This window comes from Mercurialis annua, linkage group LG3, assembly GCF_937616625.2.
Source record: "Mercurialis annua linkage group LG3, ddMerAnnu1.2, whole genome shotgun sequence".
Lineage (NCBI taxonomy): Eukaryota > Viridiplantae > Streptophyta > Magnoliopsida > Malpighiales > Euphorbiaceae > Mercurialis > Mercurialis annua.
Genome location: NC_065572.1, coordinates 11,823,283 through 11,884,230, shown reverse-complemented (window position 1 = coordinate 11,884,230; position 60,948 = coordinate 11,823,283). Strand labels below are relative to the sequence as shown.

Sequence of the window (60,948 nt, the reverse complement as noted above, 5' to 3'; positions counted from 1 at the left end):
CACATTGAACTTTATAACTGCTAACAGATTCAGACTTATCAACTTTGTGCAAAACACAATCTAAAACGTTCATATATTCATTTTGGAACATCTTATATACCGATGGAGGGAATACCTTTGAAGTGTGTGTTAACATCTAGCAACTCATCATACCGTTTATTTGAAAACAACCTGTCATAATTATCAAAGAAATTGATAAAATTATTCTTTGCATCCAAATATTTCTTTAGAACATTATTCATTGACTCACTGTGCTGCGTACTCATCATATCATCTGTAAACATATGCCGCCCATATACCATAGCCCATTTTTTTCTTACTTCAAAAATTACATTGCACCATTTATTATCACTAAGCATATACATATTAAACATACTATTCCAAGTTTGAAGCCATCCATCTTCGTTTTCATATTCATAAACACATGAGCTAAAATCATTTGCAAACTGTTTTGATGAATGAAAAATATGGCTCGAATTTTTAGCTGCATTCTGATAAATATGCACACATATAATCGATGATGAGTTTCAAGAAATACCTCTTCAATTGCTTTGGCCATATAGAATTATCATCATCATCATCATCATCAAGTTGCACAAAATAGAAATAAGAAGGATCTAGCAACTGCATTTTATGAAAATACTTCATTATAGCATGGCCATCTCTTTTTATAATTTCTGTTCTAAGCTTGGCAGATACTCCCTCCGTCCCACAAAAATAGGCTTAACCAACTTTGCACAAGAATTAAAAAAGGAAGTTAACTAGTTATTTATTGGCAACTTCCTATACCCTTGATTTAATAATCTAGATATTTTTAATTTATTAATTATCTATTTTGTGAACAATTGTTATTAAAATTGTAATATAATCTTGGAAAACTAAGTTTATTATTAATTTTTGTATTGGATAAAGTAATAATTAATAATGATTAAGAGAATATAGCAACAGTGGTTGAAATTAATGAGAGACAATAGTGATAATTCAAATGACAATTCAAATTAAAATAGCAACTTTGTCTATATTATGGATACCCGAAATAAAAACTTTGCCTATTTTTGTGGGACGGATGGAGTATATAATTTCTAAAATCATTATCCAAAAATCCATTAAATTCACGACCCCCACTTTGTGAAGTTAGTAAATTAATAGTGGACTTAACAGATAATCCAGCTTTTGCAGCATCATCAGCTATAGCTTTGTGAACAGGTGTAATTTGTCGTTGTGACCTTAACATGTGTTTCATTGGTGTAAGAGTAAGTTCATGGCCATGCTCCTCCTTAAAAGAAACAACCTCAAACATACCACAAGCTTTGAGTTGACATGCCATTTGTGCCAAACAATTTACTCGTGAAATTGGATGTTCAAATTTTACCTGTTCGCACCTTTTATCAACACTTTGTTGACCCTGCTTTGAACAACAAAAAGTTCTTCTTTTTATTTGTCCATCCACTTGCTTCAAATATTGTTTTCTAACACCGAATCCAATTTTATGAGCATACGTTTTATAAAAAGCATACGCACTTTCTTGACTGTCAAATTTCATACTAAGACATGGAATCTCGATATCCATAAATTTGATGTTTAATCAAAAATATTATATCAATAGTATTATAAAAAATTTGAAAAATTACTTAGTATTTAAACATATAAAATTTAATTAACATATTAGTAAAACATAAAATAAAATAAATTTAAATAAAATACCTTTTTGTTTCTTGATATTATTGATGATCTCAGGTAATGTAGTAATAATTCAAAAGAAAATATGTTTGTACTGTGTAATTTAGGTTGCGGCGCCAAAATTGTTAACAGAAAAAGGTTTCTTATTGTTTTATTTAGAAAGTGGTTAATGAATCACTTTAGTCCCTAACTAATTAGCCATGCTTGGAAGCCACTTTTCCACAAAAAGTGATGTAAGTCACGTACAAAAGTGGCCCTCTTTAACATGTCAAGTCACATGTCTAAAATTTAAAGGTTAATTAGTCAGTTGAGTGCTTGAAGTATTATTTTTGTACTTTACCGAAAGTGGTCCCATTCTCATTCATTTATGCAATATGGGTTAATTATTAGGTTAAATATTTGAACTAAACTAGATAATTGACCATCACTCTTTTGAAAACATTTATGCAAGATGTCAGCCTGTGAGGCTGCCACGTCATGGGCAGCAAGAATTTCCTGCTGCCTGGGTAGTAGGAAATATTTTTTCATATAATTCTAACTTTAATTTCCTTCTGTATTATAATAGCTTAATAGGAATAGAATTTAACCTAATAATAAAATGTGTATATAAATATTTGATAGTTAATATCAGCATGTCATACCAATATCTAAAGTTAATTTTTTTATTATGTCTTCTTGTCAAGTTAGCAAAGAAATTTTAAGGCCAAAAAGTAAAATTAAAGATTGTGATGATAAACCATTATGGAATCATGTTACTATTCATGAGGTTCCTTCAAGCGGTGGAGGAAATCGGTGGTGGTCGTGCAATTATTGCAGCAAAAAGGTTACCGGTTCTTTTACAAAAGTGAAGTCTCACTTAGTTAAATTTCCAAATCAAGGTGTGGAAGCATGCAAAGCGATTTCTGATGATGTATGGAAAACGCTAAAAAAAGAGAACGAGCAAGCGGAGCATAACAAAAAAAAAAACAATTGTCTGACAGTCGAAAAAATTACAATATACTTGACTTCCACCGGGTTCAGATTTGTCTCAACAAAAAAGGAGAAAAGGTCCGCTAGAAAAGGCGTTTAATGTTGGAGAAAGAGATGAAGCTTATAAAAAAGCAGACATAATGTTTTATACGGGAGGAATACCATCCATTTTTTTTAGAAACCCTCACTTTAAAAGATATAGTCAGAGTTTAAGCAATGGAAATTTGAGTGGTTATGTACCTCCTAGATTTGATCGATTACGGATTACGCAGCTCGCTTAAGAAAAAGTCCTTGTGAATAGACTATTTCGACCAATTAAAAATAGTTGGAAAAAGCAGGGAGTTTCACTTTGTTCTGATGGATGAGGTGATCGACAAAGACATCCTTTGATAAATATTATGGCGGCATCAGTTTAAGGATCAATGTTTATCAAATCAATTGATGCTAGTTGTAATATCAAAGATAGTGAATATGTCGCAAAAATATTCATGGAGGCGGTGGAGCAAATCGGTGCGGAAAACGTGGTTCAAATTGTGACGAATAATGCAGCAAATTATAAAGCTGTCGGTCAAATTATTGAATCAAAATATTCTCATATTTTTTGGACTTCTTGATTGGAAAACTTTTAAAATAAATGGAAAAACACCTATTGAGATCAAGTCAATGGAAGTGAAAGATTTAATTCTTAGTGATCGATGGTGAGATAAAGTTGAGTATTTTTTGACATTTACTAAACCTATTGTTGATATGTTGAGGGCCGCTGATATTGATGCTCCTAGTTTGCCTATGATCTATGATATGTGGGATAGTATGATCGAAAATGTGAAGGTTATTATTTTTGAACATGAAGGCGAAGACATGATAATTGGAAAATCGAGTTTTTTTTAACGCTATTCATCAAATATTAGAAAACCGTTGGAACAAAAGTAACACTCCTATTCAATGTATGGCACACTCTCTAGTGCCAAAATATTACCGTGAGAGTTGGATTCAAGGTGGTACGAATGACGTTCTTCGCCACGCACCGAACGAAGATGAGGAAATTTCTCTAAATAGAAACAAGTGTTTGAAAAGATATTTTCCAAACGAAGATGATTTTCGAAAAGCATCAAAAGAATATGGCAATTTTGTATATCATCTGATTATTTTGGTCAACCTCATGTAACGGCGGCAAGAATAGATGAAGACGCGATTTCTTGGTGGGCTAATTATGGTGCATCTGCTCCTCTACTTCAATCTTTGGCATTCAAATTACTTTCACAACCTGCATTGTCTTCATGTTGTGAAAGCAATTGGAGGACATATTCATTCATTCAAAGTGCCAAAAGGAACAAATTGACGTCAGAAAGATCAGAAGATTTGGTGTTTATTCATTCGAATCTTCGTTTGCTTCTAAGAAAGGAGAAAACTTATATTGAAGGAGATTCAAAATATTGGGATATATGTAATATATTTATTTTATTTTTTTATTACATTTTATTTCAATTATTTTTATTTAACTAAATTAACTTCATCTTGTATATAGGTGGTGATAATTTTGCAACGGAAGATGATGACGTACTTGATGTTGTCAACTTATCTATTGATGACCCAATACTAGAGAGTATTATATTTGAAGATGATGATCTAGAGATATTGGAATAGTTTCGAGCATTTCAAGAACTTTATAATTTATGTTATTATTTTTAATTAAGATTTAAGAGTTAAGAATATGAACTATTTTATTATTTTTCTGTATTGGATTTTAATATTACAATTTTTTGTTAGACTTATATATTTTAAAATTTTTGAAATTCTTTTTAATTAAACGAGTCCCCGCACCCGTGTTCGATTTTGGATCAGTACCGTCGTATCTTCAAATTTGAAGAGTAACGAGTCAGACCTTCAGATATGTGTCTGAATCCGACACCCGTACCCGAGTTCGGGTAACATAGGTGGCATCGACAACGGATAGTGGTTCTCGATAGGCTCCCAATGTGAGAAATATGCATATGTATATATAACATGCACCACTTCATGCATTTGTGCAATACCATGCACCGTCGTGATGCAAGTTTCCAAAGTATGACGTGTTATCTGTTAAAATCCCAACGTGACACAAGATGCATCTGTCATTCGAAGATGTATACAATTGATAAAAGGTATGAAATTATTGAGGTATTAAGAATGACTATGAGTATATGCGTAAAAATGTATACAATTGATAAAAGGTATGAAATTTTTGAGGTATTAAGAATGACTATGAGTATATGCGTAAAAATGCATTAAGTTATTACTCGAGATTGAGTTTGAATGTCTCTCGAGTTGAATAATGTGAAATGCATATGGCGAGAATTAATGAATGAAATATGTGGGTTATGTGTGATTGGTATATGTAATAGAGAAATGAGAATATGGATGAGGATGTATACCGAAATTGAAAAGCTATATAATAATTGAGATATCAAAGTGAATTATGATTATAATTTATTAAACGATTTGGTCGTTGATCAAAATTGAATTTCGTATATTTTTTGAAGGTAAACAGATAAGTATACAAATTTTCGATCATTGTTGGGAGTTACGTGGATTGATTTAGGATGCCTCCCGAATACCGTCATAGTTTATAAAACAACAATCTCTCCCAATCTTATATACTATTGGATTTAAATACAAATTGTAAGAGGACTTTTTAAGAGGGTTAGCTAACTATTGACTGGAGCGGTTGGTTTTATGGCAGTGTTTCCAAAACAAGGCAGTACACTAAGTGCACGAACGTGAACCGTGCTGCACAAACATGTAGCCTTGTTAAAAGGGTGCACAAACGTGCACTAGGTTTGTTTAGGACCTATATACATGATCGTTGCGAAAAAAACGATACCATTTTTGCCTCTAACTCGATCTTGGGAGCTCAAGAAACCCTAGGAACATTATCTAAACCTATACTAACCCTAAATAACATCTAAACATCACAAAGATTGCATACAAAACCGGAAATTATAGGCGAGGAAGAATAATCTCTGAAATGTTCGTGAACCCGACAAATTTCTTTGCTCGAATGTTAAAGTTCTTAACATTTTCTTTGAATTAATACATTCTGATCATGTTAGAACGTGTCCTGATCATCCTAAAGGGAATCATTAAAAGGTTTTATCGTTGTTCATGGATTTAGGATAAGTTCAACGCTGAAACTCTAATTTTGGACGAAACAATAATTTAGGATTTTAACCACGAGATTGATTCAATTTTTAGATATATTTGTTTCAATGTTGTTTATGATATGAAAATGATAATATAAATAATTAATGTCCATGTCGTAAAGTATTGTAAATCGACGATTTGGACAAAAATGTCGACCATTCCATGATTTTTGACTCAACACAAGTTAATGTATAAAACACATTAAAAAATGATTTAAAGTTGATAAAGCACTGATATTAGGATATATGGTAATGTAATATGTGTTAAACTGATTAGTATTGGCGATTTTGTAAAATTGTGAAATTCGTTGATTCGGCGATTGGCTCTGCCCCTGCTCTTCACATTTATCCGTCCATTCAAATTTTGCATTCTTCTAAGTTATTTTGATGGTGCAAAGATTTTAAAAAAATCTTACACGAAAAGTCGATAATACCCGGCTACTCTCAAGAAACTCTGAAAATATGTTCGTACTAGGTCGTTTCAATTCCGACACTGTCTTTATTTTATATGTATATTCAATTTTCAGTTCGAATAAGATATATAAAAATTTCAGTTTGATTCAGACATATAAATATCAAAATTCAAATAGAATCAAACCGAACTAAATTTACAACCGAACCCTACTTATTATTTCGATTCGTTTTGGAAAATCGGTTTTAGACGGTCCATTCACCCCACGGTTAATGATCGGCTCTGTCTACAAAAATTTTGGATTTGCTATTCTTGCACACCCCTACACCTACCCGCTGCCATCCCCAACTTTGTTACTTTGAACCCATCAAGTAAACGACGTCGTTATACGGTATAACTCTATTCTTCCAAAGTACATTGTCCTTTAATTATTTGGCGGCAATTTCTTCGTAACTGAAGCTGTTCCACAAAGAAGAAAAATAATCCTCACATTTAAAATAAAGAAATGGGAGTCCACGGTCTGTGGGACCTACTCGCTCCCGTCGGCCGCCGCGTCTCCGTTGAAACCCTCGCCGGAAAGAAGCTCGCAATCGGTTAGTTTCACAAGCTTACACAATCAATCAAATCGTGAAGTTTAAAATTAGTGTTAGTTTTGATTATAATAAATTGTTTTAATTATTTAATCGATTGTAGATGCGAGTATATGGATGGTACAGTTTATGAAAGCAATGAGGGACGAGAAAGGAGAAATGGTGCGGAACGCACATTTGTTAGGTTTTTTCCGAAGAATTTGTAAGCTTTTGTATTTAAGATGTAAGCCTGTGTTTGTCTTCGACGGCGCTACTCCTGCTTTGAAACGCCGCACTGTAATTGCTCGACGGAGACAGCGCGAGAATGCTCAGGCGAAGATTCGAAAAACCGCTGAGCAATTATTACTTAATCATGTTCGTTAAATCTGTTTTTATTTAAATGTTGAAATATTTTAGTGTTAGAATTTTTAGACTAAGTAGAATTCTATTTGATTGATTTTTTGCTATTTTGTTTTACTTTGCGTGCTTATTATAGCTCAAGTCGATGAGGCTTAAAGAATTGGCGAAGGATCTTGCGAATCAGAGGCAAACGCAGCAGGCTGATGATGATGCTAAGGGAAAGAAGGTTTTATCAGAGCAGAGCAAAATAGAGAATAGGGGTGATAAAGTAGAGAGTTTTGATCGGGAAGCTTTGGATGAAATGTAAGAGATTTTATGTGATTATAGTTGTATACATGATTAATGATTTTGAGTTTGGCTATGGTGAATTTGTTGAGTGTTATTATATAAGTTTGTTTGATCTAGGTTGGCGGCATCTATAGCAGCCGAGGAAGAGGGGCATTTTAATTATAGTGCATCAACCTCTGCTGGTAGGAAGGAAGAAGACAGTGATGAAAGTGAAGAGATCATATTGGTAAGTCAAATAATCATAAAACTTTTATAACTTTATGGCACAAATGTATTCTCTCAGTTACTATTGTAGTTAAATTGCTATTCTGTAATGCTGTTGACATAATTTACAATTTCATGAATTTGTGAATTTTGGCAATTTCCATGATTGTTGTTTTATTTAGAACTAGTTGTGCAGGCTAATCACCCGAGAGTTGCTAGTGGGTGGAAAAACAATACATAGTTTTGAAGCTTAATTTATTTGCAGTCTGTATTTTCCATACAAATTTGAAAATGCATCTTAACATAGATGATCTAAATCATATGAAGATAAGATGCTGGTCTTTCGGTGTCAAAATTACTTTTATGGCTGTATGTTGGATTTTTCAAAATGCTAAACTTTTTTGGCCTACAACTTCTGATTCAGCCAGCAATGGATGGTAATGTTGATCCCTCTGTCTTGGCGTCTTTGCCTCCGTCCATGCAACATGATATTCTGGTGAGTAACAGTTGGTAAGTCTATATAAGCTAATAAGCTTTTTTTTCTCTACTTTTGGAGATGCCGCTTAAATTTGTTCCGATGAAAGTTGATGATTGGTATATTTTATAGATGAGCGAGAGGTTAATAGGGGAAAAGAAAAGGCATAATCAAGAAGTTATTAAGGTTGGTTCTTTAATGCTTGTGTATGTTTATGATTGAATATCAAGATAACCTCTGGTTACAAAAGTTATGGACAGCTTAATTATCGCAGTTTTACATGAACGACATTCTGGCTTTATTTTTCTCTAGTATCATAAATGTGTATGCTTTTTCCCCCTTTTTTTGCGTGCCACAAATTGCTACCAATCCCAGATTTTAACTCAATATCTATGGAAATTTGATGAGGTTAATGGAGGTACACAAGTTTTGGGGTAGTATATATAAACCTTTTTGACCAAAATCAATTTACTTCTGGCAAACCTATTCCAAGTTTGATATGGTGCTTATACTCTCTCTCATTTTGCAACCTGCAAGGTTAGAGTTTTTGGGAGAATTTTTTCTTGATGTGCATGCATTGATTTTCTTATTGGGTTTTATTTTCATTCACAAGTGGAACTAGGCTATTTTCCAAATCACACAAAGTTACGTATTTTCTGTTTTTCTATTTGTAATTCAGTATTATTTTCACACAACTATATTTGGTTTTGATTTAAAGCATGTTATTGTCAGAGTTTGTTCTGATTGTTGTATGATGTTTTATTAGTTTATGTTATGCACCTTCTGTAAGTTTTTTATTTGTTGTGGTACTGGTTGCTATATATGAACTCTTCATATCCTCTTTTCTATTTTTAATTAGTTTATGTGAAACAATTGTACAAAATCTCATCTTGTCAAAGGCTATAAATGGTGACCTAGTGCTAATAATTTATTGCTTTTGTCAAAATAGCAGAATAAGGATCACATGAGTAATGCAGAGGTCACGGAGGTTTTAATAGATCTGACAGACACAGAAAGGAGTGATTTAAAGCAGGACGATTTGGTGGCAAAGAATAACCAGGAAAAGCTAGATGAAATGTAAGCTGTTTCTTGTGGCTGTAATTACATTGTTTTTAAATCCATTGAATATGCAGTTCATTGTTTTGATGAGTTGATTTAGGTTGGCAGCATCTATTGTGGCTGAACAAGAAGAGAGACTAACTAAGACAGCATCAACTTCTGCTGCTGCAATCCTTTCTGAGGAGGAAGGAAATGATGAAGATGAAGAAATGATACTCGTAAGTCTGCCAATTGGACATGCAAATTAGAGCCTTCATAGGCTGTGGCTTTTATATTTTCAGGAGATGCTAATTTGGCAAGCTTAATTGATTTGTTTCCTGAGCCTGGTAATTTCAGTAAGTTTGAGGGAAGGTTTATACTTAATAAAAAGTAAGTATATATTTACACATGAGATTGACATTCTCTAGAGGCTGTAGAGGAATTAGACAAGCTTAGTGTGGTAGGTAAGTTTAGTAATTTCAGTATATTTTTGTGCCTGCTTTTATTTGTTTCACTGTTGAGTCCAGCATCCGTGAAACCACTGAATATTCTCTTGCATGTCATGTTGAATTTTTTTACTTCACATCCTTGGTTGAGAAGTAGATTCCTGTTTTGAAGTTGTGATGTTCTTATGAACCTTGTGCCTATGTTTTTCCTCTATGTATATACGTTTGACTTTAAGTCCATGCATCTGTGTTTCATGGTTGTTGCACTCCATACTATTTTGCAGCCAGCAATGTTTGGGAAAGTTGACCCTGCTGTCTTAGCAGCTCTGCCACCCTCAATGCAACTTGATCTTCTTGTCCAGGTAAACTTTGGCTTGAAGATTGTATGTTGCTTTGGGATAATTTATTTTCAGATCTCTCCCGCATTTTACTTTTATCTTGTCATATTAGTTGTTGATCTTCCATTCTGTAGATGAGAGAGAGGTTGATGGCTGAAAATAGACAAAAGTATCAAAAAGTCAAGAAGGTCAGTTATTGATTATTTTAATTATTATGTTTCATATGACTGTATTTGTGTTTTTTATATTGTTGTAATGTCTCAAGCCTGTACTAGTTTGCTGTTAGCTCAGGCTATTTAGGTGCGTACAGAGTTAAAGAAAAATATAATTATTATTGAAGATATTATGGTAATTTTAATAATGAATTTTATTTATAGTATTAGTTAATTATTAGATTTAAAAAAATAATATTATATTTTTTTTTGTTTTTGTTCACTCTTAGACTAATTTATAATGCAAATAAATTGAGGAGTTAATTGAACTTTATTTCTTTCAATTAAGCCCGTCATGGACATTATATTGGTCTAATTGATTAAAATTTACACGTTCAAAGTTAATCTTGGTGTTAATTTCCCATTGCCTACAAGTGTAAGGGGCAAACTGATACTTAAGTCTATTTTTTTCCCTTAACCTGGTGGCGTCTTTGTTTGCATGGTGGGTATCACATTAGTCTGTAGTTCATATATGGTGTATCTTATTGGTTTTTTTTTATGCCCTCTAGGCACCTGAGAAATTTTCTGAGTTACAAATAGAGGCTTATCTTAAAACTGTTGCTTTCCGCCGGGAAATAGATCAAGTGCAGAAAGCTGCTGCTGGCAATGGCGTAGGTGGTGTTCAGTCTTCACGAATAGCTTCAGAAGCCAATAGAGAGTTTATCTTCTCTTCATCTTTTACTGGAGACAAACAGTAAGTAATTATGTTATCTTCTTCTGCTTCTCATTCATACACATACACATAGATGAAAACCAAGAAAAAAAGATAGCTATTTACTGGTGCTTAATGCTTCTTGATGACAGTTGCTCTAATTTAATTTCCAAGTGATGGGGCTTTTATTTGTATGTACTTTTTCTCTTATAGACTTTCAAGTTAAATGTTACTTTGTTATACATGATAGATTGCTGGCATCTAATGGAGTGCATAGAAATGGAAATAAGCATCAGCAGACACCACTAAGGAATCCTTTTTCAGATTCTGCGAATAGTGTTCCATCTTCTAGTAAGTCCAATGCTGTTATAGGATTTGTCCAAGATGAATCTAGAGGGGCATTTGATGAAGATGTTGAGACATATTTGGATGAAAGAGGCTGTATTCGAGTAAGTAGAGTGAGAGCCATGGGGATGCGCATGACACGTGATTTGCAAAGGAACTTGGACTTGATGAAAGAAGTTGAACAAGAAAGAACACATGCAAATAAGACAGCAAGTGTTCAACCTGAGCCGAACAGAGATAAAACTGGATCTCCAAAAGGCACTGCTAGTGAAAATCTGCAGGCGAAAAGTTCCCATGACAAAAATGGTGAATCTGTTAAGTCAGATGAGAGAACCCAGCAGTTGGTTTTAGAAAATAAGGGTTCTATTCAGATATCTTTTGAAGTTGATGACTGTTTTGACAATGATGATGATGTATTTACTTCTTTAGTAGCTGCACAATCTGTTAATATGCCTTCTGCTGACAATGTTGCATTAAGAGGGCAGATTTCAGATTCTTCTGATGGTGATTGGGAGGAAGGAGTTATCGATACAAGAGGTGACAGTGCTATTAATGATTTGACGTTAGAAACTAATCCCCAGCGTACAGAAAGCATCATTTCTGATGATAGTGAAGTGGAATGGGAGGATGGAGGCGGTGATCATGAAAATTCCTTATTTCCATCTGAATCTAGAAAGCCAGCTTCCAGAAGTTATTTGGAGGAAGAGGCTGATTTGCAAGAAGCAATAAGGAGAAGTCTTGAGGAATCTGGGGGTGAGAAATTCAACACCACACCATTGGAGCATGAAGATGATACTGCTGGGTTTATTCTTCCTGAGAAGGATGTGACCCAACAAGATAAATTCTCTTCTGAAGTTTTTGCAACTAGAAAGATGGACAGGGTGGGTCAAAGTGATATCGCACAGGTCTCATCTTCTCTTTCACAGAGCCAGATGAAGTTGTCTGAGATGCATGATCCTGATAATAAAAGAATCCTGACAAATAAATCATATGTAAAAGATATGAAATCTAATGATGAACAGCCAAGTCAAGATACAAGAGAATTTCCATCTGCAGAATCAGCTGCTCCTTTGGAAGCAAATGAGACCCATGTGGCTGTGAAGCAATCTTCAGACACTAAGAATCGTGTTGGGGTTTCTCATGTCCCCGAAGCAGCATGTGGTTCCTTGCCTTGCGAAATATCGTCTGAAGACAAAGGAGACAAAGTAGAAGCAAAACCATATACGTCGGTCAACGAGGGGAAAAATACAGAATCATCTTGTCATTTAATTGAGATAACCAGCCCCTCCACATCTATTATGGAGCCATCCATAGATTCAACAATTGGAACTGATTGGGAACCCAACTTGGGTAGAGAAAGAAATTCTGATCATCAATATAATGAGGAGCAGGACATGGATAAATTTGCAAGCAATGAGAATCTACAGGCTGATTTCTCAGAGACCACTTTGCAGGAGGAAATTCTGATTCTTGATCAAGAAAGTAGGAACCTAGGATCTGAACAAAAGAAGCTTGAACGCAATGCTGAATCAGTTAGCAGTGAGATGTTTGCAGAATGTCAGGTATGTACTCCAAGTTGGTTGACTTTTATGTCAACTCGCATGGTTTAACTGATGAATTATTATGATTAATTTTTCTTAATATCAATGAATGTTTATTGATTCATTACATGTCTTCTCATACTCGAGTACTGACCATGGAGCCATTTAATCACTTCTCATTCAGTCCTTCATATGCAAATTTTGCAAAAAAGTAAAAAAGCAGTTCTCATTTTCATATTGGTGATATTTTTTCCAAAAGAACCGCATATCTATATTTGTAGGGTACACTAGATGGGAATTTCATAATAGGTGTATAATGTATACATCTGTGAAATACTTTTATTTAAAAACTTTAAATGGTTTATGTGTATCTATTTTCTTTTTATTTGACCAACTACAGGTAATCTATTTTTTTTCCCATGAGAATGAGAAGCTCATTTCCCAGAAGGAGAGAGGGAATGAGTGATTCCCATTGATGGAGGAATCTTATTCCCATTTTGAGTTAATTGTTCCTCTACCAAAATTATGGAATGTAGTTCATTCTATTCTCATTCACATTCCCTGCAAACTTCAGTGAAACATATGGACCCTAAGTGATTAAATGAAAATATCAAAAAATGATAACTGTTGTTCAAATATGTGACAAAATAATAACAATTCACTTTTACATAGGGGTATTTGTCATTCACTCTGTTATTTTGTGACTTACAAGGGCAATGATACCTTGCTAGTAGAATATTGCGTTCGAGATTTTATTTGAAATGCAAATTATGCGACTAAGAATGACTCTTTTTCTCATAAACAAGGGTCATTTACTGTCGATTATGTGTCATATTAGGCGATACCGTGATCATAGCTTCTCCTTTTTTTCTTCCCTTCAGACGATTTAAATTGTTATTATGTTTATTCTATTACTGCAGGAACTCTTGCAGATGTTTGGCTTACCATATATCATAGCGCCAATGGAAGCAGAGGCTCAATGTGCCTACATGGAACTTGTAAATCTTGTTGATGGTGTTGTGACTGATGACTCTGATGTGCTTTTATTTGGGGCTAGCAATGTATATAAGAATATTTTTGATGACCGCAAATACGTGGAGACATACTTCATGAAGGTGTGTATGGCACATGATTATAATCCTAGATTTCATCTCCTCTCCGAAAATGATATTTGAGCATGATGTGCCAATATTTTGTTCCAAAATGTTTATTTTGTGCTTTTATTTTTGCCTATAATATGACAACTCATAGAGATTCATATTCGTTGATTTGTTTCTTTTGCTTAAAGATGTTAAAAATACATTTGCAATTTATAGGATCCTTCTTTTGGATATATTTGACGCTCCTTTAAGCTCAAGCTCTATAGGTTCTACACTTGTTTTCTTTAATGCTCTTTCATTTTGCTTGTCAGGATATTGAAAAAGAGCTAGGCTTAACCAGAGAAAAATTAATTCGCATGGCGCTACTTCTGGGAAGTGATTATACTGAGGGCATAAGGTAATTAACAGCCATGCTTTTTTTTTTTTAAATGCTTTTCTTTTTTTGACAAAGCATTGTAGTGACATGCTCATATGCTGTTATTGCTGGTTATCTGTGGTGGGATATAAAATCCATTATGATGCATATTAAATTTGATGATTTCATTTTTTTTGTATATGGACTTGAATGAGTTTTATTTGACGTAGTGGGATTGGCATAGTTAATGCGATTGAGGTCGTGAATGCATTCCCAGAAGGCAATGGACTTGAGAAATTCCGGGAATGGATTGAATCACCAGATCCAACCATTTTAAGGAAGTTTGACTTGAAAACAGATGCCAGTATGATGAAGAAAGGCGACCCTAGTTCTGGAACTAGCAATAGCAGAGTTGATTCATTTAACCAGAACATATCAGAAGCTCACAAGGAGGAAGATTCTGCAGATCGCATTCATGATACGAGGCAGATTTTCATGGATAAACATGTGAGAACTGTGTTTCTGCTGTAAGCTTTTCCATTATCGGCACATATTTGTGATGACCTCAAGCTGGGTATCTCGTCATTTTTTTCGCAGAGAAATGTGAGCAAGAACTGGCATGTTCCTTCTTCTTTCCCAAGTGAAGCTGTTATTTCTGCATATTTGTGTCCACAAGTGGACAAATCAACTGAGCCTTTCACATGGGGAAAGCCAGATCTTAATGTTCTTCGTCGGTAAGTTATGGTCTCATATTTTAGATGCAAGGCTGCGTGCTTGGGTTTGTTCCGGAAGATGATGATCCTGTTGAATTGTGTTATCCATGCTGCAGTCTGGATTCCAATGATTGAACATTTTTTTCTTATGTACCTACAGTAGTATCCTGTGAGGCTATGACATTCATGTTCTCTTTCTGGGATATTTGTTATACAGAAATTTTGCAATTACTTTGTTGATTATCTCATTTTCTGGGAAACAGATTATGCTGGGAAAAGTTTGCATGGGGCTTGCAAAAATCAGATGAGTTGCTGTTACCTGTTCTGAAAGAGTACAATAAACATGAGGTGTTTTATCTTTCCGTCTCTCTCTCTTGTTTATTTATAAATGCTTGGTTGTGCCCATGCATGCATTATCCTTACACTACCACGTACATGTATGTTCAGGAGACATGCATAGCATCACAGAAGAAACTAGTTATCAGTTATCACTATAGAGATTAATATGTGCTAATGTTTTAAGCAAAACCTCTTTTTCCCTTGTTCGAAATGGTTAGTTTTGTTTTGTTAAATAACCAACTCGCTTAAAAGGTCAAGCTGTTAATAAGACTTCAACATTAGTTTCATTATCTCTAACGTGTTTGGACTTAGCAACACCAGTGCTAATAAAATTTGTTTTTGGTGCATTTGAAGACTCAACTTCGGCTGGAAGCATTTTACACCTTTAATGAGAGATTTGCGAAAATTCGAAGTAAGAGGATAGAAAAAGCACTCAAAGGGATCAAAGGAAATCAATGTTCAGAGTTGATGGACGATGATGTGAAAAAAAATACTCCTGAAAAGGAGAAAACAACAATTACGGCTTCAAAGAGGGCAAAGGGGGGTGTTTCAAGCAAGAAGACCAAATCTGCAGGAGTAGCTACTGCTAAGGGATCTAGGAAAAGAGTTGGTAGAGAACCTGTTTTGACTGAAGTGGATAATTCAGGACAGAAATCACAATGCAAAGATGGAAGAGGGAAAAGAAGAGGGAGAAGCGTTGGAAAGAGGGAAGGAAGGGGAAAGAAAAGGGGAATTGAGCACTCTGATTCCAGTGAGGATCATGTCACTGATGGTTACGATGAGCTAGAAGTTTGTGTTGAAAAGTCAAAAGGGCCACAAGAAGTTCGAAGGGTAAGTTAAAAATCTTTTGCTCCTGCTTGCATCTTTCATAGTGTAAAGGATATGTTTTTATTTTGATAAATTTAAGTGTGCTCATACTTGGGAAACCTTACTGGCTTTAGTTCAACAGTTAAACTGGAAACTCAGTTTAAACGACTGCCTTTTCTTTTGGTTCGATGTTAAGCATTCTGGGATACATGCATTTATTTTGTTTAACATTGGGCTGCTATGTAACCAAGGAATGGGTTAAGTTCTTTATCATTGTGCTGTTTCCTGCATATTAGATGCTTTTTATTCCATCTAGTTAAGCATGAAAGTCTTATCAAACATATCAACTGGATTTATATGATGCGCTTTCTTCATAGTTCTATTGCCTGTCTAGGGCTTTGAGTTATATGATACATTCATTTGGGAATTTTTTTCTGCATGACATCTGTACGAGGGGCTGTCATAAAATTAGGTCTCTGTGTGAACGGAGTGTCATTGTATTGCGCTCTTTGGAGTATTTTTGTATATTAAAATTTTAGAAGAAACATACAAATAGATGCTTTTTCTTAAAATCCAAGTTATATTTAGATGTGAAATGTCATTGGAAGATTGAAATTTTGGTGTATCATGTAATAAAAATGGGAAGGCCATTACAAAAATCTAATCATTTCCTGATTCTAAATTGTACCAAATAATAGATTGACAGTTCTTTCTAACAAAATTAAATTTGTTTCATCTTTTGGTATGAAAGGCTCACCATTTCTCTCGTTTTATTCCAGTCAGCACGCTCTAGGAAGCCCGCAAGTTACACCGAGGATGACTTTAACAAAATTAAATTTGTTTCATCTTTTGGTATGAAAGGCTCACCATTTCTCTCGTTTTATTCCAGTCAGCACGCTCTAGGAAGCCCGCAAGTTACACCGAGGATGACTTGGAAACTGATGTGGACAGAACAGTAGATGTACGGTGTAACAAAGAGGCAGTAGAACCGGGCCTATTTGGAGTCGTAGCAAGTAGAGATGCCAGTACTAGCCACAGTGTTGAGGAACAGCTCAAAGTGGAAGATAATTTACCGGGATACCTCTTTAAAGACTATCTTGAAAGAGGGAAGGAGGGTTTATCTAACAATGATGTTATTGGTGAAGCTGGTGTGAACCCAAATAACAATCCAACTGAAGTTGGTGTCTCTCAAGATTACTTTAAAATGGGAGGGGGGTTTTGCATAGAGGAAAGTGAGACAGATCCCGACCAAAATGCTGCTTATAGCCCATCTATGCATCATGTCTGGGAAACACCCGATTCTTCCAAACTCTTGGGAGATACGGAAGAAGCTGACAGATGTAAGGGCTCAGATCCATCAGTTTCTAGTGCCAAAAGAACATTCAGTGATACCCAACATGATAGCGAGCCGGCTATGGATTTCATAAATGCTGGGGACAGTGGTGATCATCTCAAAGTCAGTTCGTCTCTGCCAGAAAGCACGGACAGTAAAACTGGCGGATTTAGGCTCAGTGCAATGCCTTTCTTAAAAAGAAAACGGAGGAAGAACTGAAAACCTGTTGTATTTCTCTAATTATATTAAATGATTGATAATTTGTAGACGGCATCGTTATATATGTATGGATGATAGCTAAGATAAAAGCAAATATTACTTATAAACTATAATCAACGTGTAAAGTTTATATTATATAGTGACTTGGAGCCGGAGGTCATGGAGGGTGTCATTGGTATTGGATCATCCAGAGAAAATGGATTTAACAATTACTTTTATATTTTGGTGAGGCCAATGTGGGGTAAGTGGTGAGTCAAGGTGCTATCTTAATATATATACACACACTAGTAGAGTGGGTCGTACAATAGGATAATCATTAATTTACTAAAACCATTTCTTATCTCCAAAGCGGACGCTTTTTGTTGTCAATTGTGCTCATTTTTAAATTTTAATTGCTTGCATATTATTCTAATTTTTTTAATATTAGTTGGTTGGTCATAATGTAATCATATAATAGTTGTATTATTGAACATTAAACTTTAAGTCTTTTTGGCTTTTGTTGTTGGCGAGCCAGCCAGGCCAGAATATTTCTGGAGATGAAATCTTCAATATTATGTTATTCTGCAGCTCTTTTTTCTTACCCTTTTTAAATTAACTCTATGTACATATAGCTCCTTTAATCTCATACATCCCTTTTTTTTTCAGGGAAAGACAAAATATCCTATCTGTCATTTTTCTTGCACAAGGAAGAAGGAAACTAAGTGAAGCATTGTGCAAGTAACCAGGAGTGGAGGACATGGAGGTAGCATCTTGGGTAAGGGATTTACTACCCTTTGCAGCAATGATAGCAGTTGAATTCACTGATGTTGGTGTTTCAACAATCAGTAAAGCAGCTTTAGCTAAAGGAATGAGCAAATATGTTTCTGTTGTCTACTATAATGCCCTTGCTACCCTTCTACTTCTTCCTTATTTCCTCTTCCACAGGTAAATCATCACCGTTTCTTGATTCGCAAGTTTTAAGTTTCGTGCGGATTTTATTTTTTCTAAAAAGTGTCATCTGTTGCAGGAAGAAGAGAGCTCCTATAACACACTCACTTCTTTTCAGATTCTTCCTTCTTGGATTAATTGGGTAATTTTCTTTATCATGTATAGATTGTTCCTAAACAATAATAGTTTCGCTTCAAAACGATTAATTATGTGTCTGTTGTAGGAGTACAGGACAGATATTGTTTCTATCTGGTGTCAAGCTGAGCTCTCCTACTCTTTCATCTGCTTTGGCCAATCTTATTCCCATTTTCACTTTCCTGCTTGCTGTCATTGTAAGGTAGAAGCCCCTTTTTTTTTCCTTCTATGTTTTGCTATTGGAATTGTTTCCTCTTGAAAATGATTGATTTGTTTTTACTGTGATGGTAAATTATAGGATGGAGACTTTTGATGTAAGAAGATCAAGTAGCCAAGCGAAAGCTTTAGGTGCCGTTGTATCAGTAGGAGGGGCTTTTATAGTGACCCTTTACCAAGGCCCTGCTGTTTTGATGAGAACTTTTGACCATCATCAGCTAATTTTCTCACAAAATCCTGAATGGATCTTTGGAGGTGTTCTCCTTTTAGTCGTTTGTCTTCTGTCTGCAACATGGAACATTGCTCAGGTATAATTCTGTCGTCTTATATAGGATTTATCTTTTCTGTTGTTTCTTTTTTCTTGCTAAATTTAGCTCCTTGGTACTATAAAACAATTCGTATGCATATCGTTGAACAGCCGAATGAACGGAATTTAGATATTCCATTTTATACAACTTATTCTTTTCGTTGTGCAGGGAGCTACAGTTAAGGAGCATGGAGAACCAATGACCATAGTCTTCTTTTTCACATTCTTTATCACAATCCAAAGTGCAGTCTTCTCATTGGTATTAGAAAGAAACCCAAATGCTTGGATATTAAAGTCCTCCATTGAAATTGTTGCCATTGTATACACTGTGAGTTGAACTACAACCGACAAAACCCATCATTTTACCATTATTCTGTTAACGTTACACTCTCTTTCCTCAGTATTAATGTTTATAACTTGTGATGGAACGTTAGATCAAACTATTTGTTTGCTATAGGGGTGTAAGTGTAACCAAGTTGAGTCAAATTTTACGGTGTTTTCGCTCGATTACATCTGTAGTACGCTAACACTTTATTTTTTTAAAGAATTATTTTCTTGTTTTTCAATTTTTTATCTAGAAAAATGAGAGAGTATAAGTGGGTTAGTGAAATGTTAATTGGTTGATATTGAATGATTTATAGGCTGTATTTGGGAGTATATTTCGTATAGCTATTCACACATGGTGCTTAAGGAAGAAGGGACCAGTTTATGTAGCCATGTTCAAACCCTTGGGGATTGCCATTGCAGTTTTTATGACAGTCTTGTTTCTTGGGGACACCCTTTATCTTGGCAGGTAAATATCATCTTACTTTAAGTACTACTTATTATCAGCATACTAATAGAATGTTTTCACTTATTTAGTTTAGTGGTGGTAGTACCTTATTGTTCAAATTTAAGAATTTCATATTTGAATTTTTTTACTATTTGTATTTTATTATAAAAAATAAAGACAATAAGGGAATAAATATTGAGGAAATTACGCCCATACGCTTTTTTTTGAAATTTTTGAAAAAACGCTCAACTTTTTGCTGTTGCAAAAATACCTTTTCTATTTTTTTTTTGCACAAATATGCTTTTATATTTTCAATCTACCAATAATCTACGGTTTACTAATGATCTACCAAAATAGCGTATTTTTGCAACTGAAAAGATTAAAGCGTATTTTTATAAATATTTAGCTGAAAATAGGTATTTTTGTAAAAAATTCCATAAATATTTAAGAACTAGATAAATAATTACGATAGATAAAGTTGTGATCGATTCAAGTCTGAGCTTTTACGAATCTAAACTCGGGTTAAAGTTTATATAAATCAGCATTTTTTGTTCCTCAATAATAAAGGGTACAAACTGATTCATCTCTGGAGACATAATGGGGTGCCATATGATGTTTGATTGCAGTGTGATTGGATCAATCATTATTGCAGTTGGATTTTATAGTGTGATGTGGGGACAAATGAAAGAAATGAAAATGGATCTCAAGAATGAAGCTTCCCAATCATCTGGTCCAAAAACTCCTCTTATTCAAACTAGTGCCACTGAAGAAGCTTAATCAACCTTGTACAAACATTGATACCAAGAGATAAGATTGTAATTGAGCCTGTAAAGTTCGAGCTCGACTCCAAAATATAAATCTTAAAATTAGGCTTGAACTAAATCAAAATATTTCTCCATTGTTTTGGCGGGAATTCGGCTCTATATTGAGATTCAAATTAGAGTCTATTCGTGTAATATCTCGCATTGATAATAGGGGTTTTTTTAGACACCCGTAAAATATATTCAAAAATATAATTTGACCAAAGTAATTATACAAATACGGTTTGACCAAAATTATTGTAAAAATACGGTTTTCAATTCTAAAAATACGGTTTTCAAAAAATTCGTAATTTAAATTTACTAACGGTTTACTATCGGTTTACTTAATAAACCAATTTACTATTGTTTGTTTTTTTAATTATAAAATATTAAAGTAACTCATTGCTTAGTTTATTATTAGTGATGGATACCGAATCCTATAGTAAATATAATGGAGCCGAGTCACAGGAGATCCATTCTCAGGTGATACCGGACTCCCCCTGAAGATCCGAAGATATGAAGGAGACGCCGAATCCCTTAAGACTCGGTGATATGCCAATAAAGACCGAATCCTTAGAGATTCGGAGATATGCCAATAAAGACCGAATACCACATGATCCGCCCAAAGCACGTTAGGTCAGGGATTCGGATAATCGACTAAGAATGGAAGTATTGTCCTATTCGGACACAAACACTATATATATATATGGAAGGATAAGCTCTACTTTAGAAAGATAAAACTATTTAGGAAGACGTTGCTAAATAGGACTCTTATCAGATTAAGGTAGATCACGACTAATCAGGAGAATCCCTACGATATTGCCGAATCCCTACAAAGTAGGATTCACCTGCCTAATACGACTCTACTAGGTATATTCGACTACTATAAAAGGAGCACGAGGTATGCCTAGAATGATTATTACATTCATATACACAAAACGCTGCTCAAAACTCTAAACTGACTTTAGCATCGGAGAGTTAATCGGACAACCACCATCCGGTTAGCTTCTACCTTGTTTTGCAGGTCTACTCACCGGTTCAGAAGGCAGACTCCATCAATTGGCGCCGTCTGTGGGAAAAGCTTAACTAAACTTCAAAAAGAAGGAGCTTTTCTGAACTCAAAAACAAATTTCATTGAAGAAGATGACTTCTGAAAGAGTGAACCTGAAAGACAAACAACCAATGGATCCAAAAAACACTCCGGAGATAATCAACGTGACGGAAGACGAGCTTCACAACTCCGGGGAGAAAAGCAATACCGGAGGGCCCTCTTTTTCAACACCTCAATACCAAACTAATCCGATGAGGGGAAGCAACCCAATTGCTTTCAATCTGGGCACTGAAGAACAACAAGCACCAAGCGTAGCAGCACAAGATTCGTACAACGAAATGCTGAAAAAGGTACTAGAATCGGTACAAGCAAATCTAGACAGATTGGCTAGCGAAGTCAAAAGAACGAACGATAGGCACGAAGAAACCATGAGAATCCTAAGGGAAAATTTCAGCCCTACAGCTCCCAGAAGAAGAGGAAGAACAGAAAACGCAAATTCAAGCCGTCGAGAGACAAGAGCAGAAAACAATAAGAGCAAGGAACCCCGAACCAGAGGGAATGGAGAAAGAAACGAAGCAAGAAACCAACGAGAAAATAGAACAAGCGACGAGGAAAGTCCGAATAGAGACAAATCTAACGAGGAATCACCAGAGACACCCAGAAACGAGCACAACCAGGAGGACGCCCGAAGTGGTTTGAATTCAAAAAGAGACAAAAGGAGAGAGAAGGAAAAAGAAGACGCCCCGCCAAAGAGCAAGCGACAGGAGAGAGATGCAAGGAAAGAACAAACTAAGAAAAAACACCAAGAAGGAGAGGGCGAATCGTCAGAAACACCCCAAAAAAGCAAGGCCACGTATGTAGTAGAAGAAGATTTGGAAGAAAAGATCGCCAAAGCACTCAAAAAACTAAAATCTGAAGAGTTGGACATAAACGATCTCAGGTTGAAAGGATCCCCCCTCTCGCCCGAGATCATGGAGGAAACCATCCCACACAGCATGAAGCTACCAATCCTGCCAACTTTCAATGGGGAAGGAGACCCCCGAGACCATACGGCTAGATTCACAGCGACCATGGGGCTACTCAGCGTGTCAGACGCCATTCTCTGCAGGGTTTTCCCTACCACACTCACGGGCACGTCCCAGAGATGGTATAACAAATTAAAACCAGGCTCAATCAAAAGCTTCGCTTCGCTCTCAACAGAGTTCCTCAATAGATATCTCACAAACATCCCAGCAAAAACCACTACTAGCATCCTAAGATCCTGCATCCAAGAAGAAGGAGAAACCCTACGAAGCTACATCGAACGATTCAACAAGCAAGCTATGAAGATTGACAACCTGAACGTCGACATGGCGACAAAAGCATTGCGAGAAGGGACGCGATTCGGAAAATTGGTGGACAAGCTACTAGTCAATAAGCCCACGACTTTCTCGAACTTAATGGGCATAGCCCAGAAATACTTCGAGCTAGACGAAGGGCGAAGGGCGATCCGTGGAAAGGAAGCAAAAGGAAAAGAGTCAAAAGAGAAATCCAGAGAAAAGACCAAGTCCAAACCTGATGACAGGAGAGGAAGGCCAGAGGAGAACAGACGATTCGCCCCCCAGACAAGATATGAATCGAGATATGATCCCAGAGATGACGAGAATAACTTCACCCCGCTAAACACCAGCCGAACTAATGTCCTCATGTGGATCAAAGAAAATGTCAAAAACGTGGTATGGCCACCAAAGATGAAAGCAGAGATAAGAGACACCTGAAAATACTGCAAATTTCACGACGATTACGGACACGAAACAGATAGCTGCAGAGACTTAAAGGTCGAGATCGAAAGGATGATCGACACAGGCGAGCTGAGGAAATTTGTGGCCCGAAAAGAGAAGAGCAATGACAAAGGAGAAAAAAGAAGCAGAGAAGACAAGCCAAAAGAGAAAGAAGACGAACGCCCATCCAAAATATTGGGAACCATACACATGATTAATGGACGAGGACATAGCAGCTCCACGATCAGGAGAAAGCAGAGAAAAGAAGTGATGAACATAAGAGAAACTCACATGCCACCGGTGATCTTTGATGTAGAAGACTATGAATACGTCAAAGCACCCCACAATGATGCTTTGGTAGTAACTACTATCATTGAAAATTGGAACATGAAGCGAATCCTAATCGACGAAGGAAGCGCGGTAAACCTCATGACAAACACAGCATACAAAATGCTTGGAGGAACGGCGTCAAGGCTACGCCGAGTCCCAATTCCGCTATCAGGACTCGGTGGCCCCTCCATCACTCCACTGGGAGCAGTCACCTTGGAAGTAATAATCGGCCCAGAAAGAGGAATAAACAAGAAAGTCATGTCACTATTTAACATAGTGGACATGGAATTAACATACAATGCCATCCTAGGAAGACCTTTCCTCCATGATTCGGCGGCAGTAACTAGCATAAGAGCGTTGGCAATGAAAATACCAACCGAAAAAGGAGTAGTGACGCTGAGAGGAGACCAAGGAATAGCCAAGAAGTGCTATGACGAGTCAGTAGTGGATCTCCAAAAGAACAAGACCGAAAAGAAGGAAGAATAGGAACGGAAAACGACCCATCATCGGTAACGACTTTATGTCTTACCAGATGGCGTCAAATCTATCTTTAATATTTTGTATGCCATCTTTTTATCAATAAAAGTTCAATTTTCCTACTATATGATTAGCCAGACGAACCAATAAAGAAATAAAAATCAAGAACAACCACGAATGATTAAATCAAAGATGAAAGAAGAAAAAATAAGTTAAAGATCAAACTCAAGAAAGGCAAAATCACCAAACAAGGCGAATCAACACGAAAAGGCTGATAGCCAAGAAAATGAGTTTAAATTAACTCAAGGCAAAATCGCCAAACTAGGCAAATCGCCACAAAAGGCGGATAGCCAAGAAAAACGAGTTTAAATTAACTCAGAAAAGGCAAATCGCCAAAAAAGAGTTTAGATTAACTCAAAACACAAAGAGTTTAGATTAACTCGAAATAAAAACAAAAATAAAAGAGTTTAGATTAACTCTATAAAAAAGCAACGCCAAGAACAGGGTTTAGAATAACCCTCGAGGCAAGACAAGTACATAAACAAAAAACTGATATAAGGCGAAAGCACACTTTAGAAGAAGCACGAAGAAAATATATTCATAGATTGCGAATTACAAAAAACAAAATTCGTACATTATCAAATACAATCAAAAGAAAAAACTACTGGACACGGTCCTTAGATATCTTGACAAGAAGGTCACGAGCGATGGCCTGGGGATCCAACCCATTAACTCCAGAAAGATCAATATTAGGATTCTGCTCTAGAAGTTTCCTCCCAATAGCAAGGCGATACTCGCTTATCAAAGCAGAATAAAAATTAAACGGATGTGAAGACCTTCAACCTCCGACCTTAGCTTATCCCTCTCCCCACCAACGAGGGTATTGATTCGAATAAGCTCCTCAATCTCTTGAGTCAAGTCATTGGTTTTCTTCTCGATCACTTTAACTTGGCGATCGTCAATCGCATCCTGCGCCTTAAGTTGCGCCAAAAGGGAATCATGCTCTTCCAAATATGCCTTCAACTTTGCCCTCTCAGACTCGGAAGTCGCCAAAAGAGAAGATAGGCGCTCGACCTCCTCCTCAGTACACTACCGGCGGTCATTCAGTACCAAAACAGATTGAAGAGCCTATAACACCAAAATTAGATCAGTAAGGAAACAACAGAATCAAACAATATTATATTCAAGAAAGAAAACACTTACAGAGAAACCATGAAAACAAGCCAGATCGGAAAGCTCCTGACCCGGCCTAGAACAAAACCATGTAACATCATCAGGAATCGCCAAAGTTCGGATATATTCCGCCAACACTCTAGGATTCAGCAAACTAGCGGGATCCTGACCTTCGACCCACTGCACCAAATCCGGGGCAGAAGAAGAGCTTCCAGGAAGACTCTCCCTCGATGGAGAACCATCGCCAACTCGACGTCTCTTCCTAGACGGAGAATCCAGGTCTCGACCCAAGGAAATCTCTCCCGAATCAGCAACAACCAGCCCATCTGAATTCACATCCCCAACTCCCCCGAGACGGTAAATGATGCTAGAGGGGGAGGTAGCGATGGAACCGCCTCGTCACCTACTGGATCAGCCAAGTCATCATCATCATCTACAACAATAACCTCATCACCCGCAGGCAACGCTATCTCGACGGGAGCGATGGGAATATCAGCAGGAGCTACATCCACATCAACGTCGTCAGAAATAATGTTGGCGATGTGAGCGTCAGGACCGCCCATCGGAACGTCCAAATCTACTTGAAACCCGGAAAGGAAATCGTCAGAAGAAGAAGACATCCTACAAAAGAAACATCAAAAAGAACTTAAGCAAATTAATATACCTTGAATAAAGGAGTAGCAAAGATCCGCCAAGCCTCGAGGAGGATCCTCCAAAGGAAACCATCGATGGCGAAGATGACTATTAACCAAGACATCTAGAACGGGACGCTGAATAGCACCATAGAAAGATATGTCGAAAGCAAGTTTTGACTCGAATAAACTTAAAGGAGACGGACAACTCTGAACTTGGTGAGAAGAAAAACCATCCGAAAAATGAAGAAAAGCAAATTTATGGTAAACAATAAAGAAACGCCTTCGCCAGCGACTGGTTAGGCAAGGAAGATTAATACAAGATCGCCCTTCTCTGCCAAGGGAGAAAACGAAGCAACCATCGCACTTCCTAAAGTCTACGAAATAATACAACACGTTGAGAGAAGGGGCACAACCCCGAAGCCTACACGTCTCCGAAAAGGCGAGCACTACTTTAATCGTACCGGGATAAAGTTGTCCCAGAGCGACCTTTAAATCCCTGCACACTTCTACTAAAAACGAGTTTAAAGGAAACCTAAGACCAGCAACAAACTGCTCCTCGAAAAGAACCGCCCTACAAGAAGAACCCGGAGAATCGGAGGCAGCCATATCGGCACCAGGTAATATTACCCTATAATCGAAAGGAAAGCTATACTTAAAATAGATATCTAAGACTTCACTCATACGAAACTTTGATCTGGTAAAAGCCATAGTAGCGCATGCATCTTCCACTCGACTAAGAGGCATCCTAGAACAGGAAATCACAAATATAAATACAAAATAAAGATCAAACAAGAAATATATTGAAGAACACATTGAAGAACACATCGAAGAACACCAAGAACAGAAAAGGAATTTCCAAAACAATGATCATGAAGAACATATACAAGAAAGAAAACCATATTAACATCCAAGTAACAAAAGGGAACATACCTGAAGATCTGGATAAAACAAGTCACGAAAAACCAAATAATCAGACAAAGAACGAAGAGGAAATAGTTGCAGAAATAAGAACAAATTCGAAAAGCAAGTGAGAGGGAAAAGAAGAAATGCAAATAGATTAAATATGAAAAGTTTTGAATAAGTCATTAATCGTTAAATCACTAAATGTCGACACGTGGCAACGCAGAATCTTACTAAAGAAGAAACGTCGCCTACAAACATATGAAACGACTCGCCCGGAATACAAAGCGACTCGCCTGTATAAGAGGACTCAGCTCCAAAAGAACTAAAATCCACTAAGGCATGAATACCAATTACTTCCGCTCACTTGCGGGGGGCTAATGATGGATATCGAATCCTATAGTAAATATAATGGAGCCGAGTCACAGGAGATCCATTCTCAGGTGATACCGGACTCCCCCTGAAGATCCGAAGATATGAAAGAGACGCCGAATCCCTTAAGACTCGGTGATATGCCAATAAAGACCGAATTCTTAGAGATTCGGATATATGCCAATAAAGACCGAATCCCACATGATCCGCCCAAAGCGCGTTAGGTCCGGGATTCGGATAATCGACTAAGAATGGAAGTATTGTCCTATTCGGACACAAACACTATATATGGAAGGATAAGCTCTACTTTAGGAAGATAAGACTATTTAGGAAGACGTTCCTAAATAGAACTCTTATCAGATTAAGGTAGATCACGACTAATCAGGAGAATCCCTACGATATTGCCGAATCCCTACAAAGTAGGATTCACCTGCCTAATACGACTCTACTAGGTATATTCGACTACTATAAAATGAGCACGAGGTATGCCTAGAATGATTATTACATTCATATACACAAAACGCTGCTCAAAGCTCTAAACTGACTTTAGCATCGGAGAGTTAATCGGACAACCACCGTCCGGTTAGCTTTTACCTTGTTTTGCAGGTCTACTCACCGGTTCAGAAGGCAGACTCCATCAATTAGTATTATAAAAAGGCCAAATAATCAAAAAAGGCCAAATATTTGACGAAAGTTTCACAAAAATTTAAAACTTTCAATTTTATCTAATATGTCCTAAAAGCATAATTTCATTTCAATTTTATTCAAGCCTCAATTGGCATATGCTTGTGCTTATTTGAGCGGAGAGAAGTCATAGGAAACCCTGGTGTAGCCGCTGATGTGGCGTGCCACCATATCTATTAGTAAGTTAAAAGTCCATTTAAGTTCTTACTTTAAAAAAAATCTACACCCTTAAACTCTAAATTATTTCAATTTAATTTTTTTCAAATTTAAAAAATATTCTAAATAATCAATGTTATAATTAAAATTAAATTTTAAATATAAATTAATATTTTTTTTAAAACAATTAAAATCCGTTTGTTTTTGCCGACCGTTTCTCTTCTAACACCATTTTTCTATTAAATTAAACGAACTAATTTAAAAATTAAAATTTTATGCGCTATTTCTTTAAAAAAAAATTTAATTTTTTTCTGAAAAGCGAAAGTGCTGCTGCTCCTCCTCCGGCGAGTAGGAGCAGCTGCGTTTATGGAGCAACAACTCCTCAGATGAGGAGCAGATTTGCTCCTCAAGCGAGGAGCTGCTGCTCCTCAGGTGAGGAGTAGATCTGCTCCTCCACCAGGAGGAGCCTCCTCCAAAAAAAAAATCAACTTTTTTTAAAAATAAGTTTTTTAAAAAAATTGTTGGAAAAAATTTTGTATGCGACGGGAATGGGATAATTATTTAATTAGTTTTAATTACTATATTTTATTTATTTATAGATAAAATAAATGAAGAAGATGGTGAAAATGTTTAAAAAAATTCATAAACATAAAATTGGTAAATACTTTAAATTTTAAGTTGGAACGATTAAAAATTTGAGGGTGTAAATATTATTTTTAAAAGATCGAAAAAATTCAATGATGCTAAGAATCAATTATCCCAATTTTCTGAATTGTATTTACTTGATTAAACTTCCAAATAAGAAGATTTTTTAAATGCCCACTTGTGGGGTAATTGATTCTGACTATCATTGAACTTTTGAGTTTTTTCATTTCAGTCACTAAACTATTTTTTTTTATTTTGATCACCAAACTTTCATTTTTTTAATTTTGCTATTTCAGGCCAGAAATACTTAGCTGGCAACTGGAAGTTGACATGTAACAACCGGATTTTACAAGTTTTATTTTTAAAATTTATCATACATACATAATTTCACTTTAAAAATGAATTTTTAGATCAAATAATGCATCGATGGCAAATTTTCAGGTTAAAAAGAATTAATTCCGGCTGCCATCTAAGCATTTTTTGCCAGAAAATATCAAAATGAAAAAAATGAAAGTTCAGTTATCAAAATGATAAAAAAATAGTTTAGTGACTGAAATAAAAAAACTCAAAAGTTTAATGATTTTCAGGATCAATTACCCCCCACTTGTGATATTAAATTCCAAATTTCATTCGCAAGAATCTTAAATACGCCAACAACGTGAGCTTATATGCATTGACTTTTTTTTTTGATAATTTATATGCATTGACTTGATTATTTAATTTATGTTTTGTCATTGAGATGTATTAATGCTTGCAACTTGGAATCATTCACCAATTCGACTCTTACATTCTTATAAGTTATAATCTCTAATCACATAAAACAATCAAATAAACATTTTAGCATATAGTTTTTGTTGTTCAATCACTAATTTCAAATTGAATTTTGCTAACAACAGAATGGTGGGGAACAAGTGGTTTGACAAGGAAGTGATGGCATTTGCAGCAACAATTTCAGTAGAATGTGCAAATGTAGGAGTTAACATTTTATACTATGCAGCTGCTTTGAAAGGGATGAGCTATTATGTCTTCATTCTTTACACTTATGCAATTGCTACTCTTTTTCTTCTTCCCGTTCCCTTCATCTATTTCAGGTTTTTCCTCTCCTTTTAATATCTCATCTTAAGGCGGTCCGAAGCGTTTCGTATGAGTTTTTGGTTTACGAAACACTTCGGAAACCAAAAATACAACTTGTTCAAAGTTTCCGTGCTTTATAGCTTTGCATTTGTAGGACATCAGGACTGCCTTCATCATTGAAGCTGCCGGTTCTCTTTAGGATTTGCATACTTGCATTTATCGGGTAAATTATTATTACCTCTCTTGAGCCTACTATTGTTTCTTTTTGTTTCGGATAAATTACATATATGGTGTTTGAACTTTTCAAAATCTTTTATTTTGATGTCTGAACTTTTATTTTTTTAGTATCAGTATTATAACCTTTTTAGAGTGTATCCAATCGATGCTTTTATCCATTTTTCTATTACCGGACCACTAAATAGTCTAAGAATAACTTCTAAATTTACTCATATGATTAGTCATTTTATTTTAATTTTATATATATGAAGTGCATCATTGCACATTCAATCAATCTTATTTTTACTAATATGACGCATACGTTCTTGAGTTCCATTGTTGGAAGCACCAAATTGGTATTATGTTTTGAAGTCGAGCAACTGATTTGACCAAAAAATCATTTCGAGACCGAGTTAGTAATTTCAAAAGAGTTCAGACACCAATGTGGGTTATTTTTGTATAGTAGGCATCGATGGGACTTAAATACAAATTTAACCCTAAACTTATAGACGATGGTCATATGGTCAGAATTAATTTTTCCGCCCAGTTGCTTCATAAACTTAAACATTTTAGTCAATTAGCCCTAATTTTGCATGTCAACAACACACACTAATTGAATAACCAAAATGTATAAGTTAATAAATTTTACAAATCAGAAAGTTACTTGTTAGAGCAAATTACTTAATAACCCCAAATATTTTTCATAATTCACACTTTGCTCTCTCTTATTTGAAAATCAAACAATTTGGTCCCTCACTTTTGATTCTGTCAACAATTTAGTCCATCCGTCTATTATTTGTATTAGTCAGTCAAGTTAAAGGACTTACAAATTAAGTTCAAACTTGAGGGACGATATAGTAGAAAAAAAGGGAACTATATCGTCTTTTATTTTAATTTAGTCATTGACGCGGTTGACTAACACCAAAAATGGACGGAAGGATTAAATCATTGACGGAAATAAAACAAGAGATCTAATTGTTTGATTTTCAAATAAGAGGAAATAAAGTGTGAATTATAACATACGTGACTACATAGTAGTAATTAGCTCTAATTTTTAAAATGCTTAATTAATAATATACAAAATTAAGAGGCAAATTTGTGTTTGAGCGACATATATGAATATCTATGATCTCTAATGAAGGAGAAATTCTTAGGTAGAGTCAGTCCATCACGTCATCCATGAACTAAACCTATCACATAATAACATGTCATTAAAATGATGACAATTTTGTAATATTACTGTTCAAAAGTGTAAATAAGTAATAAACGAATTTACAAGATTGCCATCATTTTAATGACGTGTCATTATATGATAGGCTGAGTCCACGGATGACGTTTTAGACTGAGTTTATCTAAAAATCTCTCCTAATGAAGAGTCAATTTTGGATGAAAGCAGGTTTTTAGCGCAGGTAGTTGGAAATAAAGGTTTAGAATACACATCTCCGACTCTTGCATCAGCCATGAGCAATCTAACTCCCGCCTCTACCTTCATACTTGCTGCCATTTTCAGGTTCTCTCTCACACTCTATTTTACACGCTTCTCACTATCGATGAAATTGCCGTGTTAATTTATTTTCCGGTTATTAAATTATAATATTTTTACCAAACGCAACCAAATTTAATTCTTATTTAATTTTGATAAATAAATATTTATTTTTCCAACAATAGAACATAATTTTTTTTGAAACTACAATAAAAAGTAAATATTATGTAGACAATAGAAAAACATGTCCCTTTCAAAGTTTTTCACATCATTTAAAAGGTCATTATCCGTTTTGAAATAAATATATAGTTGGTGATTTAAAAGTAAATAAATATGACGAATATTCTAATTTTTTATTATCTACTCAAGTTATAAAAATACATCAAAAATTAGTTAGTTATTCTTTGTTGTTGAAAAAATAAATATTTAATTACCCAAATAAAATAATTAACATCAATTATCAGTCTATAAAAATACTATAATTTGATAACTGAAAAATAATAATTCAACCAATGAAATTCAATGCAAACGATAATTTGTATCCTTTATATGGGTGCATAAAAAAGGATGGAAAAGCTAAGAATGAGTAGCTCAAGCAGTCAAGCAAAAATATTTGGAACCATGGCATCAGTAACAGGTGCATTAGTGGTCATTCTATACAAAGGTCCTTCAATTTTATCCAATTCATCATCTCCAACACCAACTCTTGATTGGCCTCTATACTCTCCAAATTCAAAATGGCTAATTGGAGGATTCTTACTTGCAATGCAATGTATTCTTTATTCACTTTGGTACATTCTTCAGGTATTTCTATAAACTTTATAATTAATAATTAATAATCGAAAAAAAATATTCAAATTTACGATTTTTATCTATTCTAACCAAAATGTTTAATTTATCAATTTTAGTCTATCTTTAAAAAAAAAAAAAAACATGTTAGTTATAGAAGACTAATGGTATGAAAAAACCTTCATCGTTTAACCCTTTTCTCGTTTGCACCCTAACATTGTAAAATCGCCGATTACACCCAAATCCGTATTTTTCGTTTTTGATTGCACCCTCAAATATTAAATTAATCTCTTTTTATTTGAAAAAAGTTAAAATTAATAATTCATATTTTAACATGTATTCTAAACAACGCTTAATGTTATATTTAAAAAAAAATAATTCTTCTTTCTAAAAAGTTTAAAATCCAATAATAATTTTTTATTTAATACAAATAAATATTATTGTGTTATAAACATGATTATTTTTGTTTTAATTATAACATTAAAAACTATATAAAATATATGTTAAAATATGAAGTATTTAAAAAGAGATCAATTTGATATTTGAGGGTGCAGTTGAAATCAAAATGTGTGTATTTTGATGTTTGAGGGTGCTATTGAAAATGAAAAATGCGGATTTGGATAATATCGGTGATTCTACGACGTTAAACAAAAATGAGTTAAAAGGTGAAAGTTTTTTTTAGACCATTAGCGATAACATAACAGATTACATAGCTAGTGTTTATTTCTGCAACTGACTTTAATTAACACTAACAAAATCAAAAAATCAAAATTTTAGTTTGAATTGATAAATGTTACAAAGATTTGATTTTTTTCGCTTGAAATATTCATTTTACAGAGGCCTAATAATAAAAAAATCTAAATATTTTTGGATGCGGCTAATTCTAACTAAATCTTTCAAAAATATTAATTTTAGGTCTATTTTATACTTTTTGGTTTTAATTATAGCCCTTTAACCAGTTTAATGACATATTCGTCCAAAAAAGCAAAACCTTTTCAAATACTTTTAATTTTAACTAAACCTAATTTCAACTAATAAATATTTATTAATATTATGGTATAGTTGACGAAATTGAAAGATATTAAAATTAAAAAGTTAAAAAAATTGACTTTTTTTGGATGAATAAGCCTCTAAATTAAATAGTTGGTTAAAATTAAAATTTATTTATTTAAAATTGACCCAAACTGACGATTTTAACTTTTTTTTTAATTATAATTGACCGTATCTGCAAAGGTTTGACATTTTTTTGTTGATCAAACTCTTTTACAAATAACTGTATAGCTTATATAAGTTATCAACAACTATTTGATGCAGTCTCAAATTCTGAAGATATGCCCAATAGAGCTACTAGTGACCTTTGTATACACATTGTGTGTGACAATCATTTCAGCACCAATCTGTTTAGTTGCTGAAAACAATTCGGATGCCTGGCGACTAAAACCTGATATAGCCCTTATTGCAATTATTTACTCGGTAAGAATTATTAATTTTTTAATCTATTATTTGTCTGAATTTAATTATTAAACAACAAAAGTTCATTTAGCCCCTCCAACGTAGTACAAAATATCAAATAAAGCTAATTTCATTGTTTAGATAAAAAAACACTCATAAACTTGACATTTTCGCTCTTTCTAAGGTGGCAGAAATATATTGGACAATTTGAAAAATGCGTCAAAATATCAAATTTGAAAATATTTTACAAAATTTAGCCTTATTTGATATTTTGCGTCAAATTCAAGGGGGAAAATAATATTTTATTGAGTAATTAGAAGTTGTTTGTTTGTAGGCAATGTTTGGACGATGTTATAGTACGATTGTTCATTCATGGGGTTTACGCTTGAAGGGTCCTCTCTATGTTGCAATCTTCAAGCCCTTTTCAATTGCTATTGCTGCCATTCTAAGTGTCATTTTCTTTCAAGAGGATCTCAATCTTGGCATGTAAGTTCTCATTCTTCTCTTATTTCGTATTACACCAAACGGAACCGAAAAATTATGTTTGGCTCGGTTCAATTTAGTTAGAAAATTAATTTTTTTTTATATATTTATGTTTTGTCTTTTTTAATTAAAAATTAATTTCAATATTAAAGAATGGTTGTCTAATAACTCTCTAGATATATTTATTAGAATTAGGGGTGGGCAAAAAAAACCGGTCAAACCGATTAACCGAACCGAAACCGGAAATCCGAACCGGAAAATGTGGTTAACCGGTCCAGCGGTTTAGGTTTAGGTTTTGATTTTTAGTTTTCATGGTTAATGGTTTAGGTTTAGGTTTTGGATTTTAAAAAACTGTGGTTAATCGGTTAACCGGTTTATATATATATTCATATATTTTTAATAATTAATAAGATATATTTTATGATCTGTAAAATAATATGGATTTTATAATATACACAATAAAATCTAATTATAAAAATATATTGACATATATTTTATTTAGGAATATTTATATATTTTAGGAGAATTTATATATGAAAATATTTTAAAAAAAAATTGTTTTCCTTATTACAATATTTACTTAACAGAAATAGGAATATTTAAGTATATAAATAGTAGAAAGTGGACGTGAACAACACCACAAACAATTCAAAAAATACAAATCTAGCTTTAATATTACTCATAAATTATTTATAAATAATAATAGTTTTAAATATTTGCATTGACTTAACTATTCATAAGATAGTTTAGATTTATATTTTTAATATAATTTGAATTTCTATAGTTTTTTTTGCTTGCTAAAAAATCAAATAGAATTAAAATTTTATCTTTTTTGTCTTTAATTTTTCTAATGGTTATATGGTTAAAAACCGTAAAACCGAAAAACCAAACCGTTTTTTATGGTTAACCGATTTACCGGTTAACCGTTTAAAATTTTAGGTTTAGGTTTTTAATTTTAAAAACCGTATTACAATGGACCGGTTTACAAATTGTCCTCATGGACCGGTTAACCGGTCCATGCCCACCCCTAATTAGAATATTCATCTATTGTATAAAATTTATTAACTTATATGTAAACTATATATAATCGCTAAATATGCTAAAATTCATGATGTATTTTGTAATCAATCCATGATTTAACTACTTAGCAATTTCTTTGTATTGCAGTGTGATGGGAGCTATAGTGATATCAATTGGATTTTATGGTGTGATATGGGGGAAGGCTAATGAGGATGATGATGTTTTTCATAACTTACCGTCGCTCAAGGATCCAACTCATTCGATCAAACGAAATAACAATTCATTGTCTTGAAAATTAAAATTAAAATCATCGAATCAGTCATGAGTTATTAACCAATTGGTTTAGCTATTAGAATTATTAATTAAGTAGGTTGATATTTGCGCGTTACGCGGGTGAAATGGATAGATTTATACTTTTTTAAATTTAATTTTTTGATATTTTAAATTAAATTTATATTTTTTTCAAATTTTTAATGTAAATTAAATTATTTATAATTTATTTAATATAATATAATTAAATTGAGTGATTAAACTTTTGTTTTCGGATGAATAAAATGTATATTAAAAGTCATAAGATATGGTAAAAATCAAAACATAAAGTTTTCGCACAAAATAATGGCACACCCTTAATGACACATTAGAAACTGCGACTTAGAGGGTGTTTGATAACTCAACTTATTATTTAAATTAATATATTAAGCACTTAATTGTTTTAAGTTGATTTGATAACTTAAAAAAGTTCAACTTAAATTATTCAGTTAAGTCAAAAACCACTTAAAAATAACAAGTCAAAAATTTTGGCTTATTTTTTTTACTGAAAACGTTATATTATTAAATATTAGTTTATCACTAAATAAGCTTTATATTCTTATTATTTTCAATTATTACTAATAAATAAAAATATTTTATTACATATATTTTAATTTTTTACTTTTTTTAATATAATAATAAGTGTATTATATTTATATCATACTAAGTGTATTATATTTATATCAGCACTATTTTAATTTTTTACTTTTTTTAATATAATAATAAGTGTATTATATTTATATCATACTAAGTGTATTATATTTATATCAGTACTTAAAATTGCAAAGTACTATTTTTTTCATTAGAAATATTTAATTTTCTATCTCTACTTTTCTTTTTTATAGTTTATATGTCATTTATTTAATATTTCCTCTTTTTGATATTATTTGAAGTTATGTTTGTAATTGATGGAAACCGAACTCCAATATAACTATAATAGAATCAAGTCGTACATGATCTACCCTTAAGGGAGAATCCTAACACTCGCCTAAAAGCCGAAAGCCTGATGGTATCGACACCTGATTCCATGAGATTCACCAAACTTGAAGATTATCAGATCTAAATGATTTTTTAAAATTTTAAAAATTAGTATTTTATTTTAAGGGCTAATTTTTAAGAATTTATTTGTACTTTGACCTGATAATTGCCACGGTGGCAGATTGTGTGGCACGCCGCATAGGCACTATATCAGCAAAATTGAGTGTCAATTGAGTGTTGCACACAATTGAAACCAAATAATCGATTTCTAGCCAAAATCGACGAAATTTAAAGGTCATGACTTTTGTGGAATTTTTATGAAACGTTTGACCTTTTTATAATATTTCGCCTAAAAATTAACTTTTTACAAATCTTTATTCTGACTATATCATTACATACTTTGAAATTAAGCACACGATATACCTCCATTGTCCATTTTTTTTTAAATTGGCATTATAGTGTATTAATATTTTTGTTGCTGGAGCTTTAATATATCTCTTTGGTATATTTTACCAAAAAAAATAATATTATCGTTGCTCGGTTAGCTATTTCCATTTCCTATTGTTATTGTGGTTCAGGAGGAAAATCTGTTACATCTAATATTTCACTGTCCTGTTGTATACCATGTCTAGTTTATAATATTAATATATCCTCTTGCTGTGCGAGTTAACAGTTCTCTGTTAAAACGTTGTGCAAAACAAATATATGTTTGTCGAAACGATAAATCCTAAAATTCTAAATTAGTAGAAAATGTAATAGAATATAAAAGTTAACAGTAATATTGTAAATTAAGTTACATAGGAAGGTGAAAGATATACTTTAATAATCTTTAATCAGATTAATTTATTATTATACGGCTCCCTTAAATGGCGAAACATACGTCGTCCCGGGAACATTTTAGTTTTAAAAATAAACTAGACGGGATTAATAAAGATGGCTTTATTGTATATTATTATCCATCATACAAGAAGATACTTCAAAGATCAGAAGCTTTTCTTGGTAGCTGTTTTCATTGTTGTAGCATTCAGAATATCATATTTAGCTGAAAGATATGGACTGGAGCTGGTCTTATTATTTATTATTGGGATTGTACCCCACAAATTAATATCACACATCCCTCTAGAATCTCCAGTGTTGCGCTTCATGAACATATAACCATTTATTCCCCATCGTTTTCCCCATGAATTCTTTATAATCCAGTAATCTGTCTCATTTTCCGTTCCGTATGCTACGATTAATACCGCATGATTTGTACCTTTACAACACGGGCCCGTAAAGAAACCCTATCACAAAGATAATCACAGTTAGCATTTCACCGATTAATCCAATCACTACAAGAAATTCTATATCTAGCAACAAATTCTTTTACAGCTAATTTTGTTTTTGCTGCTAAAAAACGTTTTGCAGCATTAATTTCGAAAGTTGCTGCCATTAGTTAAGTTATAGCAGTATTTTACAGTAAATTTTGTTACCAATTAACTAAGGCAACGTTTTATTAGCAGCAACATGCCACAATTTTTTTTGTTGCTATATGTTAATAGTAACAATTTTAGCAATATTAGCAGTAAAAATGTTTGGTGCGAATTCTAGTATTTCTTGTAGTGAATTTTCAAAAGGTCTAATGGTGCGAAAAATTATTTTTTTTTTATTGGAAATCAATTTTTTTTTTTGCCAAAGATTATTGGAAATCAATTAAAACCTTTAAAAATTATAAATTTTGACCAATTTGACTAATTTGCTGAAAATCTATGCAATTTGACAAAATCGATTTGATTATGGCTACGTAATAACGAAGAGTTTCGAATTAAGATGCCATAAAATTATATTAAATCATTTTTGAAAACGTGAATAGATCTCTAACGAACTGACCAATTATATTAAATAAATTTAAGATTTGTACGTATCATAAGAACTAACCTTAGAGTAAAACTGAAATGTTGTGTCACTGGCACATATAAGCACGCTTACAGGTTGAATTGCAACAGCTTTCAATAGCGCATCCTCATTTCCGTAGGGAACTTTAGCATATCCATCAATGGCTGCCGCACGATTATTCAACTGTCATGTGTATAAATAATATATAGAATATTAGACAATGAGAGGGAAAAAAAAACAAAGCCATACCTTTAAAGAAATAATTCACTATAGAAGAGGAGAAAAATAAAATAAAAATAGAATCTTTTGATAAGATAAAATGTTACGAGGATTATAGATTTTGAAAACGGAAACGAGCCTTTTATGTTTGGTCCGAATATCAAATTGGCTCTCTATGTTTGAAAATATACTGAAACGCATTTATTTATCTGTATTTATAATTGAAATTGAAATTTTATATAATAATACAGTATCCATTTGATAACTTGTGAAAGTTAATTTAATATCCATGTATGTGTTCTTTTAATATATTTGAAGGCAAAATGATATTTTTATTTAAAACTGGACTATTTCACCGAATGTTTTTCTTTTGATAATTAGAGAAAGGAGAAGCGCTTGTGGGAGGAATCAATCCCACGACCTAGCTAGCAGATTACTGCCCAGCGCTTATACCGTTTGAGTTATAGCTCATTAGTTATTTCTCCGAATGTTAAAAGCGAAGTAGTTGCCTTATCCTTTTGGCATTGCATATGTCGAGCTTTATATGGATAGTCGGACTCGGTGTCTATCCCACGATTTTTTATCGCAAATTTGTATGCATTGGCCACCCATCCAGGGTCACAACCACGGGCAAAACCATTACAATCAACCAACTCTTGTTCAGAGAGGTCAACAAGAGATCCAGTAGCGATCTTGTTTATGCCTTCAATAGCTCCAATGCCAGAAAATATCCAACAAGAATCTGCAAGTTACAGTAAACAAATAGCTAAAATTGATCAATAAGAGGATTATAACTTATAAGAAAACATGGGGATCCATAAAAGAAGGAAATATTGGGATATTCATCATGTGTATATCCAAACTATTAACTTATTTTGGGTGATTAAACTTTTATTTTTGTCATCTTGGCTACTAAACTTTAATTTTATTTCATCAAGAGGTTTTCCGGAGAAAAAAAAAATTACGTGGGAGCCCATTTTTTTTTACTTAAAAGTTTGCTATGCATGCATTATTTAACCTAAAAACTCCTCTCCAAAAAGAAATTTTATATATATATATATATATATATATAAAATATGTTTTCAAATTAAAACTAACAAAATTCGATTAGCATGTGCCAATATCCGCCTGTCACATATGCATTCTTGTGGGTTAAAATATACCGCGGTTACGTAATTAGAGGTCTTTTACAATTCAGTAATCAACGTTTCATCTGTTATATTTTAACAACTCAACGTTTATTTTCATTACAATTAGAGATTTCTAATTCATTTGAGGTGAAGTTTTATTTACGTGGTAAAGGAAACCCAATCGTATATCTTTCGTGTGACAATTTTTTCAATAGTATGGTCCTTTGTTTGTCGCTTTTTTGAATGGTATTGTATGCCGATTTTTGAATGATATGATACTTCAAATGTCCTTTTTTTATGTTTACATGGTGTTCTTACGTGGTAAAATTGAGTTAGCAAACTATTTTACATTCTCATATAAGTAAAATTTTGCTATAAATAAATGGGTAACCTCTTATTCTAACAAAAATAAAAAGGCCTAATGGCAAAAAAAAACCAAACCTTTACGACTTATTGCAATTATATCCAAACCTTTTAATTTTTGCAATAATATCCAAATTCCATTTTTTTATTGCAATAATATCCAAATTGCATTTTTTGTAGCAATAATAGTCAAATTGATGGCTAAATTTGTTGTTTTCAATTAAGATATTAGGATATTATTATGTTTTGATGTATAATAATATAGTAAAAGTCCCCAAAAATGGCAAAAAACTCAAAAAAATTCACATAAAAAGTGCAATTTGGATATTATTGCAACAAAATAATGCAATTTGGATATTATTGCAAAAATTAAAAGGTTTGGATATAATTGCAACAAGTCGTAAAGGTTTGGGTTTTTTTTGCCATTAAGCCAAATAAAAATAAAGTTATCAAAATTTAACAAATGAAATGTTGGTTATCAAAGTGTAAAGGTCTATAGTTCGGTATCTGAAAAATATTTTAACCAACATTTGCCATACATTTTCTTTTAAAATAAAATTAAAATATAGTAACCAAAATGAAAAAACTTAAAAGTTTCATCACCAAATTAAAAATAAAAAAACGATAGTTTAAATACCCGCATCATCAATTACCCCAAATAATGGTTATTAATATTCGAATAAACAAAATATTGACGTACTGCAGTTCCCTTGATCTTTGACCTCAGTAACAGCCCCTTCGCGTCTCCAATCCATTGACGGAGGAATAACACCAACAGTATCAGGAAACGGTACCCTATGTCGGAGAAGATCCGCAGAGTCGGAAGCAGAGGGATGACCCAAGCCCAAGCGAGAAGCTGCGAACTCCTCGGAGGAGAGATCAGCAAAGGCATTTAGAGCAAGGGTATATGAAGTGTTGGGCTGAGAGTTATGGTCGGTAACAAATTTGAAGTTGTCCTCAAACACTTTGAGCCTATGCAACTTCTCTTCCTCTGATGCGTATGTTTTGGCATTCTGTTTGGTCCATGTTTCAAACAGCTTAGAGATGCTACGAGATGAATAAGCACTGGTTAGGTTACACCAAAGTAGAGTTATCAAGGAAAGGGTAGCAAAAAAATAGTGCAACTTCATTTTTTTCTAATCCACACCTTTTTGTTGGTGAATGGCCAATTGTGTCTATATATATATAGGATTGATTGCAACAGTAAAATGCACGAATATTTCACATGACGGTTGTGCTATGTTATTTGTACGACAAATGTGATTTTAATATATTTAATTTATTGTTTATTTTTTTTGGCTTATTCATAAAAAAAGGCTGATATGATCAAAAACTACCCAACTTTATTTTTTTTAATAGCACCGCGACGTTGTAATTTCGTCAATTGCACCATATTTTGTATGTTTGTTTCAATAGCATCCTAAATTAAAAAAAAAACGATTTCATTATTATAAGAATTAAATTTTATAAAACAACCAAATTTAAGGGCATTTTATACCTTTTTCTACTTGGCTAAATTCTAACAAGCCCCTTAACTTAAATACATTCAAAACAAACCCTCTTCTTTAACTTAAATACATTCAAAACAAACCCTCTTCTCCACTAATTCAAATAAAAACAAAAATAAAAACCTACTTTCCCCGATATCTTTTCTGATAACTTCCCCGACCCACTGCAACTTCCGAATCCGCCACCACTTGCCGCCGCTTCCGGAGACCAATAGCTAGTCTTCCATCTCGCCTTCCCCAAGGAAGACCAGCTGTTGCTAGTCTTCTGGCCATGGAAGGCGAGTTGCTCGTCTTCCATGGAAGACCAGCTGCTTATCTTCCATGGAAGACCAGCAGCTCGTCTCCGGAAATAGTGGAGACGGAGAGCGGCGGGTTCGAAGGGAGACGGTGACTGAAATATTTTATTTAATTTATTAATTTATATATTTTTTTATTTTGTGGAAAAGAGGGTTTGTGTGTATACTTTAGAACTTTCAAAAAATATGAAAGATTTGTTTTAAATTTTATCCAAATAAAAACAGTATAATTTCATGCTTCAGAGTGCTATTGAAATATAAAAAATACGAAATATACTGAAATTGACGAAATTATAATATCGTGGTGCTATGAAAAAAAAATTGGTAGTTTTTGAACCTATCAACCTAAAAAAATTAGCTCATTTGTTTGAATTTTTGTTTGTGGTCCAACCATTCAAAATTATCAATGGTGTCTGTATATATAGGATTGATTGCGAAAGCAAAAGATGGGAAATTTTTGTTACCATCACTTTTACATAATTGTATGTCAATAATGAAATTCTTATGATAACCACATACTTCCATCAAAAAAAGTGGGGAGACAAGAAAGCACTAAAGACCTCCTTGTTTATAATATAAGTTCTCAATTAGCACTATAAAAAAAGTGAATTTTAGCAACGATGTAGTATAATGACCATTGAAATTATTACAATACATATATTTTTTATAACGATAATTTTAATATCATTTCTAAATATAATTATTTTACAACGCCTAATAAAATCGTTATTAAAAGTTATACTTTTAACAACGACTTAATTTATATTGTTTTTAAAGATAATTATTTTACAACGACTAATCATGTCATTGTAAATTATTTGTTTTACCAACGATTTAATATGTGTCGTTTTTAAATATTATCATTTCACAACGACAAAAAATTTCGTTGCTGAAAAAAAGAAGGAATAGTTAAAATCCCACATTGAAAAAAAGTGAAATAAGAATGATGCATTCTCACTATAAAAAAACCCACCATTCACTATAAAAATAATTTTTACTTTTGTTATAATATATCAATCAAAAAGTGAAAAATATTAAATTTTAATAATAACTGTATTTTAAATTATAAAAATATAAAAGTTCTAAAATTATATATCATATTTAAATAATAATTAATATTATAATGTTTTGACCATGACTTTTTATAGTTACTAATAACTTTTAACAACCAATCTTATAGATTTTGTAAAACCTATGGTAACGACGATTATTAGAAAAAGTCGTTATAAAAAACATTACATTACACCAACACGCACAACCACGTTTATCGTTGTTAAAAAGTTTTAACAACCATATTTTAGGTTTTCACAACGACAACTCACATTTCTAAAAATCTAATTTCTTGTAGTGTAGAGGAGTTCATTCCAAGAAACTAACAGTAATTATTATAGTTTTTATTATCAATTAGTGTTTGCTATGGTGGCCTTTGTATATGCCACGTAGGCGCCATATAAATAAAAGTGTGTTTTTTTTCAATGGTTGAACATTTTTTAAACGAAAATTTACGTTTCAGGACGATACAGATACTTTTGAGAGTTTTGGATTTTTGTGAAAATTTCTCCAAAGATTTTGTCTTTTTTTCGTTATTTGACCTTATTTTTATAATTGCCAAATATATTTATTACTTGTTTGGAGCTGTCATAGCGTGATGTTATTTAAAGTGACTATGATTATTTTTTGGGGTAATATCATAAAAATTAACTAGCTTTATATATTTTTTCAATTTAATCATGCATTTTAAAACTTGTCATAAAAATACAGTAACTTTCATTTTTTTTCCCAAATTCATAACGGTGCTGAGATGACACTCATTCATTTGTGTAATTTGCATAGGCCGTCTCCAACCTACTCTAAATTTGAAATCCTAATTTTTAGAGATAGAGTAAGTTTTTCTCCAATCATAAAATTTATCTCTAATTCTAAATAAATTTTTCTCCAACCACAAACTCTATCTATAACTCTAAAAAATATATTTTAAAACCACACTATTTTATTATTTTAGTAACTTAACTCAAATTGAAACTTTTTTTACATATTCATCATAAAAATAAAGACATACAATTTTAATGAATAGTAAAATAATAAAATTTAAATAAATATTTTTATCATATAATAATATATTTTACTAAATAAAATTAAATAAATATTAATATTTTTAATATGTAAATTACTAACACACATACTAAACACTACACAAAAATAAAAAAAAGATACAGTAGTAGTAAAAAAATAAACATAACAAAAAAATAAAAAAATACAATGATAGTAAAAATATAATTATCAACTAATTCTCGGAATTAGCAAATCAATCCCATAAATGCTCAATTAAATCATTACGGAGTGTAATGTGGGCATCCTTATTCTTGAATTTCTTTATGTTGAGTAAGAAATTGTTGGAATCAAACATGTTTATTTGTTTCTATTTCAACCACTGGTTCCGACAATTCTGTTGCATCGATTATCAGTGCACTAAGATCACGTTCATCCTTGATTATCATATTTTGCATGATAATAAATATGCGAATTTAAAATATTTGTGATTTTTTATTATTCAATTAAGTACGTATTTCTATTAAAAGTCATATAAAAAATAAAATAATAAAGATATGAAATTATAATATTTAAATATACTATTTTGTTATAGGATATAACTGTTCAAATTTAAATTAATGGGTTAAAGAAGTAATTTGTAAAATTTAAAAAGTATAAAATTAATCCTTATAGAATAATGAATAGTAAAACTCTACATATAGAATTAATTGTTCAAAACTTTAAGACAATGTGAGTTTATAGAGCTGGGTTGGAGTTGTTTAACTCTAAATGGTGGGATCCAACTCATTTTTAGAGTTGTGTTGGAGATTAGGTCATTTCCAACCCACTCTAAATTTGAAACTCTATTTTTTTGAGATACAGTAAATTTCTCTGCAACAACAAACTTTGTCTAGTAGTAGTAGGTAGTAATAGCAGGAGTAGTAGTGGTAATAGTAGCAGTAGGTAGCGGTAGCAGTAGGTAGCAGTAGCAGTAGGTAGCAGTAGCAGTAGGTAGTAGTAGGTAGCAATAGGCAGCAGTAGCAGCAGCAGCAGTAACAGTAGCAGTAGTAGCAGTAGTAGCATTAGTAGGAGTAGCACTTGCAGCAGTAGGAATAACAGCAATAGTAGCGATAGCAGTAGTAACAGTGATAGTGATAGCAATAATAATAATAATATCAGTGGTAGTAGGTAGTAGTAGTAGGTGGTAGTATTAGTAGGTATTAGGTAGCAGCAGGTAGTAGTAGCAGTAGGTAGTAGTAGTAGGTAATAGTAGGTAGCAGTAGGTAGTAGGTAGCAGTAGGTAGAGGTAGCAGTATGTAATAGTAGCAGTAGTAGTAGTAGGTAGTAGCAGTAGGTACTAGTAGTAGCAGCAGCGGTAGTAGCAGCAGCAGTAATAGTAGTAGCAGCAACAACAATAGTAGTAGCAGCAGTAACAGTAGTAGCAGCAGCAACATCAGTAGTAGCAGTAGCAGCAACATCAGTAGTAGCAGTAGCATTAACATCAGTAGCAGTAGCATTTGTTGTTATTTTTACAATTGTTTGTATAGTAAATTAAAATATGTTTTTCTTGAATTTATATATTATTAATTAATAATATTTGCACTTATTCTCTGTGGGTTTATTATAACACCCTGTATTTTTCTGTATAGTCTTGCTTAGCTGATTATATACTATGGGGTTTGTTTGAGTGGTTCGACCACTTAGAATCGGGGTTCGAAGGTCCTAAACCTTTTTATATATGATTTGAAATGTCTTGGGTGTGGACTTGGGGTTTGGAGCGGTCTCGTTTTCTTTTTCGAAAATTTAATTATTTTTCAGTTCCAGTAGCTTTTTGCGGGGGCGACTTGCGTGCCGCGGGCGCGACAAATGCGTAGCGGGCGCGACGCGTGACTGTGCAGATCATGATTTTTCTATGGTTTAGCTGTGAACATGTGATGTGTTCTTACTTTTAGACGTGTTTATATTCGTAGTAACGTGTTTTAATTTGATTAGAATGGCTGACCAACGCTAAACAAGAGCTCATGCTGCTATGGCACAAAATGAGGAGGGGGATCAAGATGATTCATCTGTTCATGGAGGACAGAATATACCGGCCCAAGCGGCAGGCAGAATCCATGGAAGGGGTCGAGGTAGAGGAAGAGGTCAAGATACGGGGGTACATGAACTGGTGCAGGCACTAGGAATGCCTCAACCACCTAATGTCTCAAGCTTTAAAATGAATAAGTTTTTAGCTAGAATTACATCTATGCAGGCCAATCAAGTTGAGACTCGAACTTTGCACGGGGAACAACTATTGCAACAACATCAGCACATAGGCACTAATGCTGATAGGGATATCATTTTGGCTTATCTAAGGCTTAAGCCAATAAAATTTGACGGTGCTGGTGATGCTTTGGATTTCCTTGGAAAAGTTGAGCAGAATGCTAGATGTTTGCATGCTGACGAGAGACAATTGATCTTGTTAGTTGAGATGTCAATGCAAGGACCAATAAAGAATTGGTTTCAACGTATAATTTAGCCGACGACGGGTCGGATGACTTGGGTAGAGTTTGTTAATCCATATAGAGAGTTATTTCTACTATTATCAATGATAGGGAGCCATCAGGATATACTTTTAACCTTGATCAAAGGTGATAAGTCAGTGCAAGAATATATGAAGGAGTTTACCAAGTTGAGTAGGTATACGCCTGATTTAATATTAGACCTAGTGAGAGTCAATTAGAGGTTTATCAAGGGCTTAGGACCCGATTTTATTGTATTGCTGACAAAAGTGGGTCGAGACCTGAGTTTATTGTATTGCACGACAAATGGAGACTTCTTTGGTCAAGTTTGGGAGAATTTCATATCCTACTATAAAGACATTAACTAGAGGTGACCATGTTAGTGCGACGGTCAATACTCTGATGCAATTCAATCCAAGTAATTTTACAAGGCCATGTAATAAATGATTCAATAAAGGGAAGCGTGACAAACAGATTAATACACCTGGTGCTGGTTCAAGGGGTCGAAGCTCAGGGAGTGTGGGAATTTTAGCCCTAGTTTGTCAGACTTGTAGGATGAGACATTATGGAATATGTCATCTCGCTTCAGGAGCGTGTTTATGTATGGACAAAAGGGCCATTTCTCTAGAGAGTGTCTAATGTCAGGACCACAAGAGTATTGTTAGTGTTGAACAACCTTTTTATCACTATAAAGACCTATATATTCAGCGGATTCTCGAAAAGGACATACTGAAAGTACTTTTATTGGACATAGAGGTAGAATTATTAGTAATAGAGGCAGAGGAAGGAACTCAGGAGGGCAAGCAACTAGTCAGACTTCTTAGGAAGGAGGAAGTCAAGCTATAGCGTTTGCACTAAATCCGCAGGAAGCTGAAGCCTCAAACGCAGTTGTACAAGGTATCTTTTCTATAGCTTCTTAGTCTTATTTCATCTGGGTGCTACACATTTTTTTTTTTTTTACTGAGTTTTATAATTAAGATGGGAAAGCAATGATAGGTGCATTTTACACCTATGTTTAGGAGTTGTTTTCGCTTGCTTTTAGTATACTTTGAAGCGCTTTTTCCCCGTTATGGTGTACTTATTTTGTGTATTAGCGTTTCAGGTAAAATGAAGCAAATGCGAAGTGTTTTGGGCTCAAAGGATGAAGCAATCAAGTATCGGAATAGGAGCGAGTTGAAAGAGCGAAGAAACGACCAAGATTTGGGCATTTAAAGGAGGGGCTCGATCGAGCCCTTCACTTATGAAGGAAGGCTCGATCGAGCCCCTTAAGAAGAAGCTCATAATTTGAATTTCGAGACAAGACAAAACTCAAGGGCTCAATTTTTATTTTAGGCCCAACACTCTTTAGAAGGGTGTCCTTTGTTTACCTCATTTGTAACCCATATAAATAGCACCTTATCTTTTTTAGGGTAGACAACAAGTTGTAGACATTTTGATTATTCTCTAGTTTTACCTCTTTTAGATTAGCCATCATCTCCTTGGAGATTCCTCCATTGTTGGAGCTTGATGAAAGTTTTATTTGCTTTATGAGAACAAGATCTTCATTTTTATTACAAGCTACTTATTGTGAATCTTCATTATCTTTATGGTTGTTTGTTCTACTTATTTAATCAAGGTGATTCATCTTACTTTAATGTTCTACTTTTCTTATTCCTTAATTGTTTGTGTTAATCTAAATATGTGTCACGACCCAAAATATTGAGCCGCAACCGGCGCTAGGGAACGGGAGTGGTAGCTCCGGAACCCGTAGCAAGCCTCAAACCACTATTAATTTTTTGCAAATAATAAACAAACAACAGTAAACAACGGAAGCCAATATACATATATAACATTGTCACGACCCAATTTCGTGGATCGTGACCGGCGCTAGGGTATGGGTATGGTCGTACCAAAACCCGTAGCAAGCCTTGCGGAAAAACAATAAACAATATAAATAACTTAAATATCTGGAAAGTTTAACAGCATGCCTTATATATAAAAATAAATAATCCGGAGTGAACATGCCAATAAATAATCGAGCAAACCGATAATCCCAAAGTATAATAATCCAATGAAATAAATAACTAGTTCTACTGCGGTCTAAGAGTTCGAAAAATAGAAACTAGTTTAATAACATAAAAACCACCGAGGAATCAAAAGAATCGGAGTGGACCAGCTTTCAAATCATAAACCTGGAAAATTTGGGAAAATAACGGGGTCAGATATACTGAGATGAGTTCGCAATACTATTTACATTTATTAAGTTTAAAACCCTTAAATCAAAACATTTTTATACTAATATGATATGATTATGGAAAAACAGCATTGAAATGATCCCAGCGTAAGTATGACATAGCATACCGATAAACCCAGAGTGGACGGGAACAAATCCTCGTCAAATAAATATACAAGCGTGAGCAAGACTTTAGTCTGCCGTTTTCCAGAGTACTTACCGGTGCACACAGTCTCGATACAAGCCTATCGAGTAGCTCGTTCCAATCCAGTTCCATAATCCGTAAAAACAGTTCGCAAACATTTATAATATTAAAATAAATTGCGGTACTTAATAAAGCGGTAAATAGCACTACAAACTCACTGCTTGCTTATCCACGTGATCTTGGCAAACAGCTAACCCTGGTTCGACTCCGGAGCGCGAGTAGTCGAAGAGTCTAAAAATAAATCATACGTTAAAATCGCTCCAACCCCTAACTCTAAGAATACTAGACACCACGTAGGACTAGCACAAATAATAATCCAGATAGAAACACAGAGAAACACAATCTCACTTAAATTATAATGCCGTAAATAAATCAAGCCTATTGAGTTCATATTTAAAAATCATCCGAAAATATTAATTAAATAATATTTAATTAATAAATAAAATCATTTCCTTAAATAGTGGGGTAGCCGAGTTTCTTAAAACTAACAAGCCAATCCCACATGTCGGGTGACCCAAGTCTAACCCGACCCAACCATAAAGCCAGAGTTATAAACCATAGTTTATAATTTAATATTTACTAAAACATTAATCAATATCAAAATAGAACTCAATAATTTGAAACCCAAGTAATTAAATATTACCGGCAAATATCTCCTTAAATAAATCAATAAATAATTAAAAAGGCTAAATTACAAATTTATTGTCACGACCCGTTTTCATGAATCGCAACCGGCGCTAGGGTATGGGTAATGTAGTACCGAAACCCGTAGCTAGCCTTCCATGTAAATCATAAACACATAAACCTGCAGAAAACCAATGCTCGGGGGCAACCGAGACTTCAACCTAATCTAGCAGATATGATAATCAACAGTTAATATAACATGCTTATTCAATTCTGATTCTAAAATAGATTTATCATAAACCAATATAAATAATATAACATGCCAAAGCAATATAACCAGTCTGACCAATCCGACAAAATAAATAATAATAACAAAGACGTCTAGTTACTACTGCGGTCTAAGAATAAAACAGTTTTACAGTTTTATTAAAATAAAAGGAACCTCCGAGGAAAAGTAATGCGGAGATCACCAGACTCTCTCAGATCATAACCCTGGGAAAAATTTGGGAAAACAACGGGGTCAGATATACTGAGATGAGTTCATACCACTATTTACATTTATTAAGTGGAAAACCTTTAAAACGTTTAAAAACATTTAGTAACGATATTATAGATAATAGTTGGAACCCTAATCCACAATTCTAAATAATAATCATAATCCAATAGGTCTGGTCCCGAGAGCTGAGCTACACCGAGTTACCACTGACCGCACTTATACCAGAGTCCCGAGAGCTGAGCTACACCGAGTTACTCTACCTGGTCCCGAGAGCTATGCTCACACCGAGTTACCACATTTCCATATATACCTTACCCAGATCAATACCGGTGCGCACGCAGTCCTAATGATGCCCATTAGGTAGCACGTTCCAACTATGAGCCATAATATAAAAACAGTTCGAAATATACGTACAGTATATATATTTAATATTAAAATAACAATTTACTTAATAAAGCGGTAAATAGTAAATATAAACTCACAGCTTGCTAATCCGCGTGAAATACCGGCAAGCAACTAACTCTGGTTCGCCTCTGAAGCACGAACAGTAGACGAGTCTAGACAAATAAAATAATTATCAAAATCAGACCCTAACTCTAGAGAGTACTAGACACCACATAAGACTAGCACAATAACACGTAGTAATTAAACAATCCAAAGTAACACAAATACATCCAAAAGATAATAAAGCCCAATTAATATAAGTCTATTGAGTTCTCACTTTAAAATCCAATTTATAAATATTATTTAATAACTTTAAATAATCAATAAATTACAAATAGTGGGTTTGCCGAGTTACCAATAACTACCAAGCTAACCTCACTTGTCGGATGACCCAAGTCTAATCCGACTCAAAACGTTTATCAAAAATAAACCCGAGTTTATATTTATAAAATAATTCCATAAAATAATAAACCATTTTAAAAGCGGAACTCAATAACTCCAATTCTAAGTAACCCAAGTTACAATCAAAAACTTAATCATTTTAAGTTAATAAAAGTTTAGGGACTAAATCGTACTTTAACCAAGCAGGGACTAAATGGTACTTTTGCCAATTAGGGGCTAAATTGCACTTTAACCAATTTGATTTCCAAAAATCAAATTAATTACTTTTATTTACAATTAATACAAGGTACAAAGTTATAAATCAAAAATCCACTTAATTAAGTTATAGAATTAAGTTCAGGGGCTAAATTGTAATTTAGCCAACTTTTTACAAAACGACGTTTGTAGGCAAATATAATTACCCGAGTAATTATATTAACTAAAATTTATAATAATTATCGTTTTCAATATTTAATTTGTAAATCAAAATAAAATACAAGTTATTAAGTAAAGTTTACATTAAGGATTTATTTGATTTAAGTTAAAGTCTTTGGTGATTATAATGGTTATTTAGCCAATCATCTTCCTAATTCAAACAACCAGTAGACCCGCCATGCCCAAACCAAAACAGAAACCAAAAACATAGATTATGAACCTTTAAGTTTTCCAAATTCAAAATGAATTTTACATTAAAACCAAACCATAAACATCACACCATTTAACTACTACACAACCACGGCATTTTCCAATTCAAAAGAAGAACAAAACCACATGTTACATTCGGCAGAAACCGATCCAAACTTACGAAGAATAAACTCAGAATGATGGACTGAAACAAATCGAAAGCTTAAACTACTAAAGACCCAAAGGATTTATAACCAAAACTAAGCAAAACCAAATCCAAAACTCACACAAGGACTCGGCAGAAACATAAAACCAAGAACAGACAATAGGCAAACAGAAAACGGAAACCGTACGGCGATTGAAACGAGATCGACGGCGTACCGTTCAGCGAAAATGAGGTAGGGAAACGTAGATACGTGAGTCTAGATTGTCTGGAATCAAACGGTTCTGATTTCGATCTAGAAACGAGAGAGAACGAACCAAATTACGTAATGTCGTTCAAGAACAAAATCTGGAAATTCAAGGAATCAGAAAACTTACCGGACAGCGATCTTTGGCAGGTGATAACAGCTTCGATACTCAGCGAAATGACAAGAGGAAAACGGCTAGGGTTTCAGCGATGAGTGGTGAAGATTTTCTGTTAAGAAGTCGACTTTAAATATCGAGAGGAGATGGGTCGAAAATGAGTACGAAGCGGGCTGGGCGAAGGGGTCAAAAATGCAGACCTGTTCCCGAACGGGAATGGCCAAATTTGGCCTGATCCCGTTCGAGAAAGGGCCTGGTCCCGAACGGGATCAGGCCTGAAAATGGATTCTCGTTCGAGAATCCTTGGATTCTCGTTCGAGAATCCTTGGATTCTCGAACGAGAATCACTATAATTACTCAGGTCTCGATTTGAGGCCTGAGTTAACCAGAAGTGGTTCAACCACTTCGGTTGAACCACAAACCAAGGAGAAATCATTTTTTTTTAAAACCGAACCAAAACGAATCGAACCACGAAAATCTACGAAACTTCAAATACCCCTCAAAATACACCCGGAACCACGTCGGAAATTACAAAAATAAATTTAAAAATTTACGGGATATTACATTCTCCCCAACTAATTAAAAATTCGTCCTCGAATTTAACACGATAAGCAATTACCAACAGAACAACACGTAACACAAGTAAAAATCATAAAAGTCACAGAAATCAAGATATTGTACCTCACGGAAATAGAAAAGGATAGCGATTCCGCATATCCAACTCGGTCTCCCAAGTACACTCCTCTACAGAATGATTGCGCCAGAGAACTTTGATCATCGGAATCTCCTTGTTCCGCAATTTACGCACCTGCGTATCAACAATCTCAACTGGCTGCTCCTCATAGGACAGCTCCTGGTCAATCTCAACACTCTGAGGCACAATCACGTGCGAAGGATCAGAAATGCACTTTCTCAACATAGAAACGTGAAACACCGGATGTACTAACGACATGTCTGGCGGTAGAACCAGACGATAAGCCACAGCTCCAATCCTTTCCGAAATCTCGTAAGGACCAATATACCTCGGTGTCAACTTTCCCTTGACACCAAAACGAACCACGCCTTTCATAGGCGAAACCCGAAGAAATACGAAATCACCAACCTGGAACTCAATGTCTTTCCTCTTCGGATCAGCATAACTCTTATGCCGACTAAAAGCAGTCTCTAACCTCCGCTTAATCAACGGTACCTTCTCAGAGGTAATCTGAATGATCTCCGCTCCCGAGAGTTTACGCTCTCCGACCTCCTCCCAACAGATAGGAGATCTACACTTGCGCCCGTACAAAGCCTCATACGGCGCCATCTCGATACTCGCATGATAACTGTTGTTATAGGAAAACTCAATCAACGGCAAATGAGTATCCCAGCTACCCTGAAAATCGAGAACACACATCCTGAGCATATCCTCCAACGTCTGAATAGTCCTCTCAGACTGACCGTCAGTCTGAGGATGAAAAGCTGTACTGAAATCCAACCGAGAACCCAAGGATTCCTGTAACGCTTTCCAGAACCTCGAAGTAAACACTGAACCTCTGTCGGAAACAATAGAAACCGGTACACCATGCAAACTGACAATCCTGTCGATGTACAACTGAGCCAGCCTCGAAGCAGTATACGAAACCTTAATCGGAAGGAAATGAGCTGACTTAGTCATACGGTCAACTATTACCCAGATGGAATCGTATCCCTGTCGAGTACGTGGTAACCCAACCACAAAATCCATAGCAATTCGCTCCCACTTCCACTCTGGAATAGGTAGTGGCTGCAGATAGCCAAAAGGTCTCTGATGCTCCAGCTTCACCTGCTGGCACGTCAGACACTTAGAAACATACTCAGCGACATCCTTCTTCATCCCGCTCCACCAGTAGGTACCCTTAAGATCATGGTACATCTTAGTAGAACCCGGATGAACACTATAAGCAGACTTGTGCGCTTCTTCCAGAATCTGGTCCCTCAAACCATCTGAATCTGGAACACACAATCTCGAACCATGTCTCAGAACACCATCCACGAAAGTAAACTCAGAATTACTGTCCTGATGAATCTCCTCAATAATCCGTTTCAACTGTGGATCCTCAGCTTGTAAAGCTTTGATCCGATCAATCAAAACGGGTTGCACTTGCAACTGTGCTAACAAACAACCAGTCTGAGAAATCTGAAATCCAAAGCCTGAAGCTATCAAACTGTGCCACTCTCTAACCATGGGTCTACGCCCAATCTCAGAAATATGAGCCAAACTGCCTGAAGACTTGCGACTCAACGCATCGGCTACCACATTAGCCTTACCAGGATGGTACTGAATAGTACAGTCGTAGTCTTTCAGCAACTCTAGCCACCTCCTCTGTCTCAAGTTCAATTCTCTCTGATCAAAGATATATTTCAAACTCTTATGATCAGTGAAAATCTCACAAGTAGCACCATACAAATAATGTCTCCAGATTTTCAGCGCAAAAACCACAGCTACCAACTCTAAATCATGAGTAGGGTAATTCACCTCATGCTTCTTCAACTGTCTGGAAGCATAGGCAATCACCTGTCCATGTTGCATCAGAACGCAACCCAAACCAATCCGAGACGCATCACAATACACTGTGAAACCATCAATGCCAGAAGGCAATGCCAACACCGGAGCTGTAGTCAAAATCTCCTTGAGCTTCTCAAAGCTCGCCTCGCACTTGTCAGTCCACTCAAACTTGACACCCTTCTGTGTCAGTTTAGTCAAAGGTGCAGATATTCTGGAGAAATCTTGCACGAACCGACGATAGTAACCAGCTAAACCCAGAAAACTTCTGATCTCGGTAACTGACCTTGGCCTTTGCCAATCCATGACCGCTTCAATCTTCTTCGGATCAACCTTGATCCCATCTTTCGACACCACGTGTCCTAGAAAGGTAACCTGATCCAACCAGAACTCACATTTTGAGAACTTAGCGTACAACTGATGCTCACGCAACGTCTGTAGTATAGTCCTCAAATGGTAAGCATGCTCCTCCTCACTCCGAGAATAGATCAAAATGTCATCAATGAAGACGATAACAAATTGATCCAAAAACGGCTTGAACACTCTGTTCATCATATCCATAAACGCTGCTGGTGCGTTCGTCAGACCAAAAGACATAACCAGAAACTCAAAATGTCCATAACGAGTCCGAAAAGCAGTCTTAGGCACATCTGCATCACGGATCCGTAGCTGATGATACCCAGACCTCAAATCAATCTTGGAAAAACACTTCGCACCCTGCAACTGGTCAAACAGATCATCGATGCGAGGAAGAGGATATATGTTCTTGACAGTAGCCTTATTCAACTGTCTGTAGTCGATACACAGCCGAAAGGAACCGTCTTTCTTCTTTACAAACAGAACTGGAGCACCCCACGGAGAAGTACTCGGTCTGATGAACCCGCTATCCAAAAACTCTTGTAACTGGTCCTTCAACTCCTTCAGCTCTGCAGGAGCCATCCGATACGGCGGTATCGAAATCGGAGCTGTACCAGAAACCACATCAATGCAAAACTCAATATCACGATCAGGTGGTAATCCAGGCAATTCCTCTGGAAACAGATCAGTGAACTCATTCACTATCGGAACACTATGCATATCACCACTACTAGTCTCCAAATCACGAACCACAGCAAGAAAACCCTGGCAACCCTTGCCTAACATCCGCTTCGCCTTGATGGCGGAAATCAGATTCTTAGGTGTCTCTGCCTTTTCTCCCTGAAAGGAAAAAGGTAGACCACCTGGAATCCTGAACTCGACTGACTTCTCTCGACAGTCAATAGAAGCATAATGGCGTGACAACCAGTCCATCCCCAAGATAACATCAAAAGAAAGAACGTCAAGTACAATCAAATCAGCACACAATTCTCTACCCTGAATAACCACAGGACAAGAAGGATAGACGACGTCCACTACTACACCTTCAGACATAGGTGTAGACACAGCTAGAGGTTCACTCAAAACAGATGGTGCTCTACCCAATTTCCCAGCAAAACAAGTAGAAACAAACGAATGGGTCGCACCCGCATCAAATAATACCAAAGCATCAGTAAAAGAAATCGGGATGGTACCTTGCACCACAGCGTTTGATGCACGCGCATCCTGAGGAGTAAGTGCGAACACTCTGGCCTGACCCTGCGGCTGCTGCTGCGAACTCTGTCCAGTACCATAACCGTTGGAACCTCTACCGCCGTTACCACGGCCACCAAAACCTCTGCCACCAGAACCACGGCCCCGCTGGCCACCAAAAGATGCTGCAGGTTGAGCGTACCCTACAGACTGTGTAAACGCAGGTCTCTGCTGCTGATAAGATGACTGCGCCACACTGGAGTTAGACACCTGCTGCCCAGATGTCGGACACTCCCTAGAAAAATGACCCGGCTGGCCACAAGTGAAACAACCTCCAGGAGCTAACTGGCACTGACCATAATGCCTACGTCTGCAATTCTGGCAGAACGGAATGTTCGATCCACCAGTGTACCCGCGTCCCGAACCACGGTTGCTCCCACTGCTACTGGAACTGTACGGAGCACTCCTGGCACTATGCCTCCCTTTGTTGTGAGTCCGTCGACTCCCCCTGTTGGCCTGAGAAGAGCCACTGTAGTAGTTCCCACTACCATGTTGCACTGGGGCCTGTTGCCCCCCACTAGGAACGTCACTCTTTCCCTTCTGATTCTGGAAAGGGTCAGAGATCGTCCCAAACTGAACCATCGAATTCTCCATCCGCCGCGCACTATCCACTAACCGGGCAAACTCCATGTTTGTCCCTATCAGCAAAGGAAGAAACTCCGAGCCTAAACCCCTAACATAACGGTCGTTCACTCGCTCTTGATCACCCTGTAGATCTGTAGCAAACCGCCCCAAACGTACAAACTCAGTAGTGTAGTCTGTCACCGATCTATCCCCCTTCTTCAAAGTGAGCAGCTTTTCTCTGAAACTCTCAGTAACAGAGAAGGGTAGATAGTAACCTCTGAACCTGATCACAAAATCAGCCCAAGGCAAAGTATCCATAACTGGCCTGATGTTATCGCGATACCAATCCTTAGCTGGACCCTTCAGCGACATTTCCACAAGCATCACTGATTGACGATCAGACGCTTGAATCCTCTGACTGTTGTACTCAAATTCCTCCAAAAAGTCAAGAGCATCCCCAGTACCATAAAAAGAAGTCGGATTCAACTTCAAGTAGGTCATCACCAACTCTCTGTCTGTTGGAATATGACCGACACCAGCAAGTCCACCAACACCAGCTACAACACCAGCCTGAGGTTGCTGTTGCTGCGCTAACTGACCCAGTATATTACACTGATTCTGCAGTAGAGCCTGATTGTTCTGCATCTCGACAACGCCAGCCAAGAAAGTAGTGAAGTCGAACGCTTGCATATTTGGTGCTTGCTGCACCCCTGGTGCCTGCTGCACATTCGGTGCCTGAACACCTGCTGCACCGCGCCCTCTAGCTCCACCTCTACCAGCACCAACTCCTCTGCCTCTACCAGCACCTCTACCTCTGCCAGCACCTCCACCTCGACCACGTCCAGCATTAGCCTGAACTGGTGGTACGTTCTGATCGACCTCCATGGAAATCGCATCATCAGCCACAGCTTCTTGCTCTGCCGCAGCACGAGCACGAGTACGAATAACGTTGTTCATACCCTAAGATTGAACAACAACAATTTAAATAACAGATATTTCATACCCAAGTATGAACAAAACAAGCAACATATAGGATTTCCCAAGAAATCAACAGCAATAAAATGCTCACCCAAGTGAAATAAAATTAACATTTAACAACATCAAAACAACATACAATGACTGACTCGACGCAATCCTATTGGTGTAGGCAGAAAGTTTTAAAATCAAAAGATGACGTTTTTAAAGACATGACAGAATCCTATATCCGCAGTAGTTCCTAAGACACAACCATACTTAACAGAGTAAACACATAGCAAGCAATTGGCCTTGGTTTGAAACCAAAGCTCTGATACCAAGTTTGTCACGACCCGTTTTCATGAATCGCAACCGGCGCTAGGGTATGGGTAATGTAGTACCGAAACCCGTAGCTAGCCTTCCATGTAAATCATAAACACATAAACCTGCAGAAAACCAATGCTCGGGGGCAACCGAGACTTCAACCTAATCTAGCAGATATGATAATCAACAGTTAATATAACATGCTTATTCAATTCTGATTCTAAAATAGATTTATCATAAACCAATATAAATAATATAACATGCCAAAGCAATATAACCAGTATGACCAATCCGACAAAATAAATAATAATAACAAAGACGTCTAGTTACTACTGCGGTCTAAGAATAAAACAGTTTTACAGTTTTATTAAAATAAAAGGAACCTCCGAGGAAAAGTAATGCGGAGATCACCAGACTCTCTCAGATCATAACCCTGGGAAAAATTTGGGAAAACAACGGGGTCAGATATACTGAGATGAGTTCATACCACTATTTACATTTATTAAGTGGAAAACCTTTAAAACGTTTAAAAACATTTAATAACGATATTATAGATAATAGTTGGAACCCTAATCCACAATTCTAAATAATAATCATAATCCAATAGGTCTGGTCCCGAGAGCTGAGCTACACCGAGTTACCACTGACCGCACTTATACCAGAGTCCCGAGAGCTGAGCTACACCGAGTTACTCTACCTGGTCCCGAGAGCTATGCTCACACCGAGTTACCACATTTCCATATATACCTTACCCAGATCAATACCGGTGCGCACGCAGTCCTAATGATGCCCATTAGGTAGCACGTTCCAACTATGAGCCATAATATAAAAACAGTTCGAAATATACGTACAGTATATATATTTAATATTAAAATAACAATTTACTTAATAAAGCGGTAAATAGTAAATATAAACTCACAGCCTGCTAATCCGCGTGAAATACCGGCAAGCAACTAACTCTGGTTCGCCTCTGAAGCACGAACAGTAGACGAGTCTAGACAAATAAAATAATTATCAAAATCAGACCCTAACTCTAGAGAGTACTAGACACCACATAAGACTAGCACAATAACACGTAGTAATTAAACAATCCAAAGTAACACAAATACATCCAAAAGATAATAAAGCCCAATTAATATAAGTCTATTGAGTTCTCACTTTAAAATCCAATTTATAAATATTATTTAATAACTTTAAATAATCAATAAATTACAAATAGTGGGTTTGCCGAGTTACCAATAACTACCAAGCTAACCTCACTTGTCGGATGACCCAAGTCTAATCCGACTCAAAACGTTTATCAAAAATAAACCCGAGTTTATATTTATAAAATAATTCCATAAAATAATAAACCATTTTAAAAGCGGAACTCAATAACTCCAATTCTAAGTAACCCAAGTTACAATCAAAAACTTAATCATTTTAAGTTAATAAAAGTTTAGGGACTAAATCGTACTTTAACCAAGCAGGGACTAAATGGTACTTTTGCCAATTAGGGGCTAAATTGCACTTTAACCAATTTGATTTCCAAAAATCAAATTAATTACTTTTATTTACAATTAATACAAGGTACAAAGTTATAAATCAAAAATCCACTTAATTAAGTTATAGAATTAAGTTCAGGGGCTAAATTGTAATTTAGCCAACTTTTTACAAAACGACGTTTGTAGGCAAATATAATTACCCGAGTAATTATATTAACTAAAATTTATAATAATTATCGTTTTCAATATTTAATTTGTAAATCAAAATAAAATACAAGTTATTAAGTAAAGTTTACATTAAGGATTTATTTGATTTAAGTTAAAGTCTTTGGTGATTATAATGGTTATTTAGCCAATCATCTTCCTAATTCAAACAACCAGTAGACCCGCCATGCCCAAACCAAAACAGAAACCAAAAACATAGATTATGAACCTTTAAGTTTTCCAAATTCAAAATGAATTTTACATTAAAACCAAACCATAAACATCACACCATTTAACTACTACACAACCACGGCATTTTCCAATTCAAAAGAAGAACAAAACCACATGTTACATTCGGCAGAAACCGATCCAAACTTACGAAGAATAAACTCAGAATGATGGACTGAAACAAATCGAAAGCTTAAACTACTAAAGACCCAAAGGATTTATAACCAAAACTAAGCAAAACCAAATCCAAAACTCACACAAGGACTCGGCAGAAACATAAAACCAAGAACAGACAATAGGCAAACAGAAAACGGAAACCGTACGGCGATTGAAACGAGATCGACGGCGTACCGTTCAGCGAAAATGAGGTAGGGAAACGTAGATACGTGAGTCTAGATCGTCTGGAATCAAACGGTTCTGATTTCGATCTAGAAACGAGAGAGAACGAACCAAATTACGTAATGTCGTTCAAGAACAAAATCTGGAAATTCAAGGAATCAGAAAACTTACCGGACAGCGATCTTTGGCAGGTGATAACAGCTTCGATACTCAGCGAAATGACAAGAGGAAAACGGCTAGGGTTTCAGCGATGAGTGGTGAAGATTTTCTGTTAAGAAGTCGACTTTAAATATCGAGAGGAGATGGGTCGAAAATGAGTACGAAGCGGGCTGGGCGAAGGGGTCAAAAATGCAGACCTGTTCCCGAACGGGAATGGCCAAATTTGGCCTGATCCCGTTCGAGAAAGGGCCTGGTCCCGAACGGGATCAGGCCTGAAAATGGATTCTCGTTCGAGAATCCTTGGATTCTCGAACGAGAATCACTATAATTACTCAGGTCTCGATTTGAGGCCTGAGTTAACCAGAAGTGGTTCAACCACTTCGATTGAACCACAAACCAAGGAGAAATCAT

General features: G+C 35.0%; 5 protein-coding genes across 14 annotated transcripts; 4 read left to right on the top strand and 1 right to left on the bottom strand.

The window, feature by feature from the left end:
* The first annotated feature begins 6,685 nt into the window (after nucleotides 1-6,685).
* LOC126674734 (DNA repair protein UVH3) lies at nucleotides 6,686-17,709 on the top strand. 6 transcript variants are annotated; one of them, XM_050369226.1, is made up of 19 exons: nucleotides 6,686-6,833; nucleotides 6,934-7,184; nucleotides 7,306-7,472; nucleotides 7,575-7,683; nucleotides 8,086-8,157; nucleotides 8,269-8,322; nucleotides 9,086-9,213; nucleotides 9,296-9,413; nucleotides 9,905-9,982; nucleotides 10,093-10,146; nucleotides 10,680-10,864; nucleotides 11,073-12,729; nucleotides 13,629-13,823; nucleotides 14,120-14,205; nucleotides 14,394-14,670; nucleotides 14,761-14,897; nucleotides 15,140-15,224; nucleotides 15,570-16,046; nucleotides 16,912-17,709. In XM_050369226.1, exons 1-19 carry the CDS (start codon nucleotides 6,746-6,748, stop codon nucleotides 17,572-17,574), a joined length of 4,881 nt encoding a protein of 1,626 aa, XP_050225183.1. In that variant the 5' UTR covers nucleotides 6,686-6,745; the 3' UTR covers nucleotides 17,575-17,709. The 6 variants fall into 6 exon arrangements, with proteins under 6 accessions (XP_050225183.1, XP_050225184.1, XP_050225185.1 ...); XM_050369227.2 differs by lacking the exon at nucleotides 6,686-6,833 and having other exon boundaries at nucleotides 6,941-7,032; XM_050369228.2 differs by lacking the exons at nucleotides 6,686-6,833; nucleotides 6,934-7,184 and having other exon boundaries at nucleotides 7,379-7,472; nucleotides 7,595-7,683.
* Nucleotides 17,710-17,725: 16 nt separating this feature from the next.
* On the top strand, nucleotides 17,726-20,887 carry LOC126674736 (WAT1-related protein At5g40240-like). 3 transcript variants are annotated; one of them, XM_056105173.1, is made up of 8 exons: nucleotides 17,726-17,815; nucleotides 18,220-18,498; nucleotides 18,581-18,643; nucleotides 18,725-18,838; nucleotides 18,935-19,160; nucleotides 19,329-19,487; nucleotides 19,801-19,952; nucleotides 20,558-20,887. In XM_056105173.1, the coding sequence occupies exons 2-8, from the start codon at nucleotides 18,311-18,313 to the stop codon at nucleotides 20,706-20,708; spliced, it is 1,053 nt and encodes a 350-aa protein (XP_055961148.1). In that variant the 5' UTR covers nucleotides 17,726-17,815; nucleotides 18,220-18,310; the 3' UTR covers nucleotides 20,709-20,887. The 3 variants fall into 3 exon arrangements, with proteins under 3 accessions (XP_055961148.1, XP_050225190.1, XP_050225191.1); XM_050369233.2 differs by lacking the exon at nucleotides 17,726-17,815 and adding an exon at nucleotides 17,896-18,129; XM_050369234.2 differs by lacking the exon at nucleotides 17,726-17,815 and having other exon boundaries at nucleotides 17,897-18,328; nucleotides 18,400-18,498.
* Nucleotides 20,888-22,120: 1,233 nt separating this feature from the next.
* Nucleotides 22,121-23,853, top strand: LOC126672264 (uncharacterized). Its single transcript, XM_050366213.1, has 2 exons — nucleotides 22,121-22,555; nucleotides 23,779-23,853. Exons 1-2 carry the CDS (start codon nucleotides 22,121-22,123, stop codon nucleotides 23,851-23,853), a joined length of 510 nt encoding a protein of 169 aa, XP_050222170.1.
* Nucleotides 23,854-28,195: 4,342 nt separating this feature from the next.
* On the top strand, nucleotides 28,196-35,854 carry LOC126671434 (WAT1-related protein At5g40240-like). 3 transcript variants are annotated; one of them, XM_050365204.2, is made up of 8 exons: nucleotides 28,196-28,292; nucleotides 29,811-30,005; nucleotides 30,143-30,211; nucleotides 31,601-31,714; nucleotides 32,254-32,491; nucleotides 33,791-33,949; nucleotides 34,263-34,414; nucleotides 35,579-35,854. In XM_050365204.2, the coding sequence occupies exons 2-8, from the start codon at nucleotides 29,812-29,814 to the stop codon at nucleotides 35,721-35,723; spliced, it is 1,071 nt and encodes a 356-aa protein (XP_050221161.1). In that variant the 5' UTR covers nucleotides 28,196-28,292; nucleotide 29,811; the 3' UTR covers nucleotides 35,724-35,854. The 3 variants fall into 3 exon arrangements, with proteins under 3 accessions (XP_050221161.1, XP_050221162.1, XP_050221160.1); XM_050365203.2 differs by lacking the exon at nucleotides 28,196-28,292 and having other exon boundaries at nucleotides 29,693-30,005; XM_050365205.2 differs by lacking the exons at nucleotides 28,196-28,292; nucleotides 33,791-33,949 and having other exon boundaries at nucleotides 29,692-30,005.
* Nucleotides 35,855-37,519: 1,665 nt separating this feature from the next.
* On the bottom strand, nucleotides 37,520-41,445 carry LOC126674146 (ervatamin-B-like). The gene is made up of 4 exons (XM_050368539.2): nucleotides 41,006-41,445; nucleotides 39,322-39,554; nucleotides 38,636-38,776; nucleotides 37,520-38,001 (listed from the first exon to the last, which is right to left on the bottom strand). The coding sequence occupies exons 1-4, from the start codon at nucleotides 41,433-41,435 to the stop codon at nucleotides 37,702-37,704; spliced, it is 1,104 nt and encodes a 367-aa protein (XP_050224496.1). The 5' UTR covers nucleotides 41,436-41,445; the 3' UTR covers nucleotides 37,520-37,701.
* Nucleotides 41,446-60,948: the final 19,503 nt, after the last annotated feature.

Bases quoted from the DNA above. Each gene is read 5' to 3' on its own strand.
- LOC126674734 (XM_050369226.1), top strand. From the start codon at position 6,746: ATGGGAGTCCACGGTCTGTGGGACCTACTCGCTCCCGTCGGCCGCCGC. The intron at 13,824-14,119 runs GTGTGTATGGCA...TTTGCTTGTCAG, and splicing joins TGGAGACATACTTCATGAAG to GATATTGAAAAAGAGCTAGG. The intron at 14,898-15,139 runs GTAAGTTATGGT...TCTGGGAAACAG, and splicing joins GATCTTAATGTTCTTCGTCG to ATTATGCTGGGAAAAGTTTG.
- LOC126674736 (XM_056105173.1), top strand. From the start codon at position 18,311: ATGGAGGTAGCATCTTGGGTAAGGGATTTACTACCCTTTGCAGCAATG. The intron at 19,161-19,328 runs GTATAATTCTGT...TTCGTTGTGCAG, and splicing joins CAACATGGAACATTGCTCAG to GGAGCTACAGTTAAGGAGCA. The intron at 19,488-19,800 runs GTGAGTTGAACT...AATGATTTATAG, and splicing joins TTGTTGCCATTGTATACACT to GCTGTATTTGGGAGTATATT.
- LOC126672264 (XM_050366213.1), top strand. From the start codon at position 22,121: ATGCTGAAAAAGGTACTAGAATCGGTACAAGCAAATCTAGACAGATTG. The intron at 22,556-23,778 runs GCAAGGAAAGAA...AGGACATAGCAG, and splicing joins GCAAGCGACAGGAGAGAGAT to CTCCACGATCAGGAGAAAGC.
- LOC126671434 (XM_050365204.2), top strand. From the start codon at position 29,812: ATGGTGGGGAACAAGTGGTTTGACAAGGAAGTGATGGCATTTGCAGCA. The intron at 32,492-33,790 runs GTATTTCTATAA...TATTTGATGCAG, and splicing joins CACTTTGGTACATTCTTCAG to TCTCAAATTCTGAAGATATG. The intron at 33,950-34,262 runs GTAAGAATTATT...GTTTGTTTGTAG, and splicing joins TTATTGCAATTATTTACTCG to GCAATGTTTGGACGATGTTA.
- LOC126674146 (XM_050368539.2), bottom strand. From the start codon at position 41,435: ATGAAGTTGCACTATTTTTTTGCTACCCTTTCCTTGATAACTCTACTT. The intron at 39,555-41,005 runs GTACGTCAATAT...TGTAACTTGCAG, and splicing joins CAAAGATCAAGGGAACTGCA to ATTCTTGTTGGATATTTTCT. The intron at 38,002-38,635 runs GTTAGTTCTTAT...TCTTTGTGATAG, and splicing joins CATTTCAGTTTTACTCTAAG to GGTTTCTTTACGGGCCCGTG.